Raw genomic sequence first — 72,089 nt, 5'->3', positions numbered from 1 at the left:
AATATAAATCAGAAGTTTGACTGTAGCCACTTACATACATCTACAAATAAAAATAAAAGAAATCTTGACCTTTTAACTGGCCCTTGATGGTACAAAAATAAGAAGAAAAAAAAAAGAAAAGATATGTAACCACTCTCAAAGGACATTATTTTAGCTATGATTTCTGAAAGCAGAGTAGAACCTGAATGCAATTGTGGCTTAACGAATGACGTAAAAACGGTAAAATAATTTCAAGTCCAGCTTTGTTTCATTTTCCAGCCACTCAGAGTGGACAAAGCCCCACACAGCCCCATGATTGGAAAGGATCTGCAGCCTATATGTGGTCCTACTGGCACTGTTTGCTCTGGGCTTCCTGTCTGTGGGCTTACATTACAATGTGTAGATTTAGAGATTGGGGAACTAAAGTCGCCAGGCTTTCAGCTGGATAAGGTTTTCCTCCGCCGTGCCTCCTTCCCTCCCTCCCTCTCCCTCCTCTTCCTCCAGCCCCTCTGTCTGTCACACTGTCCTCCAATACCAGATGGTAGGCGTTCAACACGGAGAGCTAAGCTAAAATACCTGATTACAATTCACCAATACAATTCAAATATCATGGGCAGGCTTAAGGATAATTCCTCTGTAACAATATCATTTATTTCCCCCCCTGTTTCCTTTATCCTTGTTTTACCAGGAGAGGAGGCAGCAAAGCCCTTCCTCAAACAGATAAAAGAAAGGATAACCCATTTTCTTCTGGACTCTTCCTCTGATCCTGGAAGTTAAAAAAAAAAAAAAAAAAAAAAAAAAAAAACCACCAAGAAAATTCTATAGCGCGCCTCTCTTCAACTCGATGTTTAAAGAAATGAAAAATAATTAAGACAGAAAATATTTATAGGATGCAAATCGTGCCCCAGCTGACATTTTGGAGCCACGACAATAATGAATGAAAATTTTATTCCGACTTCATCTTTATGCGGTTTATTCATATTCGACGAATATATTCAACTCCAGAGGAGTCATACATATACATTGTAGTCTTGTAAATGCATGAAGTACAACCATAATAATTAAGCCTCACATTAGTCATGACACACTGAAGGAAACCCATGGGCATTTTGCCTTTTATTGAGATAATAATACATTTTATTATCATGTAATAATGTTATTGAATATTCTGATATACCCTAAGATCAGCACGCCAACTAGAGGGGCATTTACATTTTAAGGATGTTTTATTCAACAGTAAAAGGTTTTGTTTGTCAGGCTAAAGATCACAAAATAAGTTGTTTTATAAGCTGTCTTGAATATTAAAAATTAAGATTATATTTTTGTTTGCTTATGTTTTAATTGATGGGCTATTACATTATTCAAAATCGAGCACTTTTTTTCTTCTTCTTACATTGTGGCTTTACAGACCCAAAACTCATTGCAATTGCTACGTTATCTTAGGAAAGAAATGGGAAATTTGAAATTTATACAATTTCTAGATTTTCGCTGTGGTTTTAGAGCTTATTTCAAATTAGTGTATCCTTGAAATTAGGTTAGCTACGACAAATAAGATACAACATTTTGTATCTTCTTATGCGGTAAGAAGATGCAGAATGTATCTACTAGTTTTGGCTCGCAATGACATTTGAATTTAATACAAGCGCAATAAAAATGGATATTACACGAACTACATCAAAGTTTAATGTAAATACTTTAATCTGCTTTTTTATACCATTTGCTCTTAAGATGAATTATGTTGATAAAAAGATGCTAAAGTTAAATGTATTTTAAGTTGTTGTGATTATATATTTTAATTAAAAACTGTCACGTATTACCAAGTATGCATTTTGTAAGACGTGTTGTAAATAAAATGTGATCTGTAATTGTTTTAATGTGATTAGTGCTAAAACTCTGTCCGACACAGACGGAACGTCGCTGTTTTCACTTCTGACCCCAGAAGTGAAAACAGTGACTGTTTTTAAGTTTTTCTTTTTTCCAGCTGGTTTTTGAAAATGTTTTAAGGCTCACAGAACTCTCCCAGAGGAACGTAAACGCCTTCAACCAAACACGAAGCCCCCACCTCCAAAACGTGGAGCTTCGCTCTCTCTTTTCCCTCCACGGTGCGCTCCGGCTGTTTTCAGGCGAGTGTTATTCTTTCATGGCCAGAGTGTGTGTGTGTGTGTGTGTGCTTTTTTCTCTCTCTGAGTGTGATCTCTGGTGTGGGCAGAGGTGCGTCTTAGCCGCCCACACCGTTGGCACTCCTGCCCAAGTAGCACCCATAACACCGAACCATTAGTGGCGTGGCAGTCTACCCACATCTCAGCCACCTTCATTAGTCATTCAGCTCCTTATTTTTGTTTGGTTTCCCCTCTGGCTCCTAATTAATGCTTAATCGAAACTGCTGAACTGAGCTGGTAGAAAATTCATGAATATTAAAATCGACCCTGACGTTTTTTCTCACTTTCCTCGTTTTTTTTTTCTTTTTCTTTTTTTTTTCCTCTTTTCGTCTTTGGGTTGTCAACGTTGGTAGCCAGGCACCATTAATTTCTGTTGCTGTCAGAGATTTAAAGCATCACACTTATCACCACTGTAACAATGATGAAGGATATGAGGCGGCGCAGTTGTTTGGCCAATTTAGCATGAGTGGAGTTTTTATTGTTTTGATGTTTTATTTGAATTTTCAGACCACTTGAATCAGGTGAGGAGAAAAAATCCAGAAAGTTTAACTCATTAATGTAGTTTGGATACGTTTTAAGGCTTTAGAAGATGCTCATTAATATCCCCGGAAAATCAATTTTTATTGACCGGTGCTGGTCGAAAGCAAACCCCAGATATGTTTTTATAGAAGTGCCGGCTCAGCTTTCTCTTCAATCCCATCAAATATTGTTTTCTGAACTGATCAAGTTTCAAAAATCCTCCAAGGCCGTTTCTGCCAGAATATTAAATAATTTCTAAGAATCAGAGAAAAGATACTATAATGGTGGAAAACAATATGTTGCTTTTTTATTTTATTTTTTTTACAAAAGTTGCAATAGAGACATTAGTGTTCTTTGGTTGCTTGAATGTCAAAAGTAGAGATTGTATTTTTGTTCAGAAACTTTAAGTCAGACGTACAAATTAAAAACAGATATTGCCCAATTATTAAGCAATTCATGCGTCTTCTCGGAGATCACTTCTAAGCGAGTTATCCCGTCACTCCTAATGGGATGTGATTATTAATATTTCCTCAGAGGATTCTCCGTCAACTCTCTTCAAAGTTTGTGCAGGAAACCGATTAAAAATATTCGCCAACCTCGCCTTCTTACCATATTTTAGTTACAAAATCTGCATTGGAATTAATTTTTCTGACTTTTCTATGTTGTTGTTATTGTTCCCTTTCAAGACCTAGTACAAGCTGTACTTATATAATAATGTGATTGTGGAGAAGGCTTCCCACAACAGCACAATCATGTCGCTCTTTGTAAAGAAATAAACAGATGTCCGTGTTTATTCTGACTAAATTGATGGTGGCATCGCAGGCAAACCAAATTGAAATCTTTGTGACAATTTCTCTGAAGTTGCTCAAATACAATTTGACTTCTGACAAGGGGGGAATGCAATTTCTAAAAACAAGAACATGCCATCAGTGGAGGCCAGCATTTGCATAATGAGGATACTTCCATTTCTGCCAGCGACGTTTCTGACAGCCTCTAACTAAAAAGCCGTTGTTCGAGTGGAGTGAGAAACGTCGATACGAATAATCCAGAAGAGGCGGAAAGAGGCGGGAGATCGGGGCGGCAGCCGGATCCATCAGACGAAACAAATGCAGTTTGGCAAATTTAAAGGAAAAACAAGTGATGCTAGGTGACCCTGGCAGGAGAGCAACTGAAGGGGGCTTGTGCCCTGAGCTACGGCCGTGACTTTGACTGCGTCGCGGTGGAGTTGGACCGCAGGAAAAACTCCGGCGCTTCTTCTGATTGGTTGACAAATATGACTGAGCTGACACTAATTCCATGTAGCTCTTTTGCTCTAATTGTTGATTCAATTTGCTAATGACTAATTTGATTTAAGTGGCAGGCACATCTCCATGCAAGCAGGACATGGAGAGAAGGAACAGAAAAAACGGACTGGAGGTGGCGTGATGGCTTGTCACGGAAAGGCTGCTCGCCAATGAATATTCCATGAGAGTTCACACTTAATTGTTTCTGATTTGTTTATTTTTTTTTAATCTTTTTTTTCAATACAGTGCTTTAGCGCACACTCCATCAGTCCTGGTGTTGACACCCCGTGTATCACCCCACCCTTTCCCCCTCTGCACCATCCCCCCACGCTTTCACAAGTGGTGCTCAGATGTCCATCAAACGCAGCAATGAAGGATCACTATAAGTTGTTTGAGCCTGTCAACAAAAGCACTCCAACACTTTGGTCCCCTTCATGTTTTCCCTTGTTGAGCCCGCTGGAGATCTCTGATGTGAAGGACTGGATGAATTTCTAAACAGACATCCGGGGGCCCCCGTCGAGAGCCGCTACCTGTTGCCAATGCAAATCTGCTCCTAAGATCCCGAGGAAGCGTATTGTTCCACCGCCGAGCGTTGGAGTCCACTTGCAAGTTGTTTGCCTGTGGGAGAGGACGTGTTTCTCAAAAAACAAAAAAAGCCCGAGCGTGACCTCTCGGTTGAGTTTGAGGGGCCGACCACGGCGGTTCAAAGTCGCTCCGGTTTTCCGACAGCGCAGAAGGAAATTAGAGAAAAACCAGTTCAAGCTGATCTAAATGTGCAGCAGTGGAGATTTCACCAGTAGACCATGAAGGGTACTCACCCACATGAAAGCCACCAGAGACAACCTCAAACTGAGCTCTTGCTTACTGGAAGCATATTGGCGTCCATCCCTTTGTCTTTTGTAGCGGCTCCAAGCCTGTCGAGAGTATTTCTTCTTTTTCTCTTTGCCTCTCCCGTTGTGTAGGGGAACATTTTGTTTTACCCTTGTACTGGACAGACTTGTAAAGACGCAAATCTCAATCCTTTTATGCCTTTTATCCTCTCCCTTGACGAGTCTTTCTCACTGCATGACTTGCAAATCATGCTGTGATACTGAATGGGATTGACATTCTCAGATGTAAATACATAGAATACTTCCCATTTTGTAATGAGCGATGGAAAGGAAGTCTAATTGTTGTATAATGATATTTTTCCCCCTCTCATATCTGTCTGGGCCAAAAATGAGTTGCATTGGAAATTATGCATAAATACAACCATGTATTTATGTATTAATTCAACTGTGTGGATACTTGTTTAGCATTACTACGTAGACTAATTTATTCATTTATACATTTGGGTCATTGTTGTAATTGGGCAGTCAGGGTCAGATTGACATGGGGAGCTTAGCCCAAATTTTGAACGAAAAAAAATTGCAAATATTTTAGTTCGAACACTAGTGAACAATTTTGAGATTTATTTTTAAAAACAGTCATTTTAGTGCGTTGTGAGTATACTGGCATGGGACAGTTTTTAGTATCTATACATAAACATGAGTCCCGCGTTTCCTCTAATGCTGGTGGAAACAAGTTGTAGTCACATTTTTAAATTTTCTTCTTACTTCTATTTTTACTTTCAGATGAGATTAAATCCAAAGCAGACTGCTAGTTTTAGATAATTTCCCTGGTTTTACAGAATAAACTTGATTACCTCGTCTCTGCTTTTCGGCAGTGATGCAGTAAACTGGTCAAAAACGACTAATCAGTTTCCAGAAACACTGATGAAAAGTTTAAATTTGGTGAGTTTCTGTTTCGTACTTTAGCGTGAGAGAATCTCTAGTAAACGGACAGTTTTAATTGTTTAATGTTTGTGTTGTACATTAAAATATTACACTTCTTTTTTGAGTTTCCATAAACTGAGCAAAAACAAGCAATTCAGTTTCCAGAAGCCACCATGTCAACTTTGTGTATTGGTGTTTGGTTTATCAATCAGTTCCTAGAAGCACAAATCCAAACTTGAATTACAGTGATTATTGTTCCTTCTTTATGTTGCTTTTATTTGTTTTGAGAGTAAACCAAAAGAGTGTTGAGAGTTAGGAAGGTCGTTGGAAGTCCTGGAGGTTTCCGTGGCATGCGCTGGCGAAGACCTCGTCATTCAGGACGTGACATCACGCCTCTCATCTGAAAAGATTATCCAATTTTTGGGGGTTAGAGATTGTGGGGGAAATAAATAACGCCCATCAATAAATTTCGAGTGCATCAATGCATACTTACTTTAGCTCATCTGATTTTACCTCATGCAGTGGCAATCATACTGATTTTTACAAGAGCAGAAAACTGAGAATTAATGCCCAGGAGCACCAATTTAAACTTTGAACAACTTCTAGTTGTTTTGTTTTTTTACTTCCCGATGGAAAATGGATGGGAGTCCATTTTACTTCTGGATGAAACAACCATGGAAAAGGGAAAACTTTTTATGGGGGTGTTTTCTCCCTGTCTGGCTCAAAAGAGACGACAAAAAGCCCTAAATCAGTTTAACACAAAGATTTCTTTCCCTGTTCTCTTTTTTAAAAAAACGTTTAAAATATAATGACTAAAGTTAATGTCAATTTTATACCTGTATTCAGGAACTGGTAGCCTTTTTTTTTTTACACAGGCATTAAGAAAAAAAAAAAGTACCATTGGAAACTTGAACTTTCCTCAACTTATTTAGACTTTTTCACTTTTGGATCATAATAACACACACAAAAATGGTTGTTTTGAGGAGTTTAAAATTCTACTGTAAGTCATGATCAGTTTTTACCAGACTGGACCAGAACAGCCTTCCAGTTTCCAGACGACATCAACTTTCACTAGTTTCTGTTTTTCTTTATAAGTTTTGGATCAGAGTGAAGCCAAACAGATTTTTCTGTTGGGCACATTAGGAGCTTCATAACCTTTGGATGAACATAAACCTAAAGCAGAGACAAAAACAATCACTTTTCAAAGTTACAAAAACATTCCATTTTTTACTCCTACTCCCCTTTTTACATCAAGTTAGCCAGAAATGGTGTAACAGTTTATATCATAATAAAATAGAAACATTAACAGCTTATCTCTACTTTCTAGGAGTTACTGGAAACTGATTCCAGACATTTGGTTCGTTTGTGTTGGTTTTCTTTTTCTTTTTCTTTTGCGAATGTAGATTTTTCAGTTTTTAAAAGATTAAGAAGTTTATTCTGCTTGTATTTGTACAGTTCAAGGAGAAAGTTCACTTTTGCATCTTTCCTTACGTTTTTTTTTCTTTTCTCCTATTTTACTTGTAGCTTGGGTTAAAGCCAACACGGACGGTTTCTGGGATAATTTTCATCGTCCAAGAAGACTGCCTGGTCACCAGAGACTTGTCAGAAATGTTCAACTTTTACAAAAACATTTAAGAAAACATACTTTTACTAAGTATTTTACTTTTTCCTCACTTTTGGATGAGATTAAATTGGAAAAAAGCGACAAGACTTAAAAGTTTACTGGAGTTGCTGAAAACTGGAAGGAAACTTAACTTCAGCTTCATCTGTGTAATTTTTTTTTCTCCATCTTTTTAACTTTGGGAACCCCCAGAAGAGTGACAGTTTTTTTTTTTGGGCGCTTTTGTATTAGTATTGATAAATAAACATTATTTAAAACATCTGTCAGGCCTGGTTAAATATCTTCGGCGTGGTTCAGTAGCTTCACCGACCCACGGCATCGAATATTTAATTATCGCACTAACTGCATAATGAAAAAGTCAATTTCCACACCGGCGCCCCCTGTGCGCAGAAGACAATTGCAATTCTAATATCTGCATCTGAAATCTTCCTGATGCCCCCTCCCCCCACCTCCCCTCCTCCCCGCGTCCCGTCTCGATGCCTCGCAGGGCTGCGAAGTCTCCCGCATTACCATAGCCCTCTTCCTGACTTAAGTCTGCGGCTCGTACTTGCTTGTCGTGGCTAATTACGTGTTTAACCCTGTGCTGGGGAGCTTGTTTTACATTCAAATTTATGGGGACCTCGCTGATCTGTAGAATGAGCCGGGAACATGACGGCGTCGTCTTCTGGTAATTGATTATCCTCTTAGAAAAAAGCCGTGGCTTCCAGAGGAGCGCCGTATTGAAGTTATTGACCTTTGATCTGTGGCGTGTTGAAATATTAATACTTGGTGGGGGGGGGGGGGAGGGGGGTGCAGGATGGAGGGGGGTCACAGGTGGATAGCGGCTCACGCTTTTAAAACAATATCAGATTACAGTATTGAATTGTTTTTTTTTGTGTCCACAGCATTAGTGTTATTAGTTGTTTATTCTCCAAGTTATTTGCATTTTTATTAAGGGAAAATTGAAGTTTTTTTCTTTCCTCCGCCCGTAACGTCCCGATGCCGCAGCAATAATTTCCCGATCTGGTTGCTAGTGCGGAATAAATAATTGCGCATATGTTGTCAATATTTACATTTCCACTGTTTAATTTAATTCTAATGGAAGTCCCTGGGCGATAGCAGCAGCAGCTAATAGAAGAGGAATGATTAAAGCCTTCTCCGTAATAAACCAACTTGCTCCACTGTAATCTAATGTAGCATATCAGTGTTTACAGACTACAGTGACTTTGATCGCTTTCATTGTCAAATTAATTTCTTAATGTGCTTTTTCTGCTGCAGTTTTTGAAATGAAAACAGTGTGTGTGCGTGTGTGTGTTTGGTGTTTTGTTCCACAGCCCTGTAGTCGCCATCACGCCCTCCTCGTAGGCACAGTGGCTCATTGTTGCTGTAAGCGGCGTGTGTTTGTGTGTGTTTGGCACGCAGTACCAGGCCGGGTCAAAGCAGCTTAGTTCCGATCTGCTGGGTGACCTGCCGCGCCACGCCGGCCCCACTGACCTGCATGATTTCATTAGAGCGAGGTGAGATGTCGGGTCTCTGTCACACACACAAGCAAGCGCTCTTCTACCTTTTAAGAAACACACACCCACACACACAGAAACAAACTGTTCCTGTCCAAAAACGAGAATTAGATGTTATAATCTGACAGAGTTCCTTTGACTGGACACGTCTGGAGAACAAAGGAAGGAAATGGAAAAAATGTTTCATTTTTCCAGACTTCTTCTCTTCTATTAAAAACAAACACTTATTCACGCTTAACCCATGAATTAGTTTTATAATGATTTATATTAAATGTACTTGCTTTGTTTTGATTTACAAGGTCTTAGTCATTTTAACATTTTGTCCAGCAGCGTTTTACTTTTTCACTTACAATCTCAATTTTAGTCCATTTCTGATCTATAATCAGCTTACAAATTTCAGACAAGAAATTTAGTTCAAGTTTTTTTTTTAACCAAATAATGCATTAAAATGGCCACTTTTAATAACTTACAAATAAAATCAAAACTAAATATGTTTTAAAGAATCTGCATATCTGAGTCCACTCCTTAATTGAATTTTAAAAGTTAGCTGGTCTAAGTTTCTTGTGAAGCTACAAAAGCAGCAACAGGCTGTTTATGTAGTTATTTTTGAATATTTGAAAGTATAGAATCCTATTGTTCTTTTAATTACAAAAAAATTAAAAATCTTATTTGGAGTCTGGAAAAGTAAGGAATTTCATTACGTTTAATCCTATGTGGGAAAACAAATATTTTCATTTAAAATGTAATTCCCCCCCCTTTCCCCCCCAAAAAAAGCTAAAAGCTAAAAGAAAACCATCAGAAAACAAAATTTGTCATGTTTTAATTATTTTAAACTTAACGTGTTGGAGTGAACTTTATGTTCATTCAAGTTTTAAATGTATAAGCTGAAAATAATTTTTGGTTGCATCTATGAAACACATTCAGTATTTCTGACCGTGGCTCCACAAACATAAAAAAGCAGTCCAATGCAATCTGCTTTAAGAAAAAAAAAAAAAAAATCATTAGTGATTTGATTCTCATTTAACAGAAGCAATGACAACATATTGATCCTACCAGCAAGTTAGCTCCTCATTACCATGCCGGAGCAGAAGCAGATTTATTCTGCTGAGCTGAACGTCGGTGAGCGGCCGCATGTGGAGGAATCTGTGGGACGAGCAGCCACTAGATGGCGATCTAGGTTAAAGCAGAGGAAATGCTGGATGCCGAGGCTTCGTCCTAACTGCTGGCCGAACACTGACAACATGGGAAGATGCACAACGTGAAGGGCTCCTTATTACGTCTGAGAGCTTCTTTAATGTATCATCACGAGAGAGGCCAAACCGCTGGGAATGTCTCGTTTTCTGATGTTAGTTTTTACGTCTGACATTACATATTTGTTTTTGATTCAAATGAAAAGCTGCACAGAATTAAACCCAAACTAAATGAGGGTTAACTATCAGAAATTATCCGGTGAATAGAGTAGAATGGTTTTGGGTTAGAGTATGTTGAGGTCAGATGCAACTAAAGTAATTCAAAAATATGAAGTTTAAAAAAAGTGATGAAGGTTTTTAAAAGTTTTATTTTGAAAAATTACCCCAATTTTGCCAAGTTAAAACTTTTAAAGCTCATAGTGACTGGTGTTGGCTGTGTGGCCCCTACCCGACCTGTTGCTGAACGGAGGCTCCTGCTCTCACAAGAAAGAGAAATTTGGTGGTTTCTGGTCACAGAAAACACGATTACAATTGTTACAAATGTTAATAAATGAGTTATTGAAATATGTGCTGATTAAAATGTATAAATGAATCAGTAGTTTAAAAAGGTAAAGTAACTTAAAGAATTATGTACTAAGTCTTAAATAAGCTCATTTTAATTATAAAATCAAACGTATGTGCTCAAAATTAAAAACATAAAAACAGACATAACAGACATTCGCTTTTATTACAGGATCATTTTTCTCCAACTTGTAAATATCACTTCTGTTTTGTCAGATTTAAATTTCTTTTTTTCATTTTTTTCATTCATTCATTCCTGAACAAAAGCATTGAAATCAGACGTCAGAGATACTAAATGTACTAAACCAGATCCGTATCACCGCTTTATGAATCTTTTATAACAACCAAGAATAAATATTTCTACCATTAAGCACAGCTATTATTTTTCATTTTCCTTATATATAAAATATAAATTCACAAAACTACTTTGGATAAGTTGTCCACCTAAAGCGCGGGTATGATAAATAAAACACACCTTTGTTTAACTCTTGACTTATGAGGATATAATTTTAAATATCTCCTGGTTATAGATTCATAAGAACATAAATAAATATGACGGTCAACGCTGTTAGCTGAGTTTAGGGAAGCAACTGTTGCTATAAATCAATCTGGGAAGAGTTGTACGGCCGTTTCCAAACTCCTTGAATCTGGGCATCCAATAGTGAAAATAATTCTGTGGAGAACATTGAAAGGAACGCCACAGCTGAAGAAGAATGGCTTATTTAGCTAAAGGAGAGATTTTCTTCTTTTGATGTAGATTTGCTGAGTTGCATCTGAGTGAAGACTTCTAGAACACACAGCAGCAGATCTACAGCAGAATGTCTTAAAAAGAAGATACTCAGTGTTGCAGTGGTCTAGTCCAGATCCAATCCTCAATCTCTGTGAAAACTCTTGTCCTTACTGTTGATTTGATGGTTTTATGTTGTAATAGTGGACTTTATGTTAATATTTCAACATTTGCCTTCTTGTTTTGTACTTCAACATTGTTTTGACCAGTTGTTCCTGTTGTTTATCGCCTCTTGTGTTTCAGAGATTTTAAAAACATTCCTGCTTTTTCTAGGGTTGAAAATTTTGTAATGAGCAGAAAAATAAAATCAGTTTTTTAAGTTCAAATTTTGAGTATTGCAGGGAGAATCTTAATGAAGAAGCATCCCAAGATTCAGAGGCAACATTTAGAGCAAATATAAAGCCTTAAAGCCATGGTGACCTTAAAACAAATCTAATGGTTTGAAAACAATTTCTCCAACATTATAAAGTGTTTTTTTCTCCCAGTCATGTAATGTAATTTGGCTTAAACCAAGCAGTTAATAAAGTGTCGTTGCAGAGTTTGGAATTGGTTCTGGCTCAGACGTTGTCCTGGTGAGATTCCAGAGCAAACGGGCTGAATCAGAGGCGAAAGGAAAATAATAGGAGGAAGACTATGTTTAAGGTCGCCCATCAAAGCGCTTCTATTTGCATAAACCTGCATGCAAGCTTCATTACAGTCCACACATGCATACATCCTGCCACCGGTGCCGCTCATCACTTCTGCCTCCGCCTCTTTCCAATCTCGCTCGCCTTCTTTACATCAACTTTTTTTTTTCATCCTTTTTCTTGTATTTTGTCCTGCTCTCTGCCTATGCAAGTTGTCATTCTCTCACCATAATAGCGCTCGCGTGCCTTCATGTTGCCGGTTGTTTGCTTGAAACGTAATCTGCAGATGTAACAGAGGACGAAATTGAGTCTAACAAATGGCTTGAAAGGCTCACGCGGCATATCGAGCTCAGGCCCAACAAAGGCAGAACAAAACGCCCGTCTTTGCTTCCTCCCCTCTGCTTCTGAAGTTGATATTTTCAACAGAATGGCTCCGAGGCTGACGCTCTCCGAATAAAGGAGTCGTTGTGTTGTGGGCTGTCATTTTGACTTGAATGGAGGAAAGTTGAGGCCCGTTTGTTTGCCTTGGCTGTTGAGGAGAAATTGGTTTGTTTGATTAACATTTAGCTTGTGAATGTCAGCTTCAAGATGAAAAGTGTCCATCGCTCTAGCTCTCTCACTATCTATCTATGTCTATCTCTCTATCAATCAATGTCAAATCAAGCCAAGTTTTTTCAGTCTTTGTCTAATTATGCCGTCATAAACTTGATCTTTGAACTTGCGACCCAACCCAGTTCCCCTGTTTTCCGATTATCTGCTCTTTTACTGGACTGGTTTTGGTCCAACCTAGAGAACAGGGACTTGTCAGACAGAAGTCACATGTGATGTTCCCCAAGGTTCAATCCTGGTACCTCTCATGTTTAATATCTACATACTCTCACTAGCTCAGGTTCCAACAAGAGATAAGATTAGCTACCATATCTACGCAGATGATACACAGCTCTACATTGCAATCGCTATGTTGCCATCTAGCTGTTGAGTGAACTTTTAAAACGTCGGGAAAAAGTAAATGTGAATTAGAAATGTTCCCATCTACTGTTTTGAACTGAATTAACCAGACTGTGCAAAGCGTAATTTCATCAAATGTTGATGTTTTGCATGGCTGTAATTAACGGGATCACGCATCTCAGAAAAACGGAGAGTGGTTTTTGGGACCTTTGTAATTGCTCGGCCATATCAACTAGTACTGGCAATGTTGCATGCTATCCAGAGACATGGAGAAAGAAATGCAATTCTAAAAAATAAACAGATGATCGCTTGTGAGGCAACATTCGCTGTTGGAATCTATTCAGCAAATGTTTTCCATCCAATGGAGAACAGCAAATGTTTTCCATTAGCGCATTAACTCTTTCTCAGAAAAACCGAAAACAACCTCAAGCGAACATAAAATGTTTCTGGAAAGTTGAGGCAGTAATTTCAAATTTTGCTGTTTTCTTTAACCTTTTTTAATGCAAAAACTTCAAAGTGTGCAAAAAATGTCACTTAACAGTTACTTAGGACAGCTAAGTGTGTGGATGTGCCAGCTTAACAGAAACAAAACTGAAGTTTTTATCTTCGAAGAGAAACAATCTAGAATCAGCACACAGCTTAGTTGGTAACTAGAGATCAGGCAGAAATCTAGGAGTAGTGATGGACTCTGACCTGAACCTTCAGAGCCACATAGAGACGGTCACAAAGTTGGCCTTCTATCACCTGAAGAACATTTCCAGGATTAGAGGATTAATGTCTCAGCAAGATCTAGAGAAACACGTTTATCTTTAGTCGCATTGATTATTGCAACAGTGTCTTCACAGGTGGTGTCATATCAACCTTCCAGGTCTCGCTGGTCTTCTGGTTCTGGTTCTGGTTCTGCTCTGTATCCAGAGCCAGAACCAAACATGGAGAAGAAGCATTCTGCTTCTGTGCCCCATAAACCTGGAACAAACTTCCAGAAACTGTCAAACAGCCGAAACACTGCGTTCCTCACCTGCAACTGCGACATCACAACAGTGACAAACTGTTGTCTGTCTTTTAACCTGTCATAGTTTTCTCTTACTTTGTCACTGCAATGTAATGTTTTGGGGATTTTTTGCTGAAAATGTGTAATTCCAATAAAATCACATTTCCAACTATGAGGTCCAAATTGCTGACAACGGCCAAATGAGCCTTCCTGAACTGATGAGCATTAAAAGTTGCAGTAATGATCTAAAGTCATTGCTGATGTCTTTTTGTTTTTGGCATCATGCTGCAAAGCAGGAAATTGCCAGACCTCAATATAATGATAATGAGTGAATCAGTGCATTTGACCAGCAATTGGCTGCTGATTCTTCTTAAATTGAGGCAGCAAACAGGTTTTTATTCCCCACAGTGGCTTTGTTTTGGTGCAAATAATACTGACAGTCCTCTATATGTTGTTTGCTGCTTAGGGAACAGTTCAAATAATGTTTGAGTCTAGTGAAAAAAGGAAATGGGTTACACTGTGATTTTTAAAAGCCTGGAGTTGAGGGTTCACTTTCTTTCTACAATGACTGAATGTGTCTGATGTATCTGAAAGGAGCACTGTGATTATAGTTAATAATCCATGACCCACACATTACTAGACATTACTAGACAATGGCTATGTGTGTGTGTGTGTGTGTGTGTGTGTGTGTGTGTGTGTGTGTGTGTGTGTGTGTGTCAGTGTTGGAGGAAGCAGCCCACCTATAGGCTCCACTGCAGCAGGTGTGGCCTCTAATCTGCACTGGTAAAATGTTGTGTTTGAAACCTCCAAATTGGCTCCCAGTTCACCAAAATGCCATTACACCTGCTTTAGAGAGCAGCAGCAGCAGCTTCAATCAGCTGTAATCCACAACGTGGGTGAAAAATCAATCACCTGAAACAGATACATATTTTCATCTGTGAACTCATGAAACTTTGACATCAGATCCTGACTGAGCAGGATTACTATTGCAACAACACATTATCAGTAGGGTAAAACTAATCTGTCAGTATGGCCAACTGTTGTAGAAACAATTTAAAAAATCATTTGAACAAAACTGAAGAGGTGGAAGGAAAACAAAAATATTGTACTCAAATGCATTAGTGTAATAAAGTATTATACTAAAGTAATACTTTAGTATAATAAATTCAGTGAAAATGACCGTGTGAAATTAAATTTTAAAAACGTTTCTGTAACTGTCAACCCAGGAGATCCTCAGCAACCCAGTGTGGTAGAAAGCCTCCCAAGGTGGAATAAAAATGGAGATAAAAATTATACTCGGTTATTCTGACACATTGATTACACTATACAACCCGTTTAATTTACAACAAAGAAACTTTGCAGGTAAAAAAAGCAAAATGCACACCTGATATATAGTACAGTCAAATCCAGTCATATATTTAACTTACATGTAATCTAGTTTGATCCTATTTACAATACGATGCTAGTTGGTAAAAATGTTTTCTATGTCAGGAAACACAGCTGCTAGCATTGTATTGCATCAGTCCCTCCTCCTGGGTAAGCATGCAGCACAACATTGTTGCGAACTATTTAGCTGACAATGTAAAATATAACATTTTTCTCCAAACGAAATATTTAATTAGGAAGCTAAATATTTTGATAGATATTTAATGAGCAAGCTAAGCACTTGGCTATAATTTAGCTCTAAGCTAACTAAGTATTTACCTAGCTCAGAGCTAAATATTGGCTAAATATGAACATTTACTTACCATTAAGTTGAAGTGAACTATCAAAATAAAAGCTTGGTTTTCAGCTGGGAAGAGCGAATCCTTCAATGCTTATGCATCATTGTTGCTGTATCCATTGGTAAACATCTGGATTACCTTTAAAATGGCTCTTCCTTTGTTTTAAGATGAAACGTTTATAAATGTCAAGGACAAAAGTAATGTAATGTTGACATGAAGCCAGGAGATGATACAAAGGATCCATTTCGGTCATTAAGACCATCTGAATGTATCCAAAAACCAAAAAATTATTTTGTAGTGACCTAGTTAAAGTCTGGACTTGATTCCAATGTAGTGTGACCCTATCAATTTCACTAGGTCTAGGGGGCAATGACGTTACCTCAGGTTGGTGTCGATAGCCTCCTTAATACGGAAAGCTGCTTTTTGTATTTCCTCTACACAAAGCATTTAAAGCAACAACTTGATGGGTTTTCAGTGGATATTTCAGCAAATGACCCAAAAATGAGGCCACATTAATAACTGGTCCACCAAACACAAAACCAGTCTAAACCCAGTAGAAACCTCGTGCAGAATGAGGGGGATATAGGAGAGATGGCATGCCACGGATAATCTAAGCAGACTGAATGGTTGACGATCCCATTCCAAGGTTGTGGGATGTTAAAGGTGGATAGAAAACTTTGTTCGCCCTGCACAGAATCAGCAAAGCAAACATTGATGTGGATGATTTAGTATCTATTCCTTTGTGTGGACATGTTTCCCCCTTCCCCCCTGGCGTAGAATAAAGCGGTGTCCTCTCCAGTAGAGAGGCATGTGTACAGAGGCCATGAAATGACTCCCCGTTGCCCCAAAGACCCGCTGACCGCCGCCTCTGCTTGTGCCACAGCTCAGTGGGGATCAGCGGCAGGCCTCCTCTACTCATTAACCCCGTCTAATTAGATGGCAGGGAAGTCCATTGTTTGGCCTAATGAAGCCTCAATGGAAAGACAGGGCCTCTGCTGGATCTTCTGACACTGCTGTGAAATTACAACCCCCTCTACCCGCCGCCCTGCCTCTCGGTCTCATCTTTCTGGGTTTGGGTTTCCTGGTGTCTGTCAGGAACGTGGCTAGATTGAGCGAGGCAGATAATCCGTGTGATAGCTTTACACATTCCCATACTGCTAATTTAGCTCCAGCAGCAGAGCCAAGGGTAGCATTAGCTCTGCTTAGCGCCCCCAGTATGGATCCCATCCACTAATTACTTGAGCTGCCGTGGTTCGCTGAGATTTAAGTACCACCTCAATCCCATTATCTGCCGTCCCTCCAGCTAGGCCTGTCGCTGGGCCCTTTGTAGTGGAGGAGTGGAGGCTGCGGGGTTATTGATACAGGACTCCCTGGCTAGATACGATCTGGGCTGGCTTGATAAAGGATAGCAGGGGAGGCGAAGGAGAACAGAGGAGGCAGAAGCATAGGTGGGAAACAGAGCACCAAGGTGGTGATTGGGGTTAAAATTGGATTGGAAATATTACTTGCCCTCCAGTGTTTCTTTTCCTCTTTTTTGGGGGGGTGGAGGGAGGTTAAGTTGAAAATGCGGGTCTCTCTCTTTGCTCGCCCCCAGAGCGACTAATTACAATTCACATGTCACACTCTCCACACATAATAAGAGTTCGGAAACAGAATTAAAATATTCCAAGGGCCTGCAGGGGGTGTCATCTCGGGAGAACCAGGGGAAAGTGTGTCTCTTTCCTGCGCGGGGTGAGGAGGGGAGAGAACAGTGTGATGTGTTTATGTGCCAGTGAATGTGGCGTGGTGTTTGGAGGGAGAGGTGGGTGGCTCGGGGGCAGGCGGCGGAGGGAGTGCGAAAAATCGGCAGCAAACCCACGCTGTGCCTTCCTACCCTCCCTCCCTCTCTTCACACATCGGGTGTCGCCTGCTTGGCACGCCGACACGGCTGCCTGTTAGGGTGGCGGTGGGTAGGGGTGGCAGAGTTTTTAGGGGGAGGTGGAGGGCATTTGAGTGACATCTGCTCTGCTGAGACGAGGGGCAGGCGGGCTATTGGCACAGGCGGCCGCAGCGTCGGAAGCATTGGCACCAGGCTGGCGCCGGCAGCAGGAGGCGGATGGCCTTAACGGAGAACCGTTTGCTCAAGCAGCATGACATCTCCTGGAATGAAAGCCCCCACCCTCCAATCACACACACACTCCTGGCACTCGGCTTTCCCTCCACGCGCGCAAAACTGGCGCTGCGTCCCCCTCCTCGTGCTCTGTCACTTCCCTCCACTTGACAGTTTCTCACCTCGCACTTCAGGTTTTCCACAACTAACCCGTCCAACGTCCAAGAACAGACTTGCTGCTGATGGACGGTTTCTGCAAAATGGACACCAGGGTTCACTGGCATCGGCACTAGCATTTCCCATCTCCCTTTCTTCCATCCTCTTTCTCAAACCCTGCTAATGAACCATGAAGCTAACCTCTCCAAAAAACAAGAACCACCTCGTCACCTGCCAGGGGGCACAGAGGAAAGGTTGCTACGCAACTTCTACGTAAAAACTACCAACTTTTAGTTTTCCATTTTTAAAAAATCTGTTTCCTGAAGCATAATTAAAGAATATATATTATAAGTCAATAGTGATTTTGTTTTTCTCACTGTGGTCAGGTTTCAAATATGGAAAAAATAAATTAATGAAAAACTAACGATGGATGGATGGACAGGTGGATTAAAACATGTATAATGGATGGACTGTGTGTATAGAAAGTTTGATAATGGACAAATTGATTTTTAAAAAGCTATTATTTTTGACAATTTGTTGAATCTTAAATTCCAAGTTTTAGTGATGAACAAAACAGCATGTCCTAATATATCAAACAGAACAAAAGAAAAGTATAAAAAACAAGATGTCTGCTAAATTGACTGATGATGGTGGACTTGAAGCTCAACTGTTTTACTTTTTTTTGTAAGTTATTAGCAACATTTTAGTAAAATGGACAAAATTAGAAGGAAAACTTTCAATAAATCTGAGGTTTGGTTACAAACATTTGCACATTTTTAGTGACTTTATTCTTGAAGTAAATGAACATAGGCATTGAAAACATTGTAAGAAATTACACAACAATATGGGACACTTTAAAACTGCGGCTAAAGTGGTAGACTGAAAGCTTATCTTTTTTTAATTATCAGTGAATAGTAATTTCCTTTCTGGAAGAAAAACATTTTAGTAAATTAGACGACGACATGGAAAACTTTAAATCAACAAACCTAACAACGGCTAACGTGGCAAACGGTGGACTTTTTTTAATAGTTTATCTCACATTATCAGTGATTTCATGTTGAGAACAAAACAATAAAGGCACAGAGCTTAAATAAATTGAAAGGATAAACATAGATATGCCTAGAAAACCAGACGCTTTGATAATATGCTAACTGTGGACTCAGAACTTGGCTAGTTTCACAGAATTTGTTGAATTTTTTATTTTTTATTTAATAGTAATTTCCAGTAGAGGACAGAAGAACGGAGGCAACCTTTGGGTGAAAAAAATAAGATGAGTGACGTTTATTAGATCCTATCTAAACGAATCTACCACTGTCCTCTGTCTTCCTCTCAGAACTTGTTTCCCTCCTCTTTCATATCACCGCTGTTGTCGAGGCACTGTGACGCTGACGCGGTGTAAATTGATTTCCCCGCTAGATGCGATGGATGAATAGAGAATGAACATCTTCATCGCTGACCCTGGCGCCGATTGCTTCAGCCTCCCCCACCCTCACCGCCTCCCCGCCGCCCGCTCCAGTGATTGACAAGGCTGCTAACGAGTGCCGTCGCCGGTCGTGTTATAATTTCGCTGTGCTGAAAAACAGCCGAGGCTTCGGTCCCGGAGTAATGAGCTCCTGGAAGAGAGGGAGGAGGAAGACAGAGGGGAAGAGGGGCGGCGCACCCCCCCCCCCGTAGGAGAGGTGAAATAAAAGAGCGAGAGTAAATAAGAAAAAAAAGGAGACAAAGCACATGAAAGTAGATTAGAAAGAAGTTGAGGTTATCATCCACTTGAGAGGCGCCGATTCATTGTTTATCTGCCGCCTTGATGGATGTCTTTCAAGCTGGGGGTTTCTTATATTTATTTCTTAGTCACTTAAAGCGAAGGCATTTCAAAAGACGCCTTAAAACGCTGCATTAGCATGAAAAGATTGCACATCTGCGCGTGCACACGTATGCGTGGGCATCCATGTTGGCAAATTGCAAATCCCCGATGTGGCGTGTGCGCACATGTAATTTATTCCTCCACGTGGGGGCTGAGGGCAGGTCTCCCTCTCTGTTTATTTGGATGATTAGGAGGTGACAATATGTTGCTGATGATCAGGTTTATAATCAGCTAGCATTGCAGATTATTCTAACCTTGATTAAAGACCTGCAGTCTCCCTATCATCTCTCAGCTCAGCCTAACAAGATAGGACTAGGCGCTGATTAATGCCAGAGAGCAACTAGTCATGACACAAAGGACAGGCCTGCATCACCGCAGGAGGACTGGCATGCATCAGACTTTGTTGTCTCTTTGATTCGTCTCCTTGATGCAGGACCTTTGTCTTAATTATTTTTCCTTCACAAATGAATCCATGTGAGACTGATTCAGTTTCATTACTGCAATAATAAGGCCGATGTTGTTGACGTCTGCCATGATTAGGCGTTGGGAAGAAGCTATGTGCTCCTGCGTTGTCGCTGTGCAGCCGCTGTCGCCAAGTTGCCAGCGGACTTTCTATTGTCTTGCTGACGCTTGAGGTGTCGCCGAGGTCCGGAGGTGTAGGAGCGGTGCCGGGCGAAGTGAGTCGTTCTCTCCGCTCGTCAGAGGATGACGGCTCAGATCCAGCGCTGCCTGGCGGTGAACCACCAGCAGGCCGCTGATTGGGCGACATGCGCCGCAGTCCAGCCCTGCGTGGGATCATGGCACCGTTCTGGGAAAAACAAGGCAGGGTGCCGTGTCATCACCAATCCACCATAGCTCAGCAACAAATACTGAAAACAAAAGGACCCAACAATTAAAACCGCATTATGTAACTTTTATAAACGTTTTTACATATTTGTTGAAACTGTCACCATGTTGACAGGTTGAGACGAATAACCTGAAAAGATCCATCTTCTCTACTCCGTCCCTGATGAGCTATTGCTGTCTGAAGAAATGCAACGCTCCCGATCAAAAACAACCAATCAGAGCTAGTGGGAGGGTCTTAATGTTGTCAGTTAACTTCATGTACTCGCTGCTAAATGTGCTAATGGCAGAGACACAACTTACCATTACAGGAAAGCCAGGAGGGAGGCTGAGGGAGGAAGGATGAGCGATGCTACACAAACTTGTGATTGACAGCCATAAGACCCGCCTCCTGGCTCTGATTGGTTGTTTCTAGTTACCACTGAGAGAAAGCAGAGAAACTCTTTACAGATTTTCTGTCTCATATTATACTGACACAACAGACAGTTTTAACAAATATGAAGAAAAAATATTAGAAAAGTTACATATTGCAGCTTTAATAGTGTATAAAAATAATTAAGTTTATTTTATGACTTTGTTTTTCCAGCCAAAAATTTCTCCAGTTCAACAACATGATGGATGGTTGGATGTGTAGCAGAACAAAAATTCACATGATCAAAGAAGATGTCTTAATAATAAAACAGATCAATATTTCTAATTAAGAGCTTGTTTCTGTTCTGTTTGAATCTGATAATGACTTATTTATTTGTATTGCTGGTGTGTAAAGCTGGTCTGTTGGGGAAACCTGCCATCCCAGCCTCCAACATGTTTATTTACAGTCAGAGTCAATTTGTCCTGATGTCCAGGTGCGCAGTGGCGTCCTGCTGAGCCGGGGGACAGCCTAAATGGACGTCACATTGTCCTGCTCCTCTCTGGCAGGAAGCCATTCTAGTGAGAGTAATGTGTGTTTAGTGGCCTGCTGCGGTGAGCGCCGACCTGTTTGACCAGCTGAGCTGACCTAATTCCCGTGAATGCGCTGCGGCGTTTCTGTAGCGACTAGCTGGGCGCTCACCGCCTGTGTATGTTTGAGGGCCACCACCCACCTGACCTCTCCTCCAGCGTCTCCGCCACTGCTCAGTGGGCAGGAACTCATGCTAAGCCCTGCCAATCAGCTGGAGCCCCCCCCCCGGCCCTGTCTCCATGGCGACAGGGGCTGGGGGGGTGCACCTGGCAGACCATTTCACCATGGCTGACTAAAACTTTGCATTTATCCTTTTTAGGCAATACTTTGTTGAAGTCTCACAATCCTTTATGGTGGTGGCACTGTCATTATGTGGGACTCGTATATTCATGTTCTAGTCAAAGTCTGCACCTAAATCCATCTAAAATGACTGAGTTTAAGCCTATTTGCAGAGAGGGATGGGAAAAAAACTTCATTGCTGACACACCCCAGAAGATTTGCAGCTGTAACTGTACTGTATGTAACAAACATCTGTACTTTCACTTTGTTTTTTCTGCTCAGATATCACAGCCTCTGTGACTCCCCAGGCCCCAGAGTGCTATGAAATGGTGTCTAATGCAATTACCTTCGTTAGGACATTTTAATAGTGTTGCCACAACAACGTGCCAGCCAGCCAATGACATTAAATCAATAATCAGCCTTTCAAGGCTGCCTGTTATTTCAACACTTTGAGTTTTATTACCAAGCATGCTAAGATCGATTACTGTGTAGCTGGGGATTTGAAGAGGGTCAGGAATTCTTATTAACGTAGAAAGGAGTAAAGCTTTATTTGCATGGCTCAATCATAGACCTTACTTAACAGATTCTTAACTGAATATTTTTGCTATTTGTTTCGACAGAAATTGAGTAAAAAACCAGCCGAAATAAATAATAATAATTGAAAAAAAAAAAAGATATTGAGGCTGTTTTCCTCCTGATAGTCTGGTAGACTCTGTTCTATTGGAACCAAAACTGTAACATTTGTTCCATTTCCAGCTGCTGTGGTTCTTCCTCACTGCAGTCAAACCAACCAAACCCTGTGAACAACCTGTTCCCCTCCTTGCCTGTGGGGGCACTGCACCAAAAACCACTGAAAATCTCTGTAGAAGACACTGAGCGCGCCTTCCTTTTTCACCAAATTGAAATAAAAATGGAGGAGTGTCAGATTTTAGCAGTTGGAGGATTTCTCTTTTGTCTTTGGCAAAAGACCACAAGCCATTTCTCCCACTAGCGCTAGGCTAGCTTGTTTTTAGTTTTTGGTTGTATTTACTCAAAATGCTGTGCGTTGTAGTCCACTTCCTGTTTTTGGAGCAGCCTCCGGTCTGCTTGGCATTCACATATGCATTCAAACCGCACCAGAGTTCATTTCAACCGAACACAGATTGAGGTTTGTAGGAATGTAGTTTGACCAAGTATATAACTTTGGATGCAACTTTTATTTTTCATCTGAGACAACAACTCTTTGATCACAAAATAAAATTAGAAACGAACACCAATTGAAGAAATTTTTAAAGGCGAAGATTAAAATGTGTTGGACGCCCCTGAGCAGTGTTAGACTGTGAGCATTGTTTACTGGTCTGTAAAAGTTGGAGGAAAGACAGGTTTGACTTTAACGTGCAAACAGCGAGGCCCTCAAAAATTTGGAGGAGTTTTTCCAACTTTGTGTAACATTTAGCTGGTTGTGAATAATGTGCTTCTTGTGAACATTTTAATTAAAATGAACATTGTAGTACGGTGATTCAAAGAAATATGGTTGGCGTCTCATCCTCCCTGCCTTCCCCCGAAGCCGAGTAATTCCCCTGCAATGCCACACCGCCGCCGTTCTCTTCAAGGAGATCACTGAGAGCCGTATTAATCATTGTCTGCTGCCGTCCCACCCTTTCCCGGGATGTTTTGCATCCTGCGACATCACTTTCAAAGGCTACCTCCGAACTGGGGAGGGTGACAAAGTGGTTCTAAAAGACGAGCGGCGCCGAGCATATGGCGAGGTGGGGATGATGACAGGGTGGCGGAGGAGCGGTGGCGGGGGGGTGCAGCCACACCATCCTGCAGGGTAGATGAAGAGGAAGAGGACGAAAAGGATGCAGATTTCTCCTCAACAACTCTAAACTAACTTGTCTGACTTGGTGTATCCTTCATCTTAAAGCTGGCTCCACGAAGGAAACCAAAACAAACACCTGCTGAAGCTTTATTCACAGCATTTCATGTGACGGGACATAACGCAGCTGACCCCCCGCACACAGTTTCCATGTAAAACAACTTCCCAGAGTTCCTTACATTCAGCTTAAAACAAAACAAAGTTCATTGCGATTTCATGGCACATGTGTGTACTTTTGGAAAGCTTTGAATGTGGAAACCTGGAAAAACAAAGGATAGACACGGAGAGAAAGAATTAAAGATACGAGGAAGAAAGGAAGGAAAAATAACCGACTGAAAATAAGGACCCAAGGATTGGAGAGAGGGAGGTAGTACGCAATGAGGGAAAGAAAGGAGGAAATAGGGAATGAGGCAAGGCAAAACCAACCAGAAGAAAAGAAAAAAGAAAGGATACAAGGTTACAAGAGAGACTAAAAGAACAAGAAAAGGGAAGCAATAAAGGGATGTAGGAAGGGACACGAGAGAGACACAAGGAATGAATGAAATGGACTAAATATAAGGACAACAGAAAGTAGTAATGAAGAAAGGAAAGGCACAGGGAAGAAAAGGACACAAGGACGCAAGGACAGGAATCACAGAAGGAGCAACAGGGCAATCAGAGGGAACCAAAGGAAAAAAGGTAGAACACAGTGTTTAGTCAGCAGGATATGGACTAAAACCTGGAAAATGAAACGATTTTCCCTGCTTCTGTTGCCCTTTTTCATTCTTATCATGACCTGGAAAGTCCTGAAGCCAGGTTCCTCCACAGCCTGCGCAGGAACCCCGTGGACATTAATAAATGCAACACAGACACTGTGATCGGCGTCCTCCGAGTCTTCGCCACGCAAACAAGCTAACGGCTCGGCGTGCCGCTGCTCCTCCGTTGCCTCTGATTGGTTCTGACAGATATTCAGGGTTCTGGTGAGGTAATTAAAGAGCCTGGGGGTGTGAGGTGTGGAGAGGCCTTCAGCGCTGGGGGGAACATCACAGCCTCGCCTCTCTCCCTCTCAGGTAATTGCTAGCAGCTGCATGGATTCCCCCTTCGCCCACCGCCTCAGATCCTGCAGGCCGCTGTGATGTAGCTGACGCTCCAACAAGCCAGAGCCACTGCTGGGGAGCACCCAGGTGGATGCAGCCAAGTAAACATCACAAATTGTGTTTGCTTACAGTGTCCTGAAGGGGGAAGGAGCTGCAGAGCAAAGCGGAAGGAATAAACAGGTTGATGTTAAGGAAAGAGCCTCTCTGGAGGCGTTTAGACAGCATGTCCAGCCAAGTGCTCAGCACCCCCTGCAGGACCACTCAGCTCTTTCTGGACCCCCAGGCCAACCCTCATACCTTACTCTGCATTCACCTCAGCGCACACACTCCACCTCACCTAGGCAGCAGTGGACAGGCAAGCAGAGCAGCTGGAGTTTGAAAAAAAAAGTCAAAAGTAAAGTTTCAACCTAAAGTTGAATTGGAAATGTAGTCAAGGTTATGCTGAATATTGAAAAGGAGCTGAAGCTCTCTTCATAGCTTGGAGTTCGCCCAAGGTTGGTGCATCAGTCGAACTAACCACCCTCTCCACCTCCACAGCCACGTCCGTCCATTTGTTTCCTCCGATCTTTATTCATTCTTTCTTGGTGGGTGTGCAACTGGTGATTCACCTCAGATCAGCTCCAGAGTCCCTCGTGGATGCTTTGAATATGCAGATTTCAAAGTTAAGGTTTGGCATGGAGCTGAGGAACGGAAGGTTTTTTTCTGTGGTGGAAACTAAGGTAGTAATTAGAAAAACAGAAATATGAACTGTGATGCTCAGAATCCGGCTTTCAGTGATTACTGTCAACTTAGAAGTTGATGTCACTGTCAGTCATTTGATTGATGCCGTTTGAGCCTCACATTTGTTTCTGTCGTTCTAGTTTAGCTGTGAGATGAAATCTGGGTGAATGACTTGGAGGAAAATGCTTTTCTACATTAACATTATGAATAACTAAGATTCCACTGAAGATTTTTCTGTATAACTGACAGTAAAGGGGTGGAAATCTTCAGGCACTTCTGACTTGAATTCGCCACTCATTTTCCTTGCTGCGGTTTGGCTGAACCACCAAGAGTGAAAAATAAAAAAGATAGTATATGTTGAATTCTGCTGTAGTGCTAAGACAGTTTCCACTGTGTACATAAATGCATATTAAGATATATTTGGTGTTTGAACAATTAAAATAGGTAGTTATAAGTGTTTTAAGAGGGAGAGTCTCAAGTATTTATGGGTTTTATTGATTTGCAGACCAGATCAGCATAGCTCAGATGCAGATTAAGGCCCTCTACAGATGGACACAACCACAGAATATTTTTATAAACGCATGAACACATTGAAACATGAAACCAACAATCTGACACTTATCTACTCTGAAATCCAGTTTGAAAGATGACGGTTTGGACGTGCTGATTAAATGACAAGACTTTTGCGGATACACCGAAACCGTCTCCGTGTGGATGGTGGCCGAAGACAATGAAAGAAAAGGCGAAACATCTTTTCTCCATATATTGCGATTTATTTAATGTCCACTAGAAGACTGTATGTTTTAGTCAAATTTTGTATGAAATTCAAGTGAAATATCTTGGAGCGACATTAAAATGTCTGTTCATGCTTAAGAAAAACCTTCCAATATGGCTGAAAAAACTCTGTGGGACAGACTTCTTCCACAGCAACGTAAAAGGCTCCTGTCAAGGGAGGAACAAGCAGTTTTAGATTTAGAAGGAAATTAGTTTTTGATCATTAGCACTGTAAAATGATTTTCTTATTCCATAGAAATCTAAAATACATAGAGCGATGCAAGCAGAAGATGGTCTGAACTTTAAATATACTGTTACAACCTTATTGGAGCAACCTTTGGTGTATGCAGCTAATTTGCATACATCGCTCACCCTGGCTGGAGAAATCTAGAACAGAAGGAAAAAATGAAAAATGTATGCATTTGGAAACCTTTCCAAGCAATCACCAAAAAAAAAAAAAAAAAAAAAAACGCAAAACACTTTAATTCTCGTAGAATCTCCAAACATTTATAGACAATTTGGCTTTTCTATAAGAGCAGCACGCCACTCTGATGAAAATATCACTCTGTTCTCACTTTCATTCATCCTGACTGTGACAACGAGATGGAAAATGACAGACAACATGCCCGACATGAGCCAGCATTGTTTACATTTGCTTATATTATTTACATACCTGGTGACAGAGCACATCAAACGGGAGTTTTCTTTCTGGTGACGTTGAAGAAAATAATCCCTAAGGGTCTTTTAAAAAAAAAAAGAAAAAAGTCACACATCGTCTCTGTGAAACAACGAAGACAAAAGCTGCGAGTTGAACATCAGAGACGTTAATGACAAGGAAACCTAAAGCGCTGTGATATACAGTAAAAATAACAAAACGTTTCAGTGATAAGGAAAAAAACGGAACATTTCAGCTGCTGTAAAACCAGGAAATAATTGTTGCTATTTAAGAAAGAAGTATTTAAGGTAACTTATAAAACATACTGTCAGCATTGGTTATTAGAGTTCATTCCTGAAGCAAACAAGAGACTGTTTAGGAACTATTTTAGTTAGTTTTTGTGCCTATCTATACACACTCACACACACGCACACACACGTCATTTTATCCTTTCCTTAGGGATGACATTCTGGTTTTCCTTAATTAAAATGTACCAGATGAACATAGCCTGCCATTTTGTACAGCTTATACATTCATAAATGATTTATGTTACATGTTTTTTCTATTTCAGATTTTGTATAAGTGAGTCAAAAAGAAAAAAAAAACCCATTTAATTTGTAATACTTTGGATAATGACGCTGTAGTTTTACCATGCTGCGATGAAGAAAGTTGTTAGGCGAAAAACAGGCTCTGTGTCGGCCATTGTAACGAAGAGATTAAATGGAGAACAGAGACGATGAACTAAGCATTGGCCTCTCCGCTCTTCTTCGCATGTTCTTTTGTAAACAAAAATACGTGGCAGTGTTTTATGTACAAAGGCTCAGTTGCACCAATTGTGTCTAGTGGAAGCTAAAATTTTGTCTTTGCTACTTTTGTAACTAAACGTGGAGGAATGTTGAAGTTTTTTCCGTTTACAGTAACATCTACGGCTTTCTTCCTGTAAATCAGTGCGGCCGTCAGGCGTAAACTCTTCCTCTGGAGAGAAATCATCTGGTTGTGCCGCAGAGCAGCTGATTCTATTCTGAGAATAAGTTTCTGTCTTCATCACAGATTTCTTGACAGACAGACGGTTTGATTGGCAGACAAACAGGCAGGTTGGTAAACTATAAACTCCTCATTGCAACTTTCTTTATGTGTTTGAGTTGTTTATGCTGTCTGTAAATTGTTCCGGATGAATCCGTTGCTATTTTTGATAGGATATAGAGCCAAGAGGGGCTTTGTGCTAAATTTGAAAGCACGTCTGATAAACAGGATGGTTACGTGGAATTTGAGACACCAACACTGTGCCAGAAATAGTCCAAAAAATTATAATGTTTTCATCGTGGTCCATTAATACTCAAACGTATTTGAGGACATGTGGTAATTACATTGTTCATTTTAATGTTTGTTGCTATCTATTGTTTATTGTGTCTGCCTGAAGCTGGTGTGAAAACTCTGATTTTAAACTTAGTTAAATTAAATATCACACAAAAGCCACTTCATAAAAATCATCTTAAATCAATTATATCCCATATTACACTAATTATTATTTGTCTACATGCTAGTTAGTTTTCCATTGTTAGCTAAAATGACCAATTTAATAAACGAGAAATTTTTGATTCTTGTAGTTTTGCTCTTTATGAAGCATCGAAGACGTTGTGGTCTTATTTCCTTTAACCTAGAATAGATGTTAATTATTTTGGAGTTTATTTCAGCATATTCCTCGTTGCGTGGGTGGACGATGAATCCAATCTAACCCGTGTCTTCCACATTAGGCAGGCGGGCGGCCAAACGGACCACAAGGTCAACAGACAGACAGCCTTCTGTCTCTGTTTGCCCTGCTAAAGCAATGAGACAATTGCGAGGTCAGAGGTCAAACAGCTGTCTGGGGTCAGGCCCTGTGCCATTAATTTTAACACCAGGCGGTAGCTTAAGACCCGCTTAGGGGGAAAGTGATATCTGCTGAGAACGTTAAAGTGCCCCAGGGGCCTGGACGTTGAAGTGACAGGCAATTATTTTGAAGTAAACAGAAAATCTGTAGATGAATGGCTGGCTGTTGCTATTAACACATATTTAAAGAGCTTTGTAACACAATAACGCACGTCTGGGAGGCTCTTCTGTCTGATATGTACATGCTAATTAGCAGCAGGACCTTGTAAAACAGAATCCAAGAATTATACATCCATTTCCCAACAATAGCTTAATGATTGCTACACATTTCTGACCAGCCCTCATCTTCCAAAAACAAACCACGATGGTGTAAATAATCACTTCTTACAATCATGTTTCTTTGCAGTAAAATAGCTGCTTTTAGGTGAAAATATTACCTTTGATTAGCATCTAAATGGTGTGAACACTGATTTCTTGAAGCCAAGCAGTCCTCCCATCAATCATTTGATTTTCAAGGTGTTTTTTTTTTCCTTCTCCACATTTTGCGTGAACAACTTCAACTCGTTTCAAAAGGTCCTTTCATCTAAAAATGGTGGTCAACATGAGTGAACAGGCCGACCAGTCCTGATCGCAATCAAGAGGTCTATTGCGTCTCAGGTAAAGTCCATATTCATGAATAACGGAGAGCTTGGAGAGACTACCAAGCCGTCATGGAAACCAGAGAGATCACCGCTGTAGGAGGAGGATTCTGGCAGCTCGATGGTTCAGAGCAGACAGGTGCGTGTCGACACAACGTTATAAGATAGAAAGAAATCAGCAGTGAGTTCAGACAGACAACTGTTACGACCCATAAATCAGGGAAGGGCCCGTCCTCATTCATTTAACAGAGAGGGGGATTCGATACCAAGAGGCGCCTGTTCGGATAAATGCCGATGGAAAAAATGTGGAGAAATTTGTCGGTGCTTTTTGTTAGCCGAAGAAGTTTTGATCTGACGATCTGATTTGTTTAAACGGCTCTTCACCCTGAACGAGAGCCGTTCGTTGTTTTTTACGCACGGTGGCAGCAGGATGATGATCTGGGACAGTTTGTCAGCCACATTGCATGTTGAGAGTGATGCCATCGAGTGCTCATGTCTTTATGTAATTACTGATAAGTTAATTATCATATCTAAATAAGGAAGTTGGACATTAGGAGAGCTAATGTGTACAGACGGCTTAAATATCCCCATGTTCCTGTTTTAAAGGCCTGTAAAGTCCAAGTATTTGCTTCTCAGGAAAGAAGCCAGTAGTGTGTGTGTGTGTGTGTGTGTGTGTGTGTGTGCTGGAAGTGAGCCAGTTCATGTTTTCTGTGTCCTCCCTGCAGCTCAGCATGACTGGAAAACACACTCCCTGTGACCCAGAATAAGCCTCACTGACGTTATTTGCTCGCGCCCCTGATTCCCGCTGAACGTGGCGGCGGCAGTGCAAACAGCTCTGCTTGTTATCCAATTGTGCCTGTGCCAGGTATGGCAGGCGGAGCAGTGTTTGCTGAGTTGACTTGAAGTCCTGAAAGCTCCCTCTCTCTCTCTCTCTCTCTCTCTCTGTCGTTCTGTCGGTGACAGCCTGTCAGTCATTACCTACATGGCGCCTCGCCTGGTGCAACTGTCTTGCGCAGTCTGCCAACAGCCGAACTGTTTTGTCCTTGCGGAGACGTCTGTCATTCTGCTTCCAGCCGGCTTTTATTTTCAGCTCGTCCTTCTGCTTTTTAAAGCCCCTGTTGTGCTGTAAATCTCTCTCTGGCTCTTCCCACCAGCGGCCGGCCGCTCCTATCAATTACTATCGATCTTTGTGGCTGTGACACCATTAAAGCTTCAAACCGGGATGAGAGAGGACGGGATGGAAATGGGGCTCTAATTAGTGGTCCTAACTGGGAGCAGGAACAGGGGGCCACATGGCTGGGGCATCTGTGGCCACGCACCCCCTCTCTTCCCCCTCCTGGCATCTGGGGGGTCCGGCCGTGTCAGCCCCGCTCTGGGCCACCGGCCAGCGCCTCTGTCCCTGTCAATGTGGACCCTGTTAATGAGGAAGTCGCATATGGAGCGGGGACCCTTGTTAGGAGGGAAACACACACACATGCACACACACACACACATAAACAGGTGCAGGTGAGGGCGGATTGATGGACACGAAGCAACGGCAGCAAGCTGGGGGCAGAGAGAGAACATCCTGTCGGGGACGACAGACGGGACACACACACACACACACACACACACACACACAGACACGCACACACACTGCACGGCTGTCTGTTGTTAATGAACTGAAGCAACTACTGTACTTCAGGGAGGTCAACGAGCCGAGGCTCCTCGTTCAAACAAGTTCACATTCATCTACTTTATTCATCCGGTTCTGCGCTGTTCAGTGAATTACTACTGGAGAGCTCTTTTATCCATAATTCACTATTTATTTGATAATTTCACCGTTTACATATCTACATAAATTAACTGCATCTCTGGATGAACTGAATAAGAACGTAAAGCTCATATCAGAACATAAAAACATGAAAGTCTTAGCAAGTGAAAAGAAATGATTGCGTGACCTCTTTTTTTTTAAATTATTTTTCATAATTGGTAACTATTTGGTTGAAAACTTTCAATAAAAAAGTTTCCTACTGCGAATTTCACATCATGTCCCAGATTGAATATCCAATAGCTGCTGCAGAATTTACGTTGCTTCATGAACACAGTCATTCATCCACTGATAAACCTGATGGTCCATGCAGGGCGGTGGGGGGCTGCTGCCTATATCCAATGAATAGGGGTCTTTCATGGAGATCACATGTCAAACTCAAGGCCCAGGGGCCAAATCTGGCCCGCCGTAGGTGTTGATGTGGCCCTCTAGACTCCAAATTACATCAATAAGTCCCTTCGGTTTTTCACAAATCTGCAAAATTCACACAAAATCAACAGATCCCCACATCTTTTCTGATTTTTACTGCAAATTTTTCTCAAAATTCACCATAAATGTTGGATTTAAGTTACTGCTGCCTCAGCCTCACTTGATGTCAAGTTATAGTCCATGATTGTTACGTTGATTAATAAAGAATTACATTTAACGTCGTACATTAGCGCAAATATCGTAAAAATTCCTTAGAAATATTTCTAAATTAGCGCCACAAAATGTTTGATTGCAAAAAACCATAAGAAAGATCACAAAATCCTGGATGGACTGATCAAAGTGAGAAGATGTTAAGTATTTAATTTTATGAAAGACTTATTGAATGCTGAAACAAACAGCTATTTATTGATATTTTAACAGTTTAATGGGTTTTATCCATTCTCTGCTGGATTCCGGTCTGGACTTTGACTTGTCCATTCTAATGCCTGGATCTCAGGGCAAGCTTTTAAAGTTGTTGGACAATTTTCAAAACCTGGGAAACCCCCACCCTGACACATAACAATTACATATCTTAGGTATACAAAGTTTGGCTGTGCAGTTTCAACCAATTTCACTCACCAACATTCAAATATCCGATGGGAATTGTTGCAAAACCTCTCAAGACCAAACGTGAGTTCAGAGGAAACAAATATGGTCGACTGGGAAGAAGCAGTGGTTACAGTTTGAAGACTATATTTAACACCAGACGTTCTGATGCTCTATGGTTGTTTTATCTTCTGTATTTTGGATTCCCCTCCGTGTTTCCGTCACCTCCCTTTCTGATTCAGCAGGCGGCATTCTGCTTTGTCTTTGGGGAACGCGCCACATGCTGCGGCCCAACATGTTTGTATATCCCGATTTTAGATCAATGCGGTCCCAGCGACCTTCCAAACACACTAGATCACTCTGACGTACGGCAGGAATACCGCTTAAGATTATCTGTAGAGCTGTTCTGACAATCAGGGTGTCTTTAAGACGGTCGGAAGGGGAAATTGGGACATAACTCGGCATAAAAACCTTCCTTGTGAACCAGGTGTGACACACAAACATGTTCTGTCCTCTGGTCAGTATTTTAAAACTTTGAAGCAGTTTTTTCTCCCGGTGAATCATTGCCCGCAGCAAGCTACTAAAGAGCAACCATGTCTTTGTTGAAACTCAACGCCTGTTTGGACCAGCAACCGTTTCCTCCTGCCCAGGTGGAGAGCAGCGGCGGTTCAGGGCTAGCTCCTGCCCAGACCGCCTCTCCTTCCCCAGCCATGTGCGCCGGTGCTACAGGGAGGGGTGACGGCGGCGCGGCGGGGGCAGCACTCTTTCACACGGGCCTCTCACCAGCTGTCACCCCCAGCACACCGCTGAATGGAGCCTGTCACTGGGCCGGCCCGTCGGGATTTAAGCGCTCGGCCCAGAGAGCGGGTAGAGGAGGACGGAGGTAGCGGAGGAGAGAAAAAAGGATGGAGGGCGGGGAGAGGAGAGGAGAGCAGAGCAGCAGGGGAAAAATGAAATACAAAAGCAGCTCAGAAAAAGCTGAGAGCGGGGATTAGGACGCACATGTGTAGAAGACGCTAATGCATCTTACACTAAGTTCAGCCTCAGCCCCTTCCCCTCCAGCCCCCACTCAAAGCTCGGGATTAGAGATGGCAACCGAGAAACGTATAGGCCTGGTCTGCACATCTACTCCGTTTTTACCCATCAAGCCTCTTTTGGCTTATTACACTCCTGATTCTGCTACTCAGGATCCTCTGTGTCGTATTTCTAATGCTTTTAGGAAACGTTCTGTAGGTTCAGGTCGCCACACCCAGGGAGACCTGAACCCGCCCCCACCCTACACCCCCAACCCTTCATCTACCTCCCACCTGGCTGGGTTCTTTCTGTCCTGGACGGTAGAATCAGAGCGGCAGGTTTAGGTATGAAGACCGGAGGGAGGTGGGCTGGTGATGCTGCTATCACACTCCTCCCCCTCCTCGCATTAAAATTCACTTTATTGGCATAGGTGAGCTGAATATTGCGAGGAGAAGGTAATTCAAGGATTGTGAAGCAGTTTTAAACAAACTGAAATGGATATAACCAAGAATAACGAAGAATTCTTTGTCAACAGAAATCTTAAAGGATTTATTTCATTAGATTCAGAGTCAGGCACAGTAATTCCAGGAAAAGATCAAATGAAATTACAAATATAAAAAAAATAAATAAATCAAACAAGAGACTCGTGTAAAATACCAAGAAACATGCACATTTTCCTCCATAAATTCATTTTGTTTCTACATGATGAAGTTTCACAGGAATTCCAACCTTTCATAATCTGACCAAACATAAAGTGAAGGAACATTAAAGAAAAACAAGTGAAAGACGACACTAATGTTTCTCCTACCAAATCGTCTCAGCTTTGAATTGTGTGTGTTTTGATTGGAGAGCTGCTTTTAGCTTTTATAAACCAAAAACACAAAGGGTTTCATGGGGAGCTAGTTTATGTTTCTCTGTGTTATTAATCATGTCATTAAGTGTTTTCTCATGACTGAGTCGCCTCTAGTAATTGAGCTCCATCATAAGATAAACTGGTTTTTCTGTAAAATAAGTTTGAGGGTCAAAAAGTCTGTTTCACACGTGATTAACGTTGAAAGTCATATGAGATTAGATAAGATGGATATTTTACAAGACTTTTAAATAATATATTTATTTTTTTGCTGCTGTGACATATGAATTTACCTGATGTAGCTTAATATAGTTCATCCATTTACTGGACGTTAAGTATTCGCTAAAAATCATCTGGTTGAAACATTGTAAATATTTTATGCTTCATTCAGTGAACCAGTGTTTATCTGTTTATGTTGTACCAGATTTATTAATAAATACAAGTATTTATGAAATAAGAAAATCCAATTATTCTGTCTCTTTGACAAAATGTGGTCAAGGAACTTTACTAGTTCACTCATACTTTCTTAAATCAGCTATTTTAGGAATACGTTCCGTGTTTGAGGGAACACTGACCACCTTCTGATCACCGGTTTAATCTTCCTTCTGAAGGAAAGCTGAAACAAAAGATCCTGAAGGAGAAAAAAAAAACTAACTGTCCGATTTATACAGGAAAGTGTCGTTCAGATTATTGTGTGAATTGGTGAAAAGGAAGTCGAGTTGTTTCCCGCCCGTTTCCTGAACCGGCGGGCAAAAACTCCAGCTGTCGCTCTGCCAGGAGTTTTTATCTCAGTCGGAAATCAATAAATCTATTCTAAATTATTTATGGATTCTAAAATATAATTTACTATTATTGTAATGGTATGAAGGTAACATGTTTTACAGGATGTACCAGAGTTTATTTATGAGATAATTAAATTTGTAGTCGACTCCTGGACGGTTACGCTACCGACTTTCTGGATAATTAGCAACATTTTAAAATCGTTTTGCTGCAACATTGTCAGGATTTTTGTTATTGTTTATTCATATTTGTATTTGAAAAAAGTTAGATACTCGTTGGATCAGAGGGAAAACTGTTTGCGTGGCATTTCCTGGTTTTATTTTAAGACTTGGACGTTAAACTTTCACGTTTGTTTTGATGTCTGCTTTGATTCATACGAATAATTAGATGTTGAATTCTGAGACGTGAGACTGAAGGTTCTCCTTTCAGTATGTTCCAGTTGTAAACTTTTCCAATTAGAATTGAGTTGAATCTGCTATTCAACTGTTCAACAGGGGAAAAAGTCACTTTAATCTCAGCCTCCATAAAAGTTACCAGATTTTTGCAGTTCTCAGACTCTTACTATCAACTGAGAAAACAAAAAGAAAACAGAGATGTAACATATTCCGAAAGTTTTACATACAATGTTGAAATATGATTTTTTTGTTTTTTTTTGTTTTGACAAATAGCTTTTGAATCCAGCTGGAAAACCAACTGGATTTGGCTTGAATGCAGCAGCTATGAATTATGAATCGCAGATTGTAGAAAGTTCACATTTAGCTGAAACTTTTAGATTTTTTTTTTCTTTTAGTATCTTCAAACTGAAACCTCGAGTTTCAGTTTGGCTTCCACTTATTACAGATGTAAACAGTGAATAGTTGAATTGTGTCAATTTCCTTTTAATATCAGTCAGACTCGGACTAAATGGTTCAATCAGTGAATCTTTGTTACAGATAAAATTTCTAGTAAATATTGGTGAATTTTTATTATTATTATTATTATTATTATTATTATTATTGGATTTTTCTTGAGGGAAACTTGGTCAAACCTGAAGGTTGAGCCTTTTCTGAATGAGATTTATAATATACATGCATGTGCTTCTCTAGTTTTCTTTTTCTTTTTTTTTTTTCTTTTTCTGGGTTTTGGATAAAATTCAGCCATGCTCATCATGAATAGCCAAAAATCACAGCCTCTTGCCCATAGGGGTCAGTAGCACTTCACTAAATGATGGAGGATTTGCAATGGAAACGAGCTGCTGCTGGTGGATCGTCAGAGCCGAGCTCCAGCCTCACACACACACACACACACGCACACACACACACACAACGTACCTCCCCATATGCTGAACTCTGAGCACTCAGCAGCTCTCACCCTTACATGCATGCAGCATTTTCCCAGCATGCCTCCCTAGCATGCCATTATCGGTATTTCTTCACATGGTGCGGCCGGGAAGCGAGGCCTCGGCTAGCTGGCCGCAGCCGAAGCCAACCCTGATTAGCAGGGGCTGCGTGGATGTGACACGTCCTCCCTGCCAGCTTTACCCACACACACACATACGCACACACACCCCAATCTACTGCCTGGAAGAGTAGACAGGCCTGGAGCAAAATCCACACACACACACCAACTGATGCAAATGAGCTCTCTGGTCAGCCATGCTGAAAAGGCAGGAGAAGGCAGGAGCGTATGGCCAAACAGCGGGGCTACCACCCAAACCCTCCTCCTCCTCCTCTTCCTCCCCATCACTCACCCCCGCCGTCTCCCCACTCACTCCCTCGGCCAGAAACACACACTTCTCCTCCGTGCAGCCTCACACTTGCATATTTATCAGGCGTGTTGTTGCACTCTTCCAGGATCAAAATGCTCCTCAGCAGGACTTCGCGCTCGCCGCTGCAGAGAGACGAGGAAACGGCAGAGCATCGGTGGCACTGAGATCATTAGAACGTTACATTTTACACTTTGAACCGGTAATAATTTGGAGAAACGGAAAGTGAGGTTGTAGCTAAAGCAGCCCTTTAAAGTTTGGTCATTTTTTTCCCCCTTTTCCGAATAATCAAGAGAGATTGCATCTAAAACATTTTAATAAATGTTAGATAATAAATAGGAAATACCTCTATACTTGTGTTATAAACCTATATGTGATCATACAGAAACACTTTCTTACAAAATTTTAAATTAAATTATCACTGGTCAGATTTTAAGGCCAGGAAGTTATTATCTGATTGACCAAATATTTTATTAACTTAATTGAAACTTAATCATTTTAATGTATTTGTATCAATTGTTTTGTTTTATTATTTCATTGCGCCTTATTACAGTGTGTATAAATGTTTACTTGGCAAAAATAAAAAAATAATAAAAAAAAAGAATTTAGAAATAGTTTTTCTTTTGGGTATTATAATAAGAAAATTCACTTGGATTTCACGTGTCAAACTAGTCAGAATAACTTTCAAAAACTGATTGAAAAATTGTTTTATTCTCCCTCATGAAATGAACGCTTGCATCTTATAGTAGCGACGAATAATCAACTTTTTACAATTAACCACCCAAATAAAACTTCTGTCACACAAATTTATCTGCAGTTTGTTCCCTTAAAACCGGACACAGAGGTCAGCTTCACTCAAACCAGGCTGCCATGGACTCTAAACCTCAACATTTAATGCTTAGTCGGATCGTTTCCCTCATTGTGCCACAGTTAAAGCTGCGCCTCAGTTTCTTACTGTATTTATGAATCCAAACATCAGCAGTTTCCAAACTCCAAACTCATTCAGTTCAAATCTAGACATAAACAGAATAAATGTGGATTCAGAACATTCTTATCATCTTTTTCTCCTCTCAAATTTTAATCTGTAGAGTTATGTCATGTTTTACAGTTCTCCATTATTTTGAGGAAATGCAAAAATACATGTGAATACTTGTGTGATAGTGGCACAGAACCAATAAAAACACAAAACAAATGAATAAATATCAATGTGACAGAACACAAAATGTTCTAGACCTAAAAAAAAAAAAAGAAAAAATTTAGGAAAATATCCTTTATCCATGTTTATTGTTAGTTTTTTTTTGGTCTGAATAATTTTTTAGTAGATTTTTATTTTCAGTTGATTATGAAGCATTTGTCAACATAACCCTAGTTTTATTATTGCTGCTTGTGCTTTTAATTCAGTTTCTGCCACTTTCTGATTGCTGTTATGTTTTATAATCTTTTCGTAGAAGATGATTTTGCATGGAATTCATTTTTGTAATAAAGCACCATGTGTTGCTTTTTGAAGATTTTTTTCTTAGTTTTTTCGCATTTTATACTTTTCTTTTTTTTTTTAAATAATGTATCATTATGAAATTACAATAAACACACCTGTATATATATCTACTAAAAAGTGATTTTATTACATTGTAGTTATACTGACACATGTAATTCACAAGAAAAATATCTTTAAAAAGTCTGATTACGTTTGTTTAACCATGAAAAAGCAACTTCAAAACTAAGTTATTAGTAGTTTGACTAAAAAAAAGTCTGACTACGTTTTAACCTGATATCCTGTACGTAAACGTAGGTTTTGTAAAACGAGGTGAAAGCGGAGAGCAGCAGATGACGGTAAACAGCTACTGCACCTGCAGCTCACTTCTAGAGTCAGAACTGGAAGTCGTGTTTAGTGGGAGTCGTGTTCGCCGCTGAGGCTCATCACCACCGAAAGGGAAAAAACCCAAAAAACAGCATAATTCCAGTCAGGTCGAGGTCAGCCATCCACATCTGAGCGAGGGTGTGAACGTGACCCCGGAGCGCTGACCCCCCGCAACTCTGAGAAATACCTGGGAAGGTTGCTACGGCGATCAGCGGACTCTGCTGCGGTCCTGCTGGGCTGCCAGGTCTGACAGTGATAAAAACGTTACAGCAACATCAGGGCCTGTCAGGGGTGAGACGGGGGGGGGGCTGGGGGTCGCAGAGGGGCCGGGTAGAGCAGGGAGGGGGGGCTTTCATTCACTACAAGGAAAGAAAAGGGGCAAGCGGGGGTGGAGGAGGTGGAGGGGTTAGTGGGCGAAGAAAATCACAATAACCGATGAAAAGATGAGATGTGAGGAGGGAAAAATGTGACTTCTGGAGGCATTTTTCTCCAACCAGTGAGAACACAGCTTTTCACCTTTGTGGTGCAAAGGTCAGGTTTCGCCGCAGGGCGAGTCAGTCCAGACGGAGAGAAGCAACTTTCCCTTTTTTCCCTTCTCTACACAGGGATTAAAGAGCTGTGTGTGTGTGTGTGTGTGTGTGTGTAGGTGTGTGTGCGTGCGTGTGTGTGCGCAGATGTGTGTGTGAACATTCAAACTTGGTGTTGGAAAGTGAACCTTGTGTTTTATCAGGCTGCTAATGACGGTCCAGCTCTGTGTGTGAAGGCTTTAATTTACTCTCTGCTTCCAGAGATCCATTAATCAGGATTTTACCTCAACTAACTAACTAACTAACTAACTAACTAACTAACTAACTGGCAGCAAAGAGAAAATTAAGCATAAAAAGAACGTTAGCAGGAACAACAACTATTGCAGCTATTTTAAAAATGTGTGAGTTGTAATTATTGAAAAATTAGCATAGTGCTAGGATTATATAAAATATCATAAAATGTTATTTTCTTTAAAAGAATGCTTCTCTAATTATTTCTGAAATAAACCACATAATTTTTTCATTGTTTACTATTTGCAAATGTAGGGAAACTTTTTAGCAGAAAAAACAAACTTTTTTAGTGAGAAAGACAATTTTTCTAAATCATTAACTACATATGTAGCACTGACGTTACACACATGGAGTCTGATGAATAATGCTTCAGATGGACGGCGCCATCAATTCATTTTCATGTAAGTTTTGTTCTGTCCTACAGCAGCAAATGATCAGAAGAAGCTAGAAGCTAAAGCACTCCACACCACAGCAATGCGATGGTTGTCTGTTGATGGCGGCAGCTGACAGCATGTGGACGGACATATGGGAAGGCAAATGATCATCATTTTTTTGGAAGCTCTGCTACGTCTCGTGACTTCCTCTAAATATTGTAAAATACGTCGTCATGTGTTTATTGAGCGCCATCTGGTGTTCGGCAGTGTCACACCAGGGGAGTGTTCACGTCGTATGTTGGTTTCATCAGAAGTTATTCTGTTCCAAATTATATTTGACGTCATTTTGTAATTTTTATAACAAGAAAACTTTTTGAGTTAGTTTATTAAGTAGAGAAAATAAACTAATTTAGAGCTTCCTTCACTAACAGAGTGAGGGAGGGGGGTATTTTTATGACTCAGGCTTTATAAAGGCCAAAGTTAGCATTCGACCTTTGTTGTCTAATTTTTGTTTGATCAATTCTGCGACAAACTTATTTTTCTTCAACGTTACACCCCAAGCTCATAATTAAAGTTGTACATATAACGTAGCTTTTAGCAGTGAGAATGTGACTAAAGTGCTTTAAGAGCTAATAAGGTTAATATTAGTAAAATTAGTAATGTTATGATAGGAAGGTTTAGAAGTTTGTCACCTGACTCGACATGGTATGTGTGTTTTTAAAACGTTCTTACATTTATTCGGTCTCTGTGGCTAATGTATTTGGAATCTCATTTGTTTGTGTTTTTCACCTGCTGATGGAGGTTTTTACTCAAAATAAACTCAAAATGATTAACAGGAGCCACTTAAAAATGGCAAAGAATGACATATATATATATATATATATATATATATATATATATATATATATATATATATATATATATATATATATATATATATCTTTAAAGTAAAAAGCGCATTTTAATAATTTCACTGAATCACATTTTTAAAAAAATTTTAAACTAACCAAACAATTTTTAGCAATTAAGGAAGTGATTACAAGCAAGGTAAACACAAATCCAATGTTGTAAAACCCATTGAAGGAGAGTTTTTATTAATATATGTGAATACAAGTCAGAATATTATGGTTCTGAATATTCTTGGTTGGTTTAACAGTGCGTTAGCAAAAGATGGGAGTGTATAAACACCCGTGTGCATAAAGAGGAGTGAGCCGAGGGGAACACTGGGCCGGACTGATGAATAGACAGAATGAAAGGGGAGGAAGAAAGCGAGGGAAGTCTGATTAATAATTGCGAGGCTTCTAGGTGCCGATCTTCTGGCTTCTCACTTCAGTGGGCCGGTGCGGGATCTCGCCCTCGGCCGTGTCGGTGGGGCTCATTAGGGAACCTCTGGGGACCTGACAGAAATTGTTAGCAGGACGTGATGGCCAAATCAGACCAGCCCCCTTGCTTCCCCCCTCATTTCCAGCCAACAAGCACCCTCAACCCCAAAAGGAGAGGAAAGCAGGGGACCTCCAGTCCTCTCCGTAACAAGGTGCTACACCTGTAATCAAACCGCTCCCCCAAAAAGAAGCAGGACCGGCTGCGGGCGCGCTCTGATTGGAGCCGGCCGAGGCGCAGGGATCCATAATTGATGTGTGAGCACAATTACAGGCCTCCAGACATCAGCAAAGTGTTGCACAAGACCCCGCCTCAAGGATGGCTGAATTTTGAGCAGGGGTTGCATAAAAATCAAGGCTCTGGTTTCACTACGTCCTGCATGCTGATCCTGCCCGGTGCTCATGTGTCTTAAATGTGCCAAGTTAGTAAAACGGATGAGTGGACACAGACTCACTTCGCCGCTTTTTATTCCTCCGTCTGCTTCACACTCTCCCTTTTTTTTTTGGCTTGCGTTAAATTTACACTTTTATAATTGTTTGCTAAGGAGAAGCTCAATCAGAAATGTTGAAGTTTATGTGTCCAGATTAATCTTCCAGTGCAAATTTGAGTGTGCAGTGATATGTGTCGTTTTCAGTTATCCAAATAACTGAAAGTGACGTCAACGGGCTTCTGTTTTAACTAGGACCTCAATGCAAATGGTAAACATGTTTCATTAATCTGGAAAACGGAAAGATGAAGTCTGGAAGTCGACGGGAATCACAATACATGTCAAGAATAATGTGAACAACCAAACAAAAGCAAAGAAAATAAAAGTTAACTATGAATTCATACCAGACGTTTTAAGTTTAACTTTTAGATCGTGTTCAGATTCACAGCTGAAGGGACAATCTGTTAGATTTTTCTTCACTGTGAATGTGAAGATTTGCCACCAGAGAGAAAACCTCGTCCTATTTGGCAGATCTTCGATGTCCTATGATCTTTTTGTATCTTTAAATTTGGCTAACAAATATTAGGCTAAGTTTACTTCAAGGCTTAAAGTTCAGAAAATTACAAGAGTTGACAAAAATACTCCCAAAATGTTTTTGATGTTAGATTATGTGACATGAGAGTTTTACAAGACAGATTTGTGATTGAAACCAGAAATTCCCCATATGATACAGGACATAACCTTTTGTTTCTGACTCACATTAAGTCAGATTTTTCCTGTTTTTGGTCCGTTAGGATTATCAAAAAATACCAGAAAAATTAGTGAAAAATCATTTCAAATCCAGCAAATATTATCATCATGTAATCCAGCCACTGCAGTGGAGAAAACGGAGGGAGCTGGCAAGTCTGTGGAGTCTGTCTGAGCTTGGAAGCACAGGGGCGGCAGCATCATGCTATGGGTTCTTTGATCAGTTAATGAAATGAGGAGAAAAACATTTAGGAATAAATGTTAAGGTCTGAGCATAAGTATGTCGATTCTTGACTCTTGATCAAAATCTTAAGACCTGACAAGAAATGATTCATATTTAAATTATGAGCTGGTAGATCATTATGAGGTTCCAAGTTGCGATTAAGACTGCACTGTTAAAAAGTAAAACGATCTCCTCGTGAATCTGGCTTCGTTTCCCTTCCTGTTGCCAAAGGAAAAAAGAGGATTGTTGAGTTGCTTTAATGGGTGACCATTTTAAATTTTTTTCAGACTGTCAGGAGTTTGGGACAAAAGATTCAAATGGTACACCCAAAAACATTTCATTTGGATGCTGTCAGTTTAGTTTGTGTTGTTTACTGGAGACACAGGATCACATTTCCTTTCTGGAGAATACAGTAGTTTAGAAAAACTACGTCTCTGGTTGTGGGAGTGAGTAGTACTTTCTGCGTGGCAGGTCCAGCGGCAGAATGATCCTTTCTGCACTTAAAGGTTGATACAAAAAGATCATAGGACATCAGAGATCTGCTAAAGGACTAAACCTGCTGAAACACCAAAATGACGCTTCCTGTTCAGGACAAATCATCAGTATGATGTTTTTTGTTGTTATTTTTGACATTTTATTAATGTGAGCAGTACTGCCCCCTACTGGCCCTGCATCGGTCCAATCATTCGTTTTCTTTTTCACCTTTCTGAATCTCTGACCTTTTTTTTTTTTTAAATATATTTTTTACTTTATAATTTATGGAGTCAAATCAAACAGTTTTTAAAAGTTGCTTTCTCATTTGTTTGTATTTAATAGCTTCATTTTGGGCTGAATTAGCATACTTGTTATGAACTTCTCACCAGAAGACTGAACTCTCCTTGACTGACAGCTTAAGATCTGGATGTTCAAAGTTCTTAATGAGGAAAACTGCGGGAACTCGGGGAATCAGCGATCAGCGGATGATCTCAGGAGATTCAGACCCTCGCTGAGTGCGTCTGTGTCGGAACGTGCCTCTGTGTGGGAGGATTGCGGGATAAAACCATTCAGCGGTCCAAACGCTCACACACTCACGTCCGTCTGACCTGGCTGGCCCCCGTGTTCAGGTGAAAAAGCGGATCCATTTTGTGTTGGAATAGACCAAATAGGTTTAGATGTAGGCAGCGTGGAAACAAAACAAATCAGACCCAATCTCTGAGATCAGTGTGGTGAACTGAATGGGGAAGGATGCGTAGATGAAGAGGAGGATGCGTTGCCTGGCAGCTTGCACGGTCTTCACCCTTGAGTGTCAACAGGTGAAAGTGGGCGATAACGCTGTTTGATGTTGCCAGACTGAATTTCTACCACCCAACTTCACTCCTTCTTCTTCTTCTTCTTCTGCTAGACCTCTCAGCAGACTTCAAAGCCCCCCCACTCCTCCCTCGTCTACCTCTCTCTCTTCTCACTTTAATCCACTACAGCAGAGCCCTCCAGTTCAAAGCGTTCACAAAAAAACCTCTCCACACTACAAGGAGAGAAAAAAAAATCTGCAACCCAAACTTTTTCCTCACTCCCATTGCCGCTATCATCCTTTGCTTCTCTGCTGAGTAGCAATTACGCCGCTGACCAGCTCCTGCTATTAATTAATCCCACAAAGAGCGTTCATTTCCTGGCTTTCTCAGATTGACAAGAGATGAAGGGGAGCGAGGGGTGTGAGAGACGAGGGGAGGCAAAGGATGCCTGTTTCAAAGGCAATTCAGTCTGACCAAGCCATAGGAAGGGAGTACTGAAGGAAGACGAGAAGAAAGAGCTGTGCTCCTAAAGTAGGTGGAGGTGGAAGGTGCATTTGATACAGGGTGCCTCTTGAATGTGATTGAATGCTTTGTTGCCAAGGGCCCTTTGCTAATCTGTACCTGCAGAAATCCACAGCGCTAGAGAGAGCCCAGTGAAGGGCTCGAGTTGAGAGGCTGTGGCCTGGGTGGGCGAGACGCTTGGGAAGAGGATTCAGGCCTCGTTTGTGAGCTCTGGCTTCCTCCAGCCTACTGTCGCCCTGATGAACAGGAACTGTGCCTTGACGGTTTGTTTGGTGGCTGGATGGGAGACCTTCAAGAGGGGGTTTGGAGAGTCCAGGAAGAGAGACTCAAATGGCGCCAAAGGGATTCAGTCCTTTATACTGCTGGACTGTCACCTGGATAAGCAAATACATGCCACAACCACCCAGCTGTCCATGAAGTCTTTCTATAGTGCATTAATCTTTGTCAGGAAATCTTAGATAAGCAGGTATGTTGAGAGATTCAAACGTTAGTTATAAAAAATGACGTAATTGGGAAACCTCTGTCCATTGGGGTAAGAGTCAGATTCAAACAGGAAGTAAGACTCGGACACTGATTTTCTGGAATACCTGAATCTTTGACAGTGAGAGAAAAACGTCTGTTGCTGGGGATCGTTTCACCCACATGGCAAAGAAATGCAGTCAAGCACAAAAGGCATGGTGCCAATAGTACCTTTTATTGGAAAGAAAAGCAAAGAAAGTACACCAAGGCATTAAGACCTGCACTACTAGATCTTGTTAACAAAGATGAACACAAGATTGAAAAATATCATGACCAACAAATATAGAATCACTTTGTTCGGACTGTGTTAGATGAAAAAACAAGTCAGGTTAGTTCCTGTTGGAGTAACATCTCCAGCTTAGTGTCTCCTTACAGGAAAGAGGCTGTGCCAGGCCACACATTCTATGGAAAGAGAAAATCCAAAATTTGTTGCAGTAGTTTTGGCAAATGAAGCGTATTTGAACCCTAAAGATAAGACATTGTAACTCAGTTGCAATGACTGTAAATAACATTGAAGCTGATTGGGTTGACTGTTTAAAAGTGCTGAATAAATAAAGCTGATTCACTGAAAACCAGGTTTACCCTCTACACCTCATCACTCCATTTAGCATGTAGCTAACATGAGTAAATCTGGGTAGTTTTTTTATGGGGAACAATCTCTCCTGGCTGATGAATTTTACAGTGATGTCTTTGAAGGTTGATTGAGACGAATCAGCCAATATGTTTTCAAATATTCAGCTCAGATTGTTTTTGTTTCCGTAGCGACTGGATACGAAGCATCTGTTTGTGTTGCCAGAACATCGTGCTGACAGATTCGCTCGGGTTTTTCACGTGTGACCTGGAGCGCTGCTGGCTTTGATGCCGGCTCCACGAGCCTCCTTCATGGCTCGGCCTTGCTCGCCGAGCCAAACATGTTAGCGGCGGATCGTGTTTCCTCCACCCCGGCAGGTGTGAGGGGAGCAGAAATCTTCCAGGGAGGAAGTGAGGAATCAAAATATTCAACCAGAGCGCAGAAACGAGAGGTTAAAGGTTATTTCCAGCGACCCCGAGTGTCTGCAGGTCCAGGACTCGCCGCCTCTTCAGGCTATGCCAGATGTTCTCACGTGTTTGCCTCCATCGAGCAACGGCGAGCCGGGAAGGTTGAGAAAAACTGTGAGCTGCTTGTTTTCGCATCATTCATCACCCTGATGTCAGAAGTCATTCTGTCCGCTGGTTTCCACGAATGAGTGGCAGCCAGCGCCGGGGAACTGACGACCCCCCCTGATTGGTTGTGATGCTGAGTTTCCTGCCGAATGTGTGGCCAGGCCCCGGAGTTTGTTTTCCTTTTATTAGGGATTAAAACATTTTCTGATGAAGCTCCCAGAATTGGATCTGCTAGTCGGTTGGAGGATTTTTCACACGCGGCAGAGCTGTCAGTTCGCCAGCAGCCCGCCGCAACGTAAAACGTTGCTGCCCCTCACTCAAACCCTCGCTGGCGCTCTGCAAACAGAGAGCTACCTCCAGGATAATTTGCTCCTCAGGGACGGACTTACGAGCTATTAACAAACTCCCCTCTGCTGTTCCGTCGGGCCATGATTGGAAGAAAAACTAACACTTTAAAAACTTAATTTTCCCTCCTTGTTTGGTCGACCTGATTAGCAGGCTGCTAATTCTCCTCCCTGGTGCAATTAATCACGTTGACACCTGTACTCCAGGCTTCTTCATTCTCACTCTTTGCCAAGCGGCTTGCAACTGGTGTGCTGTCGGCGCATCTCAATGTGTTGTTTTTGTCATCTCTTTGCAACGGTTGTGAAAATAAAGTCTAATGTAAATCAATGTGACAGCGACTTGCTAAACGCACCTAATTCTGCTGTAGCCAAACGGCAGATTTTCGTGACAAAGAACCTGAAATAAAGAATTTATTTCCAATTTTTGAAGAATTTCTGGAGCTGCTCCAGTCTAGTTAATGACAGGTTATTGTGTAGTTCAGCCTTGAACTCAATGAGTATCTTTTATTTAGATAACACAACTGAAAAAAGTTAATTTCAGCAGAAGATATGATAAACACATTCATATATTGTTGGATAAGATCCTCAAATATAGTAATAAATAGTAGTTAGTAGCTAAACTATGCAAAAGAGACTGCTAGCACTAGCTTAAACATACTGTGTTGTTAGCCTATGTTAGCTGCACAAATTTACTTAGATGGAATTTATGCTTAAACTCTATTAATAGACACCAACACATTTTTATTAACAGCTCAGCCATTTTCAATTTGAGATTAATATGATGCTAGTGACATTTAAATCTGGAAATTCAAGTTGAATTTTTACAGCTTGAACGATAGAAATTCAGACTTGGAGTTAAGATTTACAGCATCAGAAACCTTTACAACTGACATTCTCATATAGTTGAACTTTCAATGGGGGAAATGAATACTACTAAAAAATGATAAATTGTAAATTTATCAACACTGAGAATCATGCTTAATAAATAATTTCTACTGTATTTGGTCCCAGTTTGGCATTTGCTAAAGAAATTATTCTCACAGTTGGATATTCTCTACCTAGAAATTTACCTGAAACAAAAATCCTATTTAGTTAAAATGCTATACTGCTGACTAAATAATTAGCTTACTAGCTAAATATGAAGTTAGAAAGTTAAATATTTATGTCTAAGCTGAATATAAATATTAAAAATAAATATTTACTTTGGAACTAAATATAAATTTTTAAACTTAATATTTAGCTAACATGCTAACCAGCTACCTAAATACTTAGGTTGCTAGTTAATTAAAAATATTTAGTTAGCAAGCTGAATATTTTGGTCCAAACTAAATGTAAATATAAGAACTATTTATTTTGGAACTAAATAACTAGTTTATATACAAAATATTTAGCTCGCTAACTAAATATTTAGTTTCTGGTGAAAATATGACATTGAAACCCCCACACTTTTTTCTCTTCTGGAAAATGGCTAAATAAACCAAATTTTTTTTGACTAACTTTACAAACAGCTCCCCATAGAAATATTCACCAACTTCAAATCAAAATATAATTTGCTAATCAAAATAAATCTGAATTGACTGTTTTTCATTTTGAAGCTGAAACTCTTCAGAGGAGGAAACAAATATTAATTATTTCAGATTTTGTCTGGCTTATTTATTTCCTGACACAAAACCTCAGTAACGAGCAGATCTATGAAGAATTTATTTCTCTATTAATTATCTGTATATTAGCTTATTTGTGGGACCAGGTAAGGATTTATTTGAATACATTAAAGGTGCAAAGACCATTTGTAAACAACCAGTTAAACAATTTTCATAATCACTAGTAATAAATAATTCAACATCTAAAGCTTCAGTTTCAGAATTTTGACGATGTGATGCCTAACTGTCCTAACTTTATGGACCAGTTTCACTCTTTTTTTCTGTAAGTTTAGTTTCTTTAGTTTGTCCACCAGCCATGTTTTCCTCTGATTCCCTGGTTAATTGGGCCTGAGACGGTGTTCACTTCCTCCAGCTGGTTCTGGTTCTGGTTCTCTGAATCTGCGACTTTCCTTAAAGGGGGTGAAAAGCAAAAAGAAGTTTTTGAGCTTTGTGACAACAATCTGTCATCAAAGTTTGCTGCAAACTGGAGAAAGAACATTAATGATTCAGAAAGTTTTCCTGTTACAAATGTCGCCTCTTCCATTCATGCCTTCACTCTTCCTGCTAGCAGCCATGCTAATCTAGTCACTGTGGGAACAGCTAGTTCAGACAGCAGAGTTGTTGATTTCTGCAGAACCCCAGAAGTTGTTAAAGGAATATCTGGTCTTTCTCTGGTCCTGTCAGAGAGGTCAGAGGTCATCAGAATATCCCGGAAACCTGACGTGACGCTGCACCTGTCCCGACCTCGCCCAGCATCAAAAGAACTCGTCCTGCGCTGACTCTCTCGCAGCAACAGCCAGGACATCTGTGGCGTGCTGGCAGTGCCCTGCGTGTCCATGCAGTGTGCGCGTGTGTGTGTGTGTGTGTGTGTGTGTGTTGGGATGCAGCGTCCCAGCCAGCAGCAACTCCTACTCGGCCGCATTTGGCCGGAGAACCGCTGGGAGTGGCGCCACCGCTAGCAGCGGCGTTGGTTTGCAGGGGTCCGCTGCTAGCTAGTTTTTGTTTTTCTCCATCCGTGTCGCGCTAAGCGAGGCGCACACACACACACACACACACACACACGCACCCACACACACACACACACACACACACACACACACACACACACACACACACACACACACGCACCCACACACACACACACCCACACACACACACACACACACACACACACACACACACACCCACACACACACACACACACGTAAATGCTTAACACACAAGCACCCTGCGCTGCATGAATATTCATCTGCAACTGTGCTGAGCTGTGACTGTGCTTCCTGGCAGGGCCGCCGCCACATGGCCGGGGTGTTGGAGGAAGAGAGGCCGTGTCGGAGCGCGTTACCCTGGGCCGGATCATTTCTCAATCTCAGATGGATTCCAGATTTTCTGCTCCGAGCGGCTCCTCCTCTTCCTCCCCTCTTTGGTCCACCGGGTGGAGGGCAGGCGCAGGCAGAGGGTGGGAGGAGGGGGTGGTGGGGGCTGGACGTCCACATGTTGAGCAGAGGAGAGCAGAGACCAAAGCTGCACCTTGCTCTGCATCTCTTTAGCAAGGCGCGGGGAGCTGGCACGGCCACTGATGCAGGAACAATGCAGCCTCTCCATGGCGCCCATTGTGCTGAGATCGTTGCATTGTTTGCCCCCCCTCCCCCTCCCCTGCCATCACGCCCGGCCAGCTGGCACAGAGATGGCAGAGCGTTGACGAGGATCACAATGCCCCCTCCAGTTGATGGCACAATGGAGGGACATGGACACAGACCCCTCTGTGGCCCTGGAGGGGCCGCGGGCCTCTCAGGCTGCTGGCGCTGCCAACCTGCTGCTAGCTGCTAGCTGCTAGCGCTGACACGGAGCTGGCACAGATCTGCCTCCCTTTAAACCCACATTGTTAGAGAAGCAGCTCCCTCTGCCTCGGCTTAGCGACTCGTGTCGAGGCTTATCACCAGCCAGAAGAGGCCAACAGCAGGAAGAGAGCGTCACTCTGCTGAGGAGGCTCCCGTCTGACTGACAGCATGCGCTCCTCCAGTCGTTACACACTGGCAGGTCTGGAGGTGAAGAGTGTGTGACGGTGTCATCCTGATCCAAAAAGGTTGTGTTTACAGCTGTTCCTTTAAAGGGGCAGTATTGTGTTCTCCGGGCATGAAGTGCCATTTTATAGCACAATCCCTGACCTTCAGTTATTATAAAAATACTCTATATATCAAATATGACTGAAGTCATTTGACTTCATAATTTAATGCCTTGAAATTGGGCCTCTGTCTTTTTAAAAACTTCTGTTCTCTCTGAAACTCTGCCTTACGGAAGTCATCAGAACGTCTGTAAGGAAGTTCTGATGACTTCAATGAATTACCTTCATTGTAAAATTACAATGAAGGTAATTTTCTTACCTTCATTGTTTTGAGAATTAGCTCCTATAATGAGCTCAGCAGATGCTCCAGGTGTTTGCTAATTGCTAATGGCTAGTCTGAAGGAGCAGGGGGAGATCTGCTCTGTGAGAACCAAGCTTGGAAACTGCAGCTCTGAGGAGGAGCAACAAATATACTTCAATATGCATTGATGCACAGTGGAACCCATCACAGTGCTGCAGTAAAAGCTAACAGCTACAGGAAGTGAATGGGGCGCCTGGATTAGCTGCTTTGCTAATGGTTGTAATGCTGCCACCACCATGTTTCCCTGCAGGTGTGCTGTTGTTTCGATGATGCACAGTGCAGCTCATGTAGGAAACTTTGAGGAAACAGAAAGTTATAAAGAACAGAAAATGTTTAGAATGTCGTCAATGATATGTCCATTAAGACGGAAGCAGTTCAGTAACACAGAGATGATTTTTTTCCCTACATAGTTGCAGGATGTAGCAGCATTTGGAATATAAACATCATCATCATAACATCTGTCCTGATGCAGCAGTGGTGGAGCGGACGCCCCACGTCCAGAGACTATAGCTGACCTGGGTTCGACTCCTCACCCTTCCTCCTCATCGCTCTGCTCATTTCCTGTCTGATTTCTGTCAATATGGTGCAACAATTATATTAGAAATTTCTTTTTGATAAAGAAGTCATTATTTATGATTCTTTATTACAAACATCTTGATTCCAGAGAATCCTCCTGATTGTTGTGTCCAGATTTAACCTGGAACTACATAATAATAGTAGTAATAATAATAATAACAATAATCTGTTCAGCAGGAGAAAATTAGACAAATTTGGCATTAAGATGAATTTTTAGCGTCTCTCCATGTGGTTGCTGATGTTCTCCAGCTCTCAGTCCGTCCTCTGAGTTTCTGTTTCAGGCGGTGGTGAACATCCTTCTGCGCCTCGCGGTCGGAGAGAAAAACAGCTGTTTGATTGGTTGTTTTCCGTTGTTTCCTATAACGGCACGCCGCAATTTAGGACCTTTTCACCCGTGAACAGCCCAATGTCAAATGTTAATGCCTGTGTTTGCATAAATTGGGAGGATTTCTGCTGTCAGGCGACGGCTGGGTGTGAATTTCATTACTGTCAGGGAGGGAAGCAGCAGGCAGCTCCAAGATGGCTGTCCTGGATGGGGAGGAAGAGGGAAAACTGTAAAACCCACTGCAGACCGCCATCCTGGGGTCACCAAGCCTCCATGACAACCACTGGCCTTTTCTGCCCCACCATAACAAAGGTAAACCCATGATGTTTTTTCACATCTACTGGGTTCCTAACTCAAACCGTTTTAGTTAGCATCAGGATAAGACATTTTCTCTAATATATTAGAACAATGTGTTACAAGGACTGAAAGATGGTTCATTGTCACTTTAAACATCAGTTCATTATATTATAATTTGTTTTGGTTTGGTGTTAGCTCCTACTAATGGTAGTTAGCCATTAGCAGAGTTAGCTAACTCCCCAACCTCTACATGTCAAAATATTTTGAAGTAATTATGAGTTTTTATGCATCACAAACAACGTTTAGTTTACTGGGAAATTTACAGCATACTTACGCAAAAGTGCTTAGCTAGCTGTGGATTCGTTTAATGCTAAAACCTGCAGTAACGCCCGGAAAGATTTGTGTTTCTAGCAGTGAAGGCATGCCTAGCTTTAATCGTGTGTGAAACCCGAGCTAAACCAAGATGCTGACAATGTTCAATAAAATTTTGCTGCATCAATTTTAAGAAATCTGAACATTTAAGCTAAATAGAGGACAAAGAGGTGGATGATTGAACCCAAACAATACCAAACAAGAGCGGCTGCTTCACTTTCAGCTTCCAGCTCAAGATGAATTTATCATCCAATCAGTCCATCCCTGCAGACCTCCGCTTCTCTCCCCGTTCCCTCCCCAGTCTCCTCCAAGGATCTCCCCCTTTCTGCTGTCAGCTCAGCAGTTTTTGAGGGAGTTGGTTGCTCTTTGAAATGCATATTCTGGGATGCCCGACACCGACGTGTGTACACTGTGCAGTAATTGTGGAGGCCAAATGTTTAATTACACATGGCAGGCTGAGCAGCGGGAGGCCGCAGCACGCAGAAACAAGCCACTAGCGTCTCTTCTTTTGGTCAGACGCCCCAACAGCCCTCATCCCCATACTGGGAGTACAGACGGTAGGACTGAGGGAGGTGAAGGCAGAGAAGCTTGATTTGTTTGTGTATAAAAAACAGATCAGACAACTGAAATCAAGCAAGTAATTGAATCTTTAGAGCAGTTTGAGTGTATTGTGCCTTGGGCCCATGGTGGTCATCAGGCTCCCCAGCAGGCCTGGGGTTTGTCCGGGTTCTGCTAATGGGTCCAGAATGGTCCTGGGGAGCCGACTGGAGGAGGACTGGCAGGATGGAGGTTCAGTGTCTGTGACCTGCGTGTTTGTCTGAAGGAAGCAGAGAGCAGCAGGGGAAGTGAGAGCACCTGTGCCAGTCGGCAGCAACCCGTCAAGCCTAACTAATTTTGAAATTGACCTCTGACCTCTGTTCCCACGGAGCGGCGAGGCGCGCAGGCTGAGAAAGGTCTGATCCCTGCTCCAACTCCTGCTTCTAATTACCAACTAAAACAAAGTTGTTATCAGATTAGGGCTCCTTATAAAACCATATCATTGATTGTATCCTTTGCTCAGTGTCGCTACAAATTAGGCCATTAGCACACAACAGGGCTGCGCTGAGTCGTTTAATAAAATGAAGCTAAAGCCGATAATGGCTGCCGTTTCTGAGTGGTTAACCCACTGTGAAGAATTAACCCTTTACACATCGCCCAGAGACACAGCAAGGCAGAATGACCTGCCAGCTTTGCAATAAACACGGTCATTGGAAATAAGAACTAATTTTATCATTATAATGATGTTTGTAAAGTTGCATAATCCAAAAATAACTTAGGTTGTTGGGTAATTTGAGCTATGTAGCCTGTCAGATAAAGAAATGGGGGATTATTGTCCAAAGTCCTATTTTTACTGATTGTTGTTCATTTATATATGCACAGTTTCAAGCTAAATGCTAATTAGCAAGTTATATATTTAGCTAGCAGGCTAAATATAAAGTTTCCAACTAAATATTTATGCTAAGTATTTTTAGTTCAAACTTAAATATTTAGTTTGGAACCTATTTAGATCTAACTTAAATATTAAGCTTAGGGCTGAATGTTTAGCTAATATGCAAATTCACTTGCCGATAACAGGAAATGGACTATCGAAGTCAAAGCTCGGTCTTAGAACCTCTACAGAAACTCCTGCTGATGGGTTGATGCATCACTGTTGAGGTAGATTCATTCATTCACTTGCCTGGGTTTCTATTATATTAATTTTGAAACAAAAAAAAAGAATATTCTGGTGGGTTAAGGACTTCTGGTGTGGTCTGTCTGTGTGTGTGTGCGTGTGTGTGTGTGTGTGTGTGTGTGTGTGTGTGTGAGAGAGTGTGTGAGAGAGTGTTTGTGTGTGTCTCGCTACAAGCTGTAACATGTTCAAACAATCACATAACCATTAAACTGCTGTGGCCCCTAATTTTCAGCCTCGCTCTGTTACGGGTAGAGACGTCTGCCAAAGCAACACTGCCAGATGTCTGGAAGCTACGCTCTATGGATTGGACAGTGAGACAGTTATGTATGACGGCATAATAAGATGGCCGAGGTAGAGACATCAGCGACAATTGTTGAGAGGCAGTTTTTGTTTCCAGTCGGACTGGAAAGGGCAAGGCAATCGTTCTGCACTGATGAAGAATACGCAAAAGTGGACAACGTTAAAAATGACGGTCAATCGTCTCTGGAAATTCACAGCAATGCCTTTGGTTCCATCTCAGACTCTACTGGCCTCTGTTAGTGTCTGAGATGGACACTAACAGAGTTAAAGTTCATGACTGGAAAAGATTTTAAAAAAAGACTGTTGAAAGAGACAATCTCTACTCTGAGGTTAGGTCAGAATGACTGAAATGATGAAGTTGCATCTGAATGAACACAGAGACTTCCTTTGCGTTTGGTTATATAAACACAACACCTTGTGTCAGCTGTCATTCAGGGTGGTGGAAGTGTAATGATGGAGACTACAGCAGAACCTGCAGACACACATATGTTTCTAGAAAAGAGGTGAGCAACTGAGAGCGTTAAATGATGGAGCTCACATTCTGTCTCCAAAAGGGAGCTGCCTTCCAGATGAAGGCTGTTTTAGCTGTTTGGTTCCAGAATCTTGTTTTTTCAGTCATGATCCATTTCTCATGGCCACAAGTGAAAGATGGTACCTGTAAGCTGACAGCTTCCTACAACCTTAATTACTGATGGGGCAGAAGAAGTGGGATGTCGGTGAGATCAAATGTAGACCAGACCAGTGATGGAGGATTGGAGTACATTATTTGCATATTTTTATCAGGTACCAGTTGTTTTCTCTGGGTCCTCCTCCTTCTAGAGGGTTGCCTGTCCTGTGATGGACCACGGTCCTCTTCAGAGTGTCCCCACCTGAGATGTGTCAGTGTCTTCGCCTTGTCTGCCAAGGGTAGCATACTGTGTCAACTCTAATCCTTAGAGGGAATGTGGTTCACTCAGTCTTCAGGGTAGGCAAGTTAAGCAACATGATGACCCCTGACCCCAAAACGTTACGGTAAAGCACACTAGAAATGTGACAAAAACAGACTTTCACGTCTGCCTCATGTTTCCCACCGTTGGATCCCTTCTCTCTCCATCTTTGTTCTGCTGCTGCTCGTCATTACCATCATAAAGCCAGAGAGGATGTGCATGGTTTCATTCACAAAATCATCTCTCAGTGTAAAAGGCGATGAAATCGTTGGAGGAGCGAGAAGGAGGGGGGGCTGAAAGGAGAAAACCTGCCCCCAGGAGCAACAACTAAATGAAAACAGCAGTCTCAACCCAAAGCGTGTTCAGTCAAGCAGCAGTGCCCAGAACAAAGGCGCTGTTGTGTGTTTTCAACAACCTCTGTGTTGTACGGGGGTCTTGACCTTAGTCAGGGTTGACCCCAACCTGTAAGAGAAGAGGCTGTTTGTTGGGAAATGACACATTACACCTCACGTGTTGGACCACAAAGCTGCTGTCAGTCTGGAAACCGACAATCCAAGACGAGATCGATTTTCCTTCGCCTAGAAACAGAAATATTCTCTTTGTCAGACCGTTCCTGCGGTAGAAACCACGGTGGGTTCTGTCTGTAGACTGAGCAGAGGCTGAAAAGTCTTAGTTTTGATGTGATCTATAAATAATCAAATTGAACTCCTCTAACACTATAAATAGGATATGTCAGAATAATTTCATTAATTTATTATGTACTCTTATTAATACAGATGTATTCTGGGGATGTGCTTTGGGAATATGGGGTTCAGACTTTATAGAAGGAAACCCTGAAAGGGGAGTGACAAAAAAAATCTTCAATGTTTGTTTTTGTAATAGTTTTTTCCATACTAGAGTCCTTAATTAGTTTTTTGTTGTTGTTGTTTATCCTTGAAAAGCAAGAGAAGATTTTTTTCTTGGCTGTCTTATTCTTCTGTTTGTTGTTAAAATACTCCTTCTGGCCACTAGAGTGTGGAGTTCCAGGTTTTATTGTTGTGATCACAAATAGATAACAGGTAATGGAAAAGGGTTACTTTTAATCAATTCACTGCATATGTGAAGTTTTAAAATGTCAACTACTTGTTGTCTGTGGCGTCAAAAGGATGCATTTTGGGCCTCACCCTCCAGTGGCCAGAAGTGGTACTGCAAAAGTAAAGAGGCATCAGTTCCATTTTAAAAAACAACGAAGCTCTGATACTCCCAATCTATAAAGTTACTAGTTCATCACAGGTACCTGAGGATAATACATATAATTAGTCAAAAGCTTGATATTTAGAAGTCTATTTTCACACATAACTCTCCAGACAATATCTATGGAGTCAATTAGTCCAGATAACCTTACAGACAGTAACCTCAGCTCAGAGCGAGAGAGAGGCCGCTGTCTGGGTCCAGTCTGCTCCACAGCGCTGAGTTAAGACCCCCCACTGTCCTGATCCAGTCAACATGAGGCACCACTCAGCGCACGCTGGGTCGTCAGGTCTGCCGGGAGCCGTGGTCTTCGTCACGCTGCCAGAGGAGGCCAGCATGAGGAAGATTCCACGCGACCTCCTCACCTTGCAGGGAATAAAACGCTGCTGCAGCCGAGACAATAAAAACCTGCTGTTGAGGAAAATACATGAGAATATCTGCTTCAGGGTGAACTTGGGCTGAAATTTACCTTTATTTTTTGGTTCTCTACCAACGTTTATGTGAAAACCTGAATTCTTAAAGATCTGGGTTTTGACAAGCACAAGAATTTTTCATATCTTGGAGGATCTACTGGGATGTTTGGGTCATTGTGGCGTTGCAGGATCCAGTTCTGTTTCAACTTTATTAGAGGTGGGCTCACATTACCCTCAAGTTCCTTCTGATCGTTAGTTTACTGCGAGGTGGTCAAAAGCACATGTGCGTTCGATGACCTGCTAAAATCACAGCGTCATCTGGTAATCTGGCATGACAACTACAGCTGACTTAAGGTGTCTTGGTGGCGCCTTCTAAACCTGGAACTTTTCCCTAATCAACATTTATAAATACCAGCAGTTTTTAAGCAGCGGTTTTGTGTAATTGTAGCCTTGGTGACTCAAACCTGGACATTTTAACCATTGTTTTGAATGTCCTTCACTTTTAAGACCTCTCTGACTCCATAGCCAGTCTCATAGTTTGCTGAAATCTTGTTTCTGCAGACCACAGGCAGTTATTTTAAGCACACAAATTGATAACTTTGTAATTGTGCAATTTTAGTCATTTTTGAATGGGAAGAAATTTGATGGTGTACCAATTCACTACTCATCAGAAACTATATTTAATTACAAAACATTTAAAAATGTTTCTTTTCTAATTTATTTCAGTAGACCTCTGGTATTAGGGGACTGCACCCTAAAATCCTCCCCTTAGCAGCCCTTTAGAGCAGGGGTGTCCAAAGTGGGTCCTCAAGGGCCAGCTTCCTGCACGTTTTAGTTCTCTCCCTGGTGATAGTTACAACCTTTTCAGCTTTTCAATGTTCCTCTTTGGCCTTCTAACGAGCCATCATTTGATCCAGGTGCATTAAACCAGGAAGAGAACTAAAACATGCAGGATGCCGACCCTCTAGGACCCACTTTGGACACCCCTGCTTTAGAGCCATCAACCTCCACCTCAGTTTATCAGAGAAATGTGGATGTTGGACACAGTTCGGTGTCCAACAGGACAATGAACCCAACTTGTGAGGAAATGGACTTGAAATGGATGAAGGATCTTCTGAGAGTTGTTCCTCTTGACCTACGCAGTCCAGTTTCTATTCCTCAACTATTCCCTGAAACCTGATTGAAATATTCCCAGTAGAGTGAGATCTTTCATAATGTTTCCTGAACCTTTCTGCGCCTGATGGCAGACACCACTCTGTGTATTAAAACCTGTTGTCATATAACACTTCCCTCGCCCCCCTTACAGAGCATTAGTTGCCAGAGCGCCAATCCACTCAGGCTAAGGAGGTTCCTGGCAGCGCCGCCGTGTGTCTGATGACATCATTGACACCAGAGCTACATATCGGGTCGCGGGCCTCTGGCAGCCGCTCAGGGCGGACTCCGGCCCGGTTCTGGTTGGCAACCTGCTGCCTACTCGGCTTGTCCCTGCTTCCCGTTTCCTTGGCGCCGGTCCAGAGCGCCGCGCCCGGACCTCATCTGCATGGCTTTGTGATCGGTTCTGAGGGACAGGAAGGGCGCCATCTGGGCTCTGCTTCTCCACAAATTAAAACCCAACCTGTACGCCAATGATGATGAAGATGAGGAGGAGAAGGGGGAGAGGGGCAAAATAGTCAAAAGGCAACAATACTTCTAATCTCTTTCTCCCTGTGCGTGTCTTCAAACACAGGAGAGAAGAAGAAAGCGGCTGTAATAATTAGAGGGACAGAGCGCTGCAGCGGATGAAACAATGTCCCGTCCTCTCTGTGTCTCTCTGTCTCTATCGCCTGTAATGAGTGGCGCTGATGGAGAGCGCCTCTTTGAGGATGACATTCAAACGCTGACATTTGAATTCTGTTTATCAGAGGCAGAGCGGCCCGCCCGCCTTTTGTTGTTCCTCCTTCCAGCGGCCGCAAGTACTCAAGCTGCCGGCTCGTTTTAATGACAACGCCGCCGCGCGTAATGGCTCCCAGCCGGCCTGGAGGGCCATTTCACATGCAAAAGTACACTAAAAACTTTAATGGCTTTTATTCCAGCATTTCCAGCAGAAGAGCCATTAAACTGTAAACATAAAATCACTCATCGTCACTAATCCCAGCCGGTTCATCTGCAAGGCTCCTCTGGATCTTCTCTGTTTCAGGGCTGAAAGCTGAACTCCATCACGATCCGTGTTCACCTTCAGGAAGCAGCGCATCCCATCTGCATGGGAAGATTTATCATCTACTGCTAAACGGTGCTGCAATGCAAAACAGAAAGGTGGCGTATCCGCCTGTCGGAGGCGCCGTCGGAGGAGTCGGGTCGATCCATCACGATGGCACCCGGAGAAAACATGGAGGCACTCGTGAATCCTTGGGATGGTAACTTAGAAAAGTCAGAGGACAAACTGGAACCACTTACAATGGATCTGCTCTGAGAGTCCATTGTGATTAGACAGAGGAAATGTTTCAGTATTCTTCTGGAAGATCCAGTGATCATTTTCAGTTTGGTCATAGAGCACATGGAGGAGGAAATGGCCCACAGCATTATAGATTCTCCACTGTACTTACCAATAGGCAATCACTAAGCCCTCACTGGTGTGTCTCACTGGTCTTAGTCCAAAAATGATCAAACTACAACAACTTTCAGGAAAAACAACTTCATAAAGGTTCTGCAGGTAAAGAGGCAGAACCAACATGGCTGCTCTTCTGATGGAGATGATCATGTCTTCTTCCTTAGTCAGTCAGCCCACACGTCATTACCAATGTATAGTGTCCATCCACATGGTGTCATTACATTACAGAAGATGCTGAACATCATCATCTCTAACTTATCCATAACCATTTCTGGATGAAACCCGTCTGGGGATGACTTAAGCCTGAGAGAAGATTAGTAGCCAGAACTGACTGAAACCCGTGCGATCCATGGAGAACTTCTCAGAACCTGTAAATATCCCAGAGACATCTGGGTGGCTTTGCCTCTGATACGGCTAGAAGGCCATATATCAGTTGGAGCAGAAATCAGGTTTCTTGTCATAAACGTGAGCTGCTGCCCTCGGGAGGAGGATGCCAGACTGGCCTGGTGGGTGTTCTGCCAGTCCGTCCAGTTAAGGTCATCTGGCCTTTTGATGTTTGTTCACTTGATAGTCCAGTCTTCATCGATGGAGCTCCTAGATACTGAGATGAGATTCCTCTGTAACGCGGAGGAATCCGTGTTATGTTCAGAGTCACTTACATTCCCCTTCCTGATGTTCTGTTTGGACAATGCCAGGGCATCTGCAGCAGGTCTTACATGCTTAAATGTACAGAGTATTGCCATAGTCCACTGAGTGAAGCTCAGTGTGCCTCATAAAGAGGCGGGTGAGTGATTTCTACCCTGGAAACTACATCAAAGTAGTCCGGAACAGCCTCGACTTCCTGGAGGATTTCAATGCTGCCTAATTAGAACGAGTCTGTGCAGCTCGTAACGCCGTCCCTCCTGTTGCTTAGATGTGGATTTGAACGGAGAGATTCAGGTTTGACGAACTGGCCTGTTCCAGTAAATCCATCAGACTAAGAGCTTATTAGAATGAAGCTCTGAAACTTTCCCTTCCAAACTAGTAAGTGGGAAACATCCTAAATGCTAAATCTGGCCAGGTTGTTACCATCAGCACAGAGAGGAGGAGTCAGCATGTTGTGTAAAGCGTTGGTTCATTAAGCTAGTTCTGTCCCATGTTCTCATCTTTGCTTGAAGCTTCTCTCCATCCTCTGGCTGGGCCCTTAAGATCAGAGTCTGGAGCTTCCAGAGGCCAACTCTTTAAAGTCTTTAGGGGTGATGCCAAGTCTCCCCAAAGGGCCATTGATCCCGAGGGTCCCCAGAGCGAGGTGCCGTCAGCCAGACTGACAGATACTAATGGCACAGACGCCTCTCATCCCGCAGAGACGGCTTATTAGGGCGGAGAGCCGAGGAGAGAGCAGGACACTAGCCAACCAGCGGCTGACTTATTAGCGAGATTGGCTTGTCCGTACACTGCTGAGGGGGGGCTTTGCTGATATGCAAATGTCACACAGTTCTTGTCTTCATTCCTTCCTCCTAGAGATCTTCTTCTCCTTCTCCTCCCAAACTCCCTCCCTCCCTAATGATCAGCTCTCCGTCCTAGAGAGATGAGAGGACGGAGATTATACATGGAAGAGGGGAGGAGACCAGGAAAGATGGATGGTCAGTCTTCAAGTCTCTGCTGATATGCTACATTATGTAAACACTGAGGGGAAAAACTGTATTTTATTAAACATCTGAGGTCATCTTCATCTCCGAGGACCAATCAGACTCTATGACAATACCAGCAGTCATTTTGAACAGTGAAGTAGTAATAATGTGAAATGGACAGTGGTCAAGAAGAAATGAAAGACACAGAGGATGTCCCTGAACGGCTTTGGCTCCTGGCCCCTGTGGAGCCCAGTGAGGTGATAAGCGCCACCATTATCCAGACAATCGATGAGTGAAAGGGGGTTAGGGGGCTGAGTGCCGTGATTAATGTCACCCGCACTGGCATATCTTACAGTTCAGCCAGGGGGACGCTACCGTCTGCCTTGGACACGGTTCGGACCGGAGCTCTGATCCGTCCCGATGGACACCAACTTACCCCTCTGCTGCTTTAGAGCCATATCGGTTACAGCACTCTCTTTCTACATGAATTAACATAAAAAAAATGCTGCTCTGTCAGTTTATTATTAACCACAACAATCAAACAACAGGTTTACTAAATAGAATAATGTAGAGCAGTTTAAACTTTCAGGCGTCTTGCATTTTGAACAGGACTTCTCTTGATATCATTTCTGTACAATTAAAACTATTTACTGTAGGGTCTGTAATTAATTAATCACATTTTAAAACTATATATTAACAAAATAAGCAACATTTTCCATTCCAAAATTGTTTTTGCTGATAGACTAACTCCTTTTAGCACAACTTTAGCACAACAGTAGTGTTTTCCAGAGTCCAATCAGATCGGTTTAGAGGCAGAAATTAACTACCAGTGGGCTGAAAGAAGCAGCTTCATCGTCCATCACTACTGTTAGCAGATATAGATGATATAGATTTACAGGTGTACCAGAAACATGCAAGCAAAGGTTCTGGCTGAGGACGTTGAGAAAAATAGCTTTTGGAATGAATTTTTTATCAACTTTTCTGTCTTATTAAAAGGATTGGAAACATGTTTATTTCCTTCCTTCCTTCCTTCCTTCCTTCCTTCCTTCCTTCCTTCCTTCCTTCCTTCCTTCCTTCCTTCCTTCCTTCCTTCCTTCCTTCCTTCCTTCCTTCCTTCCTTCCTTCCTTCCTTCCTTCCTTCCTTCCTTCCTTCCTTCCTTCCTTCCTTCCTTCCTTCCTTCCTTCCTTCCTTCCTTCCTTCCTTCCTTCCTTCCTTCCTTCCTTCCTTCCTTCCTTCCTTCCTTCCTTCCTTCCTTCCTTCCAGTCATTTACCGGATCAGAGGGGTCGGTGGAGATCTTAGTGGGGATGCTCCTTCACTGAGAGTGGAGGGAAAAAAGAGGCAAATTACCAGCTAATGGACCACCGAGCACTAATATCTAAATCCCCAATCTGTCTGTAATTGCTGCAAAATGCTCCAGCTTGTGCTTTATGGGAGACTTCTAAGCGACTGCAGTTTTCTCCCTGCCTCTCTCATTTCTTTCCTGGCTTTATTAAAGCAACAAGGAGCAGAGAGAAAAAGAAAAAATGATTCCCTTTGAGTTCCTCCACTTTCCTGCTGGAATCCCCCAGACATCATTAAGCTCTGTCCTCTCTCTCATTCCTCCAGAGTGACCGTCCCTCTGCCATCCTCGTCCCGCCGTCCCCCTCTCTCCCCGTCAGGGAAGGAGTGATTAATTTCCTTGCGTGGAGAGACGCGAGGAGGGAGAGGCAGCGCTGTATTTGAAAGGTGCTTTATTTGCATTAGCATTCATAATTACTTAATGACGAATCAGATATGGTTCATTGCGGCTAAGTGCAGAAACAAGCTGTCGGAATCGTGTATTTCAATTAGAATACCACTAAAACACGGTCCTCCATGACCGTCCAATACGCAGAGGACTTTATTTAGCTGGGGAGTTATTACTATGGGCTGGTTCCTCCGTTCAGATGGCTCTGGAAGACAACGGTCCAATTAAAGGATGCCTGTGAAGCTCTGAAGGCCCATTAGAAAGGTTGGGATAATTAAAGATGAAGGAAGAGAGGGTTCTCTAGAAACTAATGTGGAGTATTCTCACTGCAGCGGTTTAGCTTCATTTACTCAAAAGCTTTAACATCTTATATTGATACACTACAACAAAAAGAAAACACGGTTTAATTATGAGCATGGGATCAGTTTGGTGCTTTGAATGGTAGGTTAGAGTTACCCCTAAAACGAACAGTCGATGGCTCAAACCAAGACAGACAGAAGTGTACACCAACACTAAGTCAGCAGAACGAGGCAGAATCTTTGTCGATATCTCCATCCAGGAATGTTGAGCAGCTATGCTCAGAGCCAGATGTACCTTCTGCTAAAAGGAGGAACAACGAGAAGATTTAAGTTTACGCCATCGATTTCATGCATAAATGGAGAATATTAAGAGAAAACAGCAGTGAGTGTGGTCAGCTTGTCCTCCAGCAGCATAGCTAGCTCAAAGTAAGCTACACCACCCTCCGCTAGCTTAAAATCTAAGGAAAGCAGCTTGAAGTAACAAACGGTTGAATTTTTTTTAAGGTCATTTACTGTTTTTTTATAAACAGGCAAAGAATAATTTTAGTTTGTTATTTATTTGGAAAAACTAAAATGAACACCACAAATAATATAATACTACAGTTAGCTTTCAAGGCTAATGTGCACAATTTGTTGAAAATGCAAAGAAGATGGTCTTCTTTACATTCTCTTAATGAGAATCATGGACTCTCATTAAAAGAGAGTCTATTATTTTATTTGTCCAACTATCTACGCATGAATATTGACATCATTTTATCACCAGTAATTCAAAATGCAGTTTTCCTCAGATTTTAGTGCGATATGAATTTCACACAGCATAAACTACAATTCAGTATCAGTCATAAGACAAAATGGAGGCTTTTGCATTTATTCTACCAAGTTAAAGTCAATGTAATATAAGTTCTAGAAAAGCTGAACCATGTTATGATTCGCTTCAAATGCCAGCCCAACCAGCTAGCATTAGCTGCAAAAACTAGCATGCTAAAACATTTTATTTATAACTTGCCAATTCCATTCACCTGCACCAAACTTCATGGCTCCAAACTGGTATTTGACATCATATTTGTGTAGTGATTTACTGAATGCAGAAAATAATCATCGTTCATGAAACATTTATTTTATTACTATGCTTGAGTTTAAGGATGGGTTGGGGTCTACTCACGTTAGATGACTCAAAGTTAGCCTCTCTAATCGCGTCTTAGGCAGAACCTGAGTGTGCAAAACTTCCAAAAGAACAATATAAAAGCTCTAACTGCTGCCGTGTGTAAAAAGTGCCTCCTTTGCAACATCTCTCCTTTAATCAAGCCAAGCCACAACAGAAGACAGCAGGAAGTGAGTGTAAATAATGCATTAATAACCAGCCCATCCTCACTCCCCGCGGCAGCGCCGGCACACAGGGAGTTTAAATATCTCTGAGGGATACCTTCATCTGAAAATGCTCCGCTTGCTGCTCTCAGCCTCAGCTGGAGAGAAGAGGAGAAATATTCAAACTTAGTGAGGAGAGTTCAGTTCCAGTTCAACGTGGAGAGCTCTTCCCCAGGGCTCGTCATCAACGCCGGCCTCACTGACAGCTGCTGACGAAGACGATGAAGAGGAGCAGTTGAATGTGTTCTCTGTTGCTGCTAATGTTACCACTGCGTATGCAACTTTATTTATCACAGCCGAACAACTAAATTTAAGTTCAGTCAAAAATCAAACTACAAAAACAATAAAATCAAAGCTGTAGTTTATATAAGATCAGTTTCATGAAAAAATGGTGTGAGGTAAAAATGAAAAACAGGACGATTTGTATTCTGTTTATTGAACATTTTTAGATTTTCTGTTAAACATGGAATTCTGAAGGGACAACAAAAAAGTGGCTAGAGAGAAATCAAACTTGCTAAAAGGAAACACAGCTAAGTTACACCCCAAAATATCATGCTAATGTTGTTCACATTAACACAGAGAAATGAAATAAAAAAGACTCAACATACTGTCCATAGAACAGTAACAAAAGCTGTGTCTTGTCTGCATAGAGGTTTGTCTTGTGACAATCTTTACTGATCATACTGTGAATGAAAAAACTGTAGGGCCTGAAACTCAGCCTGGCGGAACTGAATCTATAGATTTTGAGGCCCCGCCCATTCTGAGGTGAAATCAGGAGTATCTGCAAAGTGTTTAGTCTGTGTCCACATGGACCAGGAATGGTCGTTTTGAAACCAGTTTCGTGTTTCCATGTGTTCATGTGAGAAATCCTACTTAGTAATTGACAAAAACTTACCATGTTGGTCTCCATGGTGACAGGGACAGAGTTTCCCAAGTGGAAGACGAGCATTCTCCCTCCGAAAAACTCTGAACAAGATCATCGGTATGACTCAACTGAACCAAGCTTGGGCCCCTGTACCTTTTAAAGTGTGTGTCAGGCCCTGGCTTCTTTACGCCTTTAAAAGCAAGAACCATCAGGATTCCTGGGGTCAAACTGGATTATTGATGGCGTTTGGTTTTAAACATGCATGCCCTCCGTCTCGGCCGTGCTTGTTAACATTCCGGCGTGTTCTGCAGTTAGTGGGAGCGTCTGAGAGCCGGCCTTGCTCAGGACTCTTCAAACCTTGATGAAAACTCCAATCAATGAGTTGAAGCTTCAGCCAGGGCTCTCTGCTGTTGATGCGTGCTGTAGTCGATAGCCTGTAGCCTTGTTCGCCGTCATGGTGCAAAAAGCTCAGGCTGTTCTCACCTCACGCTTCCAGAAATGGTTCAGGTTTCTGAGAGGCGTTCAAAGCCAGTCGGCGAGCTCGGCTTCTGACGTGCTGAAAGGTCGATGTTTTGGAAGGTTTGCAGCCCGGAGACATGATGGGGAGTGGCTGGTTTCCTCCTGATGGCCAGTTTCCCCAGTAATGAGTGGCTGGTCACCCAGTCCCAGCTCCAGGGTCATGCTTTGTAGAAAGGAGGAGATAATGGAGAGATTGTTGGTGTTTGCTCAACCCATCATGGGTTGTGTTCCCCCCAGGCCTCTTGGCGATGCTTTTAATCTGCAGCCTTTTATCTCTTCTGCTCTTGTTTCTGGAAATAGAAAACTGCAGTTAGCATAATCCGGAAAGCCGGAGACGACGTTCAGGTCCACAAAGCTACAGGTTCAGAACACGAAACGGAGAATTCCCAGTCTGTGGTTCCGGCTAGGTGTGAGGAGATGTATCAATCAATGAACAATTACCCCCGCTGCTAATCAGCGCTCCCCGGCCCGCTCTGCCTGGCCCTGTTTGATCCCATTGGCTGCATCAATTAAATTCTTAAGGTTAGTCTATTGAATTTTCCAGATAGGGTAAAGTCAGGGGGGCAAGGGGTGTTTAAGTGGAAGGACACAAAACATACAGGAACATCTCTAGAAGGCACAATATCAGTGAAAAGTTCCTTTATGTCAGTAATTTGATTTAAAAAGTAAAACTTGCATAGATTCATTACAGAGTTCATAAAGCGCCAAGTTAGTCTGAATCATGAGCCTTTATTTACAAAACTCCTTGAGATTAAAAATCTTTTTTACAAGAGTGTACTGTAAAATTGAGTGGAAGGAAAAACTGTGGTTCAAATAATTTGGTACATCCTGTAGTTTTATTGTTCGTTTTCCACCGAGGGTAATGTTTAGGTGGTTTTCTGAATATGAAGGCTTTGTCCTCTGACCTCCATGAGAGCAAGCTGCTTGGACCTTGCAGTTAACCACTTGCTTCTTTTCGCTCTGCTAATGGATGTCTTCAGTCACAGACATCCAGTTTTTACAATCTGTCATGCTGTCGGGGAATTAGACCCTAAATATTTCTGTTCCTTTTTGTATAAAAGTCAAGTTGTATAAATGTTTTTTCGTGTCTTTTTTGCCAACTACTCTAGAAGTTGTCAAATGAGACAATCGAGCTTTTCTGTAACAAACACTGGGAGTGAATCTGCTGTAAAGCAAATAAATATCTGGAAAAGAACCTCCTGTTTAGTGCAGTGGACGACCTATGATGCTATGGGCCAGTTATTGCTAAATGACTTCCGCCATAAATAAATGAGCTCAAATTAACGTGGATATCCCCAAAAAAAAAAAAAAAAAAAAAAAAACTGAGTAGAAATTTGCTCTGAAATTTACCAGGGGTGCCAATAATTGTAAAGGGTGTGAGTGCATTTGCGCCATTGTTGGTAAATGATGCTAACTCTGAGTTCTTCAGCAATAAACAAAGGATGAATATGTGGGAAAGTACATTAGCGGCTACAGTTAGGTACGGTGGAGGATCTATGATGCTGTGTTTGGTGCCTTGGCTGCTTGCATGAAAGACTGAAGCAAACCAACCAGCTAAGAGATCAACCAATCACTGGCCCTTCAACAAACCAACCAATCAACCAACTACCAGACCAACTGAAAAAAACCTATATCACCAATATACTAACAAACAAACCAACCAAACAACTAAGCAACCCATGAAACAAATGAGCCAACAATCCAGCAAAATAACCAACCAACCAATGAAACAAGCTAATTAAACTTACCAAGCAATAAATCAGCAAAACAAAACAATCAACCAATTTAGTATTTTCTCGCTGTATAATAAAATAAATCAAAGCTTTGGCTGCCAGAAAGAAAGACGGAAGCAAACAAAGCCGAGGCTACCCAATCCTCTGCCACTCGGCCTCCATTAGTGCGTCTGACTGCACGGCAGAGCGTGAACGGGCAGATTTTCCGGTAGCGCAGGCCTGAGATGTGGCGCTGCATCTCGGTGAGCTCGTTTGGTCGGGCCTCCCGTGGAGCAGGCGTGCCTCGGCAGCCCCAGGACACAGCCACCGGGGGGGAGGGGGTGGGGGCGGGACAGAGGGGAAGAGGGAAAACACGGGGAGGAGAGATGGATGAAAAGATGCGCAGAGGGGAGATAATGAGAGGTAGGGAAGATGAAGGGGCAGACGAGAGGTAAACAGAAAGCAGGGAGAAGTCGGGGGGGGGAAAGCATTGGGATAAGGGGGGTCTGGAGATGAGAATGATTGCTCGCGGCTCATTTCTCCACACATGAGCCCATCTGCACGGCGCCCAGGGTGGGACTGCACCGCTGCTCTGTCTGAAATGACTGAGCGAGCCAAAGACACCCCGGCACCGCAGGAAGCCAAATGCAATCCTGTGAATCCAGAGCTCGCCTATTATGCTGCAAGAAGTGCCATTTTTTTCCCCTGATTTACTTTTTTTTGACCTAACTTGATCCTAATGTGGCTGAAAGAGGCTTACGGTTGAATTTCATGTCTGCTTAGGCCTCTTCAGCCTGTATAGATGCTGTATGTGTGGATGCAGCACCACAGGGGAAGAAAAAGAAGAAATTGACTGGCAGAGAGCAAGAAATGGTGTTTGCAGTGAGCATCTTGTGGTATTGTAATATTTACTGTTAGCACCTCAGGCAACATGACACGCTCCACTGTCACCATCAAACAAGCAGCTTCTCTGAAGGAGGGAGCACATCTGTTGTCACCCCTTCCCCATCTCTAGAGCAGAAACTCAAAAGAAGCAAAAAGAAAAGTGAACCCTGGGGTTGGAAATACTCAACTTTATCCTCGCTCGTGAACAAACGCTCCGGACCTCAGTTCAGGATGCAGCCACTTCCAATTGATCATCGCTCTGACCAATAATTCATTGTGATGGAGCAGACGTGGTGTGTGCATGGTGAGTGCCGGCTGAGCGGTGGCACCTGCATACTAAACAGCGCCGCCGACCAATCGTGTGGCGGCGATCTCAGTCAGGTGACCCTCTGTTTATCCTCTGATAAATGGCAGGTCAAGCCCGGTGGCGCTCACCGGCGCATCCCTCAGCGCCATGTCAGCCGTACTCCTGGGCCATCTCGTCAACCCTCCACGCTCCCTTTCTTCCTCAGAGCCCCCCCTTTGTGCAATCACGACCCCCACCCCGGTGTGCATCCATTATTCTCTGCGCTCGCTGCACCGTCAGCACAGCCATGATTGCTGACTTCTCCTTCCCGCCGCCTGCCTCCACTTTGAACACAATTAACTTAGTAATTGCATTTGTTTTAGGAGCATGGGAGTGATTATCAAAGCCACCTATGATCCTCCAAGCATGCAGGCTCTTGCCAGCTCGCCTGTCTGTTGGTGATGGCGGCTGAGCAGGCGAGACCACCGGGGGGTCTTCAGATAGGGCTGGGATCACTTCAAAGAGAACCTCACTTCCTTGCTCAACCTCATACACCTTATTAGAATCCCCTGATTGCCAAAACCCCAGTGTTGCTTTTGTTTATCTGGGTGTGTTTTGGCCCTCGATTTTGCAGTATGTCTTAGTGTTTGGTGGGGAGGAGTTGTGTTAGTCTTTGGTTGTAATCAAAGGACTGTGTTGCTGTAGATGTGAAGTAAGTGTATTTCTTGGGGTGTTAATTCCTTTCAAGAGAAAAGAATTCTCTGGAGCCTCTTCTCCATTGTCAAGTCTCCCACTGGCAGGTTAATGTCTGGTTTGGCTCTGGCCGGGCTGTGAACGTCTTCATTAACCATGAGAGAGACCAGGAGCTGTGGTTCAGGCCCCTATGACATATACACTTGTTTCTTCAAAATTTCTCGGTATGTTTGGTCTTTGCAAGTTGCCCCATCCAGTTGACAGTGGACACAATTGCCCCCTTCCACCACAATTGATTAAAAGGTTTTGATTTGTATTTTGCCATCTCACCAGCTACTTTGATCTTGTCAAAGATTCCATGGGCCAATCAACAGATGCAGTCTGCATCAGCTCCAACCACAGCCTGGGCATGGTTCCAAAAAACGGGACCTGCAAATGTACTGTAGATAAATCTGGCTGAGGTGGACTAGGGAAGAACTGGTTAAAGCCACTCCCATGGAGGAGGGGCCTAAGAGATTAACGTCAAAATTTTAAAGTCACAAAAGTAAAACTCACCATCTTAATATTTTTCAACTGCTTTAGAGTATGGTTTTCAATGACTAAACCATGACTTCAATCCAACCAAATACTGGCCATTCAACGTGCCAGTCCACTAAGCAACCCATGAAAAAAGCCAACCAGCCAAATACCCAACCAAATCAAAGAAACAAGCTAACCAAACTGACTACACAATATATTAAAATAATGAAACTATTAACTACTTTCTCATCAAACATTAAAATAACTCAGAGAAAACCCAAAGCTCAACAAGGAGGAAAATGTGCCCACACTTGGAATGAACTCCATCTCTATAAATTAAAGGGATATTTATGATAAACTGTTTGTAACATTCATAAAACTCACGTGACTACATTAGATGTGCTGACCGGGTGAAGCAGTGAACTTTATAGTATCTCTCCCTGGTACTAAAAACTGAATGGATCCTCCAGGAATCCCTGGCTGTAGACTGAACGTTGGAATTGCAGTCGCCTGCTTTCTGAGTCCTGGCAGCAGCTTGTGGGATGTTCCTGCATTATTACGCTGATGCTCAAAAGCGCTCTCCTCTGGCTTCACTTTGTGGATCCCTCTCTCAACAATGACTTTGAATAAAGGACCAGGACCGCGGCCCTTTTTTAATTGAAATGCAAACTACATCAACGGCTCAGCCGCGGAATTGGCAATACTCTCCTGGCGGCGTGATAAAGGCTTTTTTCTGCTGTTTCTGTGGCTATCGACTTGGTCATGTGTGTAATTGCCTAAAGCGTTCCTGAAGCCTCCGATGCACCAATGTAAATATTAAAAGAGAGTGTGAGGCTTAATAAAATGCTGTTCAAACAATATGTGGGGCCCTAGTTATCTCCTGTTTCGCTTTTCTTGCCCGTCCCGTAGTAGTCGGAGGGGTTCGGCTTGGCGGCGGCGGAGGACGGGTCAGTATCAAGATGAGGACCGCTCCGTCTTAAGTGACAGAAGGGAAACGAAAGGAAACGAGGCGACAGATGATTAAATGAATCCTTTGAAAAGCAAATAGGGGTGAGGAGAAGGGAAGTAGAGAGAGTGGGAGGCGGGAGGAGGAGGAAGCAGCAGGAGGGATGATGGATCAGACAGATTCTCTAATGGTATCGATCCGCTCCAAGGCCATGTTGGAGATGAAGGCCTCGCTGTGCGCGCAGACACCCCGCTGTCACCTTGACCTTGGGCCAATCTCTGACCTGTGATCCTTCGACCCGCTCAGTCCCCTCTGACCTGCCCCCTCCCCACCCCACATCTGCCGCGTCACCTCCCCAGAAACGAGCATCGACTTTCCTGCTCCGTGCAGGGTGGAAATGTGGGTTAAAGTGTGTCAATAATGTTTCAGAGGAACAATTTCTCTCAGCGCGCTGGAACATTTTGACATTTGCAAGTTGTGCCGGTGCCGTAGCGCGTCCTGCGAGGTGAGCTGAAGTGAGTTGCAAGGCCGCTAACTGCCTTTGGCTATTGATCCGACTGTTAAATTGCATGTGTAGAGAGTTTGGGGGGGGGGGATGCACTCGGCTAACGATAGGCACCTTCTAATGGTAATTGCTTTCGATCTCCTCCCCACAGACGTGCGATGTAGACCGTCTCTCCTCCTGAAAGGTGATGCGAAATATCAGGGTTGGAAAAGTTTGGAAAAGCATGGAATTTATTTCAGTATCATTCATCATCTATTTTAAGGATTCCAGATTTGAAGCCTAAACCAAAGTCAGGTTTTTTTTTTTTTTTGTAATTTAGAAGTCAGACTATGGAAAATTACTGAATTTATACATAGAAGAGAGAAAATGCTCGTGGGAACTTTTGAATACTTTGCTGAGATATTCCAGCTTGATGAGAGCAGACAGTAGAAAGCTAAGTGACATCTGAAGGAACAATGGTTGTGAAAACATGCTGATCCCTGAACGAGGCACTTCTCCCTCCACACCCTGCTCTTCATCACCGTGTCGCCGCTGAATGGCGTTTAGGGAGAGAAAGGCAGCAGCCTCTCCTGCAGCCCCCAGGTGATTACCCTGAATGGATTACAGCAGCAAACGGCTGTCCCTCTTTCAAACTGCCAGGTGGCGTTCATTTTTCTCCCAGCCTCATTGTTCGTCTCTGTGTACGGGACAGATTTAGTCGGCCCAATAAAAGCCTGTCTTTAATGCGGACAGCTTGATGCAGCACCTTCTGATCTTGATGGGGATACAGGGGATGGACTGCTGCTCTGTTAACCTAAGACAAAGCACAAGACGGAGTGGTGTGCCGTGCTCATGCACGCTGGAAATCTTCCATAAGCCATTAAAAACTGACCCGCTGGACTTCTTCCAGACTAATCAATCTCCTGCCCATTCAGTCATCCCTGTGTTCATCTCCTTCCCTCGGTCCAAACAACAGCCGAGTTCATTAGCCGCTATTTGCATCCTACCATTCCCAATGGATGCTTTTGCTCATGGCATGATACCTGCCAATGCTAATCCTGTTTACAGTTGCACTAAAACCAAAGCTAGCGGGCCATCTATCCCCAAACATTCCCCTTCACCTGTCAATAGGCACCACACATCT

Source organism: Poecilia mexicana, unplaced genomic scaffold (genome assembly GCF_051168715.1).
Source record: "Poecilia mexicana isolate PSO_F unplaced genomic scaffold, ASM5116871v1 scaffold_2, whole genome shotgun sequence".
Classification (NCBI taxonomy): domain Eukaryota; kingdom Metazoa; phylum Chordata; class Actinopteri; order Cyprinodontiformes; family Poeciliidae; genus Poecilia; species Poecilia mexicana.
The sequence above is the reverse complement of the archived record's forward strand: the minus strand, read 5'-3'. Positions refer to the sequence as shown.